The sequence below is a fragment of the Melanotaenia boesemani genome, chromosome 11 (genome assembly GCF_017639745.1).
Source record: "Melanotaenia boesemani isolate fMelBoe1 chromosome 11, fMelBoe1.pri, whole genome shotgun sequence".
In the NCBI taxonomy this organism is placed as follows: Eukaryota; Metazoa; Chordata; class Actinopteri; order Atheriniformes; family Melanotaeniidae; genus Melanotaenia; species Melanotaenia boesemani.
The window spans coordinates 21,079,652-21,143,302 of NC_055692.1; the positions used below are offsets into that span (position 1 = coordinate 21,079,652).

At 38.2% G+C, this 63,651-nt stretch overlaps 2 protein-coding genes across 2 annotated transcripts; one reads left to right on the forward strand and one right to left on the reverse strand.

Moving 5' to 3' along the window:
- Positions 1 to 22,008: 22,008 nt before the first annotated feature.
- On the forward strand, positions 22,009 to 55,285 carry rasa1a (RAS p21 protein activator (GTPase activating protein) 1a). Its single transcript, XM_041998409.1, is given in 28 exon segments — positions 22,009 to 23,280; positions 41,188 to 41,239; positions 41,241 to 41,341; positions 43,143 to 43,242; positions 43,244 to 43,279; positions 44,392 to 44,462; positions 45,041 to 45,158; positions 45,410 to 45,441; positions 45,638 to 45,690; positions 45,823 to 45,973; positions 46,063 to 46,141; positions 46,438 to 46,561; positions 46,696 to 46,852; positions 46,992 to 47,079; positions 48,392 to 48,472; positions 48,891 to 49,048; positions 49,205 to 49,281; positions 49,404 to 49,576; positions 49,662 to 49,821; positions 50,066 to 50,208; positions 50,460 to 50,575; positions 50,695 to 50,781; positions 50,897 to 50,964; positions 51,051 to 51,139; positions 51,245 to 51,322; positions 51,806 to 51,940; positions 52,043 to 52,122; positions 53,835 to 55,285. Coding segments are annotated over 28 exon segments (3,192 nt in total). The 5' UTR covers positions 22,009 to 22,744; the 3' UTR covers positions 53,884 to 55,285.
- Positions 53,158 to 57,878, reverse strand: ccnh (cyclin H). The gene is made up of 10 exons (XM_041998415.1): positions 57,716 to 57,878; positions 57,478 to 57,628; positions 57,273 to 57,395; positions 57,118 to 57,191; positions 56,261 to 56,471; positions 56,009 to 56,172; positions 55,758 to 55,828; positions 55,574 to 55,679; positions 53,460 to 53,523; positions 53,158 to 53,349 (listed from the first exon to the last, which is right to left on the reverse strand). Exons 2-10 carry the CDS (start codon positions 57,592 to 57,594, stop codon positions 53,323 to 53,325), a joined length of 957 nt encoding a protein of 318 aa, XP_041854349.1. The 5' UTR covers positions 57,595 to 57,628; positions 57,716 to 57,878; the 3' UTR covers positions 53,158 to 53,322.
- Between the last annotated feature and the right edge of the window lie 5,773 nt (positions 57,879 to 63,651).

Consider the following 63,651-nt stretch of genomic DNA (forward strand, 5'->3'; position numbering starts at 1 on the left):
TGGAGAGAACTGCTAGAAACTACTTAAAATTTTACAAATGGCTCACTTTGGTACCACAGCACTCAGAGTGCTAATTTGGGATTGTCCCCAACATTCTGACTATAAAGAAAAAGATCTGAAATAGACACATTCGCTCCCACTGAAACTACAAATTTAGAACGGCAGGCCTAAGGGGGTTTCACATTATCGGGGCATCCAAGAGTGAAAAACATGCCCTGAGCTGCGAGTTCTTTTATTATAGTCATAAATGATCTATTCTCTGCCATTATGCACTCTGACTGGAGCTATTAGGTTCCAACAGTGACGAACAATTACACACAATAGTGTTATCTGGACAGGGACCAAGCTGCATTGCAGTATTGGAATCTTATGAAAAGTGCATAAGGGTGTACTGGCGTAGGGCAATTTGCAGGAGGGGTGACAGTATGTCACACAGTTCAGATGGGCTTGCCATGTAGTACCACCATGGCAGGAAACTGAGGAGTCACTCAGATAACACAGGGGCAAACTGAATAAGAAGAAGAATACCTGCAGAAGAATTATGGACCCAGTATGGTGAGTTTCTTGCAGAAGTTTGTCATGCTGCATCCAGTATGTAAATATGGTAGACATGAAAATTAGGGGGAGTGTGCTTGTGTGTGGTTTAGCTTACTGTAACCCCTTTTATCACTGTTGTCTTTTAAGACTTAACATTCTCAAAGCAAAGTCCATACCAGCTTATCAGGGTTCAGAGATTCTTAAAAGCTTAATGGGTTATCTGCAAAGTATGACTCCCCCACCCCCCATTTAAACCCACAAACTAATAGAGTTCTTGCAGATATGTAAATCATCTTACATGCAGTATTTGTGGCCATTCATTGCAGCCTCTGTACACTGTTCCGCATCTCACGTGTTGAATCTAATTATAGACTCATTTGCACATCAGAGGGAAAGATAGTGGGCTTAGCTTGGTGTAAAGCTTGCACTGCCATCTTATAAAGAGACCCAGCACTCTACTGAATCCTCTCAGTAACATCCAGCTCAGTATTTGTCAAACTTTTGTGTTTGCAACTGTTAACTGGTGCGAACAGATTTTGTGGTGATTGATGAGTATATACACATCTACTTTCTCTGAATGAGAGAGGGAGCTTGACACATAATCTGCAGGCCAAATTACCCCTACGGGTGCGTTGGATGAGCCCTAATCAGCGCTCACAAACATGGTACACAGCAACACTCAATCAAACCACCTATCACTCCATTACAATGGAAGGAGGCTCTCTATGTGGCTCACCCCTCTCATGAGTGTGTTGACAGCATGGGGTGGGAGCAGCTGTCTGCGGTCGCTGAACAACGCCCTGACACTGCGCTGTCACTCAAGAAAGTTTCAAGGACAACATGAACTCCTGAGTTTTCTGCTAAGCCCATCCTCTCTCCCGATCATCTCTGTTTACACGGCTTCACCTCAAAGATGCTGACTTGTGGAGAAGCAGAGAACTGTCAGTGCAGGAAGATGAAGTGTCTATGCACCTCCCACTTTGTCAGAGTTGGGCTCCATACTGTACCGCCTAACCCAGGAACACACAATTACTCCAGACCCTCCAGGGGCAGGTTGCCCATAGGAGATAAATGTTCACAAGATACACGGTCAGCTCAGATGTTCCTGGTTTCTGAATGTGCACTTTTGTGCATTGCTGGGAGAAAAAGAAAAAGCAAAACACAAATGAAAACATTTTCTCTTTCTGCTCGTTCATTTTGGTTTGAAAATATTAGATGCATGGACCTGGCAGGCATCCCAGCCAAGATCTGATATCTCTACCTACCCTCAAGCCCACTTTAGATCCCAGAACAGTCTTCAGTTCAATAATTTAACACTAAATGCTGCCACGGTTAATAGCAGGCAGTTTCAGGGTGAAAAAGTTTTCATTTTAAAATAATCATGCCCACTTCAGTCCACGCTCTTCCACTTTGAGCCCTATGTTAATGTGTACAGAGGGTCTGATGTGGATGATTGTGCATTTTGCCCCAGTTCACAGAATATGCTGTGTATTTTAAATTCAGCTCTGCTCCCTCTGATTGAAAAGCATTTGTTTTTATCTTTCATCTCTCCAGCTGTCTTTCTTGGCATATCAAATGATTAAAGTGACAACCTCAATCAAACTGCTTAGGTATCGTTGGTATGCAAGTGGTCTCTAAGAACCAACAACTAAAGGATTTGAGTTTAAAATTGTGAAAGACTCTCAGTTTTCCTGTTTTACTCAATTTAGAAGAAACTAGAATTGATTCATCTAAGCCTGGTTTATCAAAAAGAATCTTTTTTTTTGTGGTACTTCACAAATATACTCTATGATATTGAGATTTTCATTCCCACTAGGTAATTAAAAGAATACATGACACTGGCATATGAATGATTTCTCCACCACTTGATTGTTGAGCTGCTTCATGATCTACATAGAAAGAAAAACTAAGAGAGTTATTTTTTTGCTGAAATAAAAGTGGAGATGTGGAGTGGGAATGAGGTCTGACAATGTGAAACTGCTAGAAATGGGGAGTGAAGAGGATTGCAGAAAAAGAGCAGTTTAACTTTATTTTGTGTTGTTTTTTCTCCCTAGTGGTCTCCCTCTTCTGGTGCTCTCACTGGGAAGATTCAACCCAACGCATTTCACACGCTGACAGGCATCTGCTACAAACCTGAATATTCACATGCCTATTTGTGCACACAGAAGCCCCAAAAGAGATGCACAAACATAGTTCAAGTACATCTGCTGGAACGCTACGGAAATATGTATACAGTCTCAACAAGAAAACATGAGTCCATGGGTGCAAACACACACTGAAAGAAGACAATAGTCATCCTTAAACAAACTCAGCTTTTGCAAGTACATTGATGCCATTTTACTTGCATAAATTAACAAAGCCGATTTAAATGCAGCTATTGTGCAATCAAAATTATTATGCAGACTAGGAATGTCTTCATTAAATCTCGAGTACAGTAATAAAAAAAATAGCTTTCGTTTTTATTTGTTGTATAAACCAATCAATTGGAAATGGAAAACAATGAAGTGATATTTATTGATAGAGATGCAGCACAGCCTCATACTGTAAGGTGCGCAGGTACAGGATTTGTATACTTTCAGTTGTTCCCAGTGAGAACAAATACTCCAATGAAGTCTGAGAGTCAGCACTTTGTATAGTTTTTGCAGCTCTGTTTACACTTTTTGCAAGATTTCTGAAGTAGCTCTGCAGTAGTCTCCTAGGAGAAAGATTCAGAGGTACAGAGTCAGGGAAGCAGTGCAGTTGTGCACTGCTGTAGCGCTTGTTGGTGGCTTGAGAGCTCCCCCATCTGGGCAACAAAACCTTTGAGAGTTTGTGCATGCAATGAATTATAAAAGAATTGAAATACTTGTCAGTGCAAGGCAGCAGCTGCTGCATGATGAGAAAGTTGTTCTGCTGGAATCAAACCTGTGTTATTTAAAGGTTTTAGTTGTATTTTCTTCAGTGGGCGTGTACCAATATTGATGATTAGTCAAATTTAATGAAAGTGTGTAGCTCAGTGTAACACATTAAGAGCCAATTAAATCTAAATACACTCAATACATTTGTTGAGAGATAAAAGTACGACTGTTTCCTATGAACATGAGGGCAGAGCACCTACAGAGATACAAGAGAATGAATGAAAAGAGGGAGGGGGGAGGGGGGGTCCTCTGGATGGTTTATTTTTTCTGCAGACCAGTCCCCTCCAGGATGTTCCTTGGACACCACAGATGTTTGTGTGTAACAAACAGGAACAATTGGGATTGGCCTGAGTTCAGTCAGTGAATGGGGCCTTTCAAAGCTCTGCTGAACCACATGGTGCCCTGGGCTCCAGCTGTGTTGTAGCTAATTGTGTTGTGTTGTGGCTTTTGTATTGCTGTGATACTCCTGGGCCACCGTACATTCCATTAAATCAACATTTCTTTTATTTATTTATTTATTCTTTATGTTATATATAAGTATTTGTAGAATAAACTAGAAGATTTCTGGGATGTATCACTGCATCGTTGATATGTATCTCTAGTCCGGTCAGCATGAAATACCTCATCGGAAAGAAATGTTACTGAACATCCATCACTGCTGTTAGTTTGATGAGGAGCCAAACTTTACTTTCTGCAACAATAATTATAAGACCTTAATTACCTTTCAACAGGAGAAGGACTTCAGAGTCCTTCATCTTGTCTGGTGTCTCAGATTATCAAGTGAAAATTATATTTCCTGTTGCTTTTTGCAATTTTTAAAGCTCAGAGGGAGATTAAGAATAAAAAAAATAAATAAAAAAAACTTTTTACTGACAAATAAGTTACAAATTTGTTACATCTGGATTTTAGTGACTGTAGGTGGAGGTCTGCAAAAATAAAACTGTCCCAGAAGGTAAAGGAATCTATTTAATAATGCAAGTTAGAGATGACTAAAGTAAAGTTTACATAAGAGTCTGATTAGGTGGAAGATATGAGAAAGAAAAGGGATGGATGTGAGGAAACAAGGTAAGAATTAAAGGATAGATGGACACTTCACTGAGCTCATCTTATGTGGCAATTAAGAAAGCTGGGTGAACATGAACAAAAATATTAACTAGATCCATGATAGGAACAATGTGACTACTTCAAAAAGAACAAGAAGCAATCAAAATGTAGCGTTTCCAGAGGCAGATTGGTTCACTGCAGGTTTTACTGTCTCAGTGGAGTCCTTTTATTTTATCTCTGCTTGACTGGAACAGCTTTCTGATGTGACAATGGTTTTTTTTTTTTTGTTTTGTGTGTATGTGTGTGTGTTTTCAGAACAGATACACTATCAAATGCATTACTTACTTGACTACCCAACAATCCAGTGGCTTTACACTCCCAAAGGAAATTTTCTAGCTAAAAAAGAACAACCTGATAGCCTAAATAAAGCGTCCACATATGCCTCATTGGGACAAAAAGAAAACTGTATCCAATGTGAAAACATATCCACTTTTTTTTTTACTTTTTATTAATATACAGACATTAAAGGCCTTCAGTAAGTTGAGATATGTTCCCATCGTCTGTCTCTTTTTCTCTCTCTCCCATCTCATACCATGCATGCACCCACTATTTCTGTCATATCATCCTTGCTTTGGTTTATGAATCCAGACTGACGACAGGCAGACTTCTATTCCAACTTAGAGAGAATTGACTCTGAATAGAACATGTAGCCCTCAGGCTCCTGAGGGCTCCAAAAACAACTTAAAAAAAACTCCAGAGCGTGGATGAAATTTGAAAAGTGGAACACAAATATACTGAAGACAATGCAAAGGTCTGAGAAGTGAATTTCCTAGAATCTAAGGGATGATTACCTCTGAAAGCACAGGTAATAATGTGATTCCTTAAAGGTGCAGATAGAGCATCTTTAATAAAAGCAAGATCCTTCAGCCACATATTTCAAGGATTTCACTGTTGTTTCATCATTTACAGCTGAGGTCTAACCTATCGTTTTGAGCTCTTAACAAAGGCATTCTCTGCAGTATTATCTTGATGCAATGTCATCATATCAGAGAGCTCTTGTTCTGTATAAATGTTTTCATCTATCCTTGAAAAGTTTCCCCTTTGGCAATAACATAACATTTCATTACATTGGAGTAATTTTCACTGACATAAGTTCAGTACAAGTATGTGGGCTTAATTCGATGTGGCTATGGCCGTTTAGAGCGTGAAATCTCACCTACCTTCAAAGTCTGCAAACGCAATTAAGTGGAGTTCTTTGACGTTAAAAAGGATTTTGTTCTGGAGTCTCTTTGTTCTGAATGTCTATTCTAAAAAGTTAATTGCTTTTTTTTTTTAGCAGGTGTTGTTCAGCAGTTTAAAATGGCAATTTAATGCACTGTGCTTTCTATCTCTATCACAGGCTGGTGTTTAGTGGTGTCCGGGTTACATCAGAGGTAAAGATATTCTAGAAGGAAATGTAATTTTCTTCTAGTTTTGGTATTCTTTTCTTTATTTTGCTGTTAAATTGATTTTGTGTTCCCACTAAATCATCCAGGTATTCCATTTTTAGAAGCTGAACATTTCCGCCTCTCTTTAATTTTCTCCCTTTTATAAGATTTGATTAAGGTGCTCATGTGAAAGACCTGCCCTAAAGAGCAGGAAAAGATGGTCTAATTAAACTTTGCCCTCCATCATTGTATTTAACCTCTGCCTTTTTATTCAATGACTCACTCATAAAGAGCAGATCTGATTTATATTCGGTATATTCAGAAGCACATCAGTGTGAGAAAACACTGGCTGGCCTTCAATAAAGCTTTATAATTTTCACCTGGGGTTATCACATTAAGGTAATTACAGAGATAAATGTTTGCACACAGTTTGCATCATTATTGTGTTACAAGAATTACAGCATGACACTTTGTCAAACTTGCAGGGAATATGTGGATAAAGGTTTCTGTACATCCTCTGACAAGAGATTATTCTTAAGCTCAGGATGATGAAGGAGACTAAACAAAGCAAAACAATGGGGAGTTGGTGGGGTTTTGTAATTACATATAATAGCCTTGTGTCCAGCCAGTTGGTCCTTGCAAGCACAGCGTCCCTGAAGCCTCCTCAGCAGCCATCTGTGAGCAATGCAGAGAGAGTAAGCAAACGGGAGTTTGGGAACCCTGGGAATGCTGAATCAAATCTGCAGCACCAGCTGTAAGAAGAGAAATTTGGTGGCCTGGGAAAAAAAAAGATAAAGAAAGAAAGAATAATAGGGATAAGAGTAGACCAGCATTTTATATAGCAAAACAAATCATAGTTAATCTTTAAAAATCCTTGTTAATCACTGTTATGTCAAGTCTTATAAAATAAAGTCCAGGTTTTTTTTTTAACTATTCTTACTGTCACTTCATGACAAGGCTGAGCAGATTCATAAAAATGCATGAGTATGGCCGGAACTGGATTATCATAGCAGAAATGCAATAAACTTTATGAAACAGAGTGTGCTGTGATGCTGTGAGCTATGGACATTGGGTCTTCTACATCTCTAAATTCTGGTATTCAAAACAAAATGTGCGTTTTTGCATTAATTTGCATGTTATTGGGTGACTGAGTGGGGTATGGCCAATTGTGAGAGGAGGGGTACATCAGGGAGTTTGGGAGGGAAGGAATAGGCTGCTCTATCATCTCCACCCAGACACTACTGGGATTTAGACTGAGAGGAAGTGTAGAGCAGTGGAGAGACAAATCACTTCTCTTGACCTTTGAGAGAATAGCTACATACAATAATAATCCACCGAGTGGGGGGCGGGGCGGGGGGGGCGGGGGGGTTAGAGCTTGTCATAATATTGGGGTTTTCGCTTCTGCTGCAGAAAAGTCTTCCACCATGCTGCTGAGGCAGATAAGACCAGAAAGATGGCAAGCGGGGCACTCCTGGCGAGTTCTGCACTTCTACATGATTGTGGTTGTATGATCTCTGGGTCTTAGAGCCCTAGTTATTATGTGAGAAATCGTTAATCTCATGGTTTTTAACTGACCACAATGCCACAGTGCACTGCAAAAGCTCAAATCAGTTTAAAGATTTGCTCCAGCTGGATCTAAGTCTTCCTTGCAGTGCTTTTGGCTGCAGTTTTTCCACCCAGCTAGCAGTTCATTGAGGTCTTGAACACTGAGATTTCCACTTTATGTGCCTTCATTAAATTCTAACTAGTGCTATAATTCTCCTTCTTGAGATTCCAAAGTTCTTTTCTTTTTCTCATTTTTTTTATTTCCTTGCCCACAGTGAATATGGTATATAGCCTCCAGTAATGTGTAAGCAGCATTGGAGTATTATGGGCCCTTAACTTTTTCATCTGCCACAGTAAAGAGGTTAGCATGATGGACTAGTTACTGGTTGTGCCTGTCATTGTGGTGTGCACTGCACCCTGATCTACATCGTTCTGGGCTTTAAGTACTATTTCATGCCCTAAGCAATTATGGGCTGCACTACACTACAGCATGGTCTGCCAGGGAGAAAGCTGAAGATGTATTAGTGAGAACAGTACCATTTGTGCTAGTGAATTATTCATGTGGCACATTACTGTAGAGATGATTTAGATCTATCGCTGGATTGCTTAATTCACTTTCACCTGTAATTTCTAACAGCTAAACTCTCTGTTCTTTTATTAGCTTTTTTCTCAGTGCATGTGCCCACCATGGAGGATATCTTATTAAGAAATTCTATATATGTATATCCATTTATTAGTTTTCAGATGTCCTTGTGACTCTAAATGATTTCTGTCACAGCTGCAGATATTACACCAGCCATTCTTTTAATCTATAGTCATTTGTTTTCCCATTTTTTTCTATCCACCCTCCTACTCAGATACTTCACAATGGATAGATAAAAAATTTAAGACTTTCTCCATTTCTGCCACACATTGCAGCCCCTCAACTTCTAGCAATAAACCTATCTTCTCTACCCATGCTCCTTTCCATGCTCGACCATGTTCAGTATGTGAGGAAACCCCTTCTTAGTGCCGATGTTGAAATTATTACAGCAGCTGCTGCATCTTACTGCACATCCCACAGAATACAGGAGAAGCAGGCTCAGTGGATTCAGTGGTACCTCATCAAACAAAGAAATTAATAACTGGCAGGAAACCTGGAATGACTCGTGAGGTTGTGAGAGAGCATCATCTTCCATGAAGGACTGGTGTGCTGTGCAACTTCAGGTTTCAGGGGAGAGCAAATACATGCCACTTTTTTATTGAAATATTAAGTGAACATTAGATGGTGGGTAATGCATCCAATTTGTCTTTGTGAGTATCGCTAATGGCGCAAAACACTGTGGGTGAACTTACCAGAAAGAACTTTGGATTTTCTGGCACTTTCCATTAAAAATTGAAACGCAATCAGTGTTGTAATCTTCAGCTGCAACTCTTGCTAAAGTCAATGGTGCTGAAACAACAGCCAGAAAGTCAATCTAATATCAATCAATCACAAGAGATTGTATTTGTTGGATAAAAGGAAAAAATGCTGAGACAAAGAGATGGAAGCAGGCCTGGTTGGAGGTGTGTGCATAGACACTAATACATTACAAATGTCCCCCATTGTCAACCTTAGTATTATAATTCTCCCAAAATAAGTGGCAGTACTACTTTGACCAGTAATTGATCCACATTTGCTTGCTCTTTAAATGTGGGCATCCTTATCTGTGTGCTCCATCCTCTACCTACGGTAATTGTAGTAAATATTCTGTTATCCGGTTACAGGACTACATTGTCGGAGATCTCTTTGGTGTGGTGTACTAGAGAAGCCAACACACATGCAAACACACACAAAGCTTTAACAAATTGCTCTAAGTTTCACAAGTGACAATAACAGGAGACACAATGAAGCTGTACCTCATATGCTCAAAGGAAGTGGAAGGGGAAGTACCTGTTCTTTTAGGTATGCATGAGTCTGAAAGTGGAAAGCTCTGAGAGGGCTCTGCAAAAAAATCACACAAACTGCAGTCTTTTTTACTCCCATGATTCAGAAGCTCTGTAAAGCCCAGATGTCGTAAACAGGATTTATGTCATTTAATTAAGCTTTTGCACAATTACCTTTATTTACAGCTGCATGAAGCAGCCAATGAGGAGCTCATAGCTGCATGAGCAAAACAGAGAGGTCGTAATTTCTGTCCTTTGCTTCCCATTGTTCCAGAGATATGGGAGCAACAGTCCAGACTGTGTATGCCACATGTTGTTAAATGGAATATTTACATCAGTTCTGAATCACTTCTCCTTGTGATGTGATTGTGACTGGTTCATTTCACATCTTGGCAAATTTCAATTCAATTTAAACAAAGATGTCTGGTATTTTCTACTGCTTAGGAATATCTGTATGTGAATGTAGCTGGCTATAAATACATTCTAATGCACTGCCATCTTCTTTTAATACAAAGCTTTGTTTCCCTTTAGAAGCAACATGAGTGTTATACAGTATGTCCCAAAGTGAGTATATTTCATCTGTTACATAGCAATTTGATGTTACAGTGCCATCTATTGGCCTGTAAAAAAATTTTTTATCTTGGCCACTTGCTGCTGACACAGAAATAAATCCAAACATGTGATTCTGTGTACCATGCCTGTTTGTTGTTACAACAACAGAGGCTCTACTGACAACTGTTCCCATCTCTGTGTCAGCCCATTTGAACACATGGTGGTGTCTGTGTGTCTTGGCTCTCTGCCATGTGGCACACTCACTCAGAAAAACCTCTGACTGGCATTGTTGTTACCCAAAGAGGACTCATCAACATAGCCAATGTGCAAGCAAAAGTCATGCAACATTATCACAGTGGATGTTTCATTTAAATTGTGCATTACCTCTACGAGGACATAATAATAAAAACAAGCTTTTTATGCATTGTCCAGCATTACAATTACCTTTTAAAGCTTTTGTGTAGGCTGTATGTGAAGGCTATACTGTGTTATTTTTGTTTCAGTTTTAAACAGTTTAAATATGTGTTTTCTCAAAGTTTCAAACAATGACCAGGAGAGGGAGCTTTATCCTCACTTTTCTCTGCTTGGGACGAGATGGCTATATGTAGGCTAGCATTAACCCTGCCAGCTATCTTGAAAGTGATACCAAATACATGTTAATTCAGTTGTGTTACATATATAACTGAAGTTAGCCAGCTGTTGTTTTTCTTTCTTTTTTCTTTTTTCATCTCTACTGGTCAAACCATGTTTTAAAGCTTATTTATACAGTGCATTTTCTTATAACCTTATACCTTTGCTTTTATCATCTACTTGGAACATCTTGACCTTAATCGTATGGTGAACAGCAGAATCAATTTCTCTGTCTCTTCTTACCACAGGCTGTGCCCTGACCTTCTAAGTATAGTCTGCTGTTTGCTTTTTTTTTTTTTTTTTTTTTTTGTGCATCATGCCCTTTCATCAGTCCTTCTGAATGGGATGGGACGAAAAGCTAAGCATAGGCATGCAACAAGCCCCTGAGGCATCAAGACTGAATTCAGAGCTCTACTTGTCATTATGGCCCTCATAAAGAGGCTTTTGGATGCCACTGGCCCTGGGACATCTATCAAGAAAAAAGCAAGAAAGAAAGAAAATTTAAAAAGAAAGACAAATGGAAGTATCTATCTATCTATCTATCTATCTATCTATCTATCTATCTATCTATCTATCTATCTATCTATCTATCTATCTATCTATCTATCTATCTATCTAACTATCTATCTATCTATCTATCTATCTATCTATCTATCTATCTATCTATCTATCTATCTATCTATCTATTCTTGTGCAAAAGCTGACTTTCCTTTTTTCTCTGAGTAAGCCAGTCATGCAAAAAACACAACGCCATCTACTCCAAGTAGTAATATGTAATATGAACACACTTATTTTGTGCCAAAGACCACAAAACAAAGTTTAAAGGACAAATTTTGCATTCTTGTTGACAAGGTGATAGCAACTCTGGATCAGAAAGCAGAGGCAGTTGTGTGTGGTGTGTCTTTGTAAATGTGTAAATTTGTAAGATGTGACACGCATTTGCTACTGTACACACACACACACACATATATATATATATATGTGTGTGTGTGTGTGTGTGTGTGTGTATACACATAACAGGAGCACAAGAGTAAATGCTATTTTATTAAAAAAAAGACGATTACAGTAATTATACATGTGTTAAGCACAAAGTAGGAAAATCTTTCTCGTTTTAATGGCTTGTTCTATTTTTACTCACCTCAGTGCCCTTATTTTTCACTTTGGTCACTAATCCACTGTCATTCCTCCGCTTAATGCAAAAGAAATCCTCCTACAATAATACTTTAGGTAGCCCATGGGAGCAGCTGTTGAGACTAAACTTCATCACATTATAAGTAACACAGTTTTCAAACCATCCTTTCCAGCAGAATTATGCATTTGCAGACAGCAGAGTCACCTCTTGCCTCTGAGCACTCTGCTGATGTACAATGCATTATGTATTTACATTTCTTTTGCACTATTCATTTTTTCAATTTTGAAGGGGAATCATTTCCTCATTATTGAACATCTGAATTATATAAATGGCTTTAAAAGGTACCTAGAGTTGCATGTTTTCGATGACATAGGGCTGAAGTGATTGAACAAAATGTTGTTGCTAAGTTGGAGAGCCACTCTATGAGTTTAATAACAGCCAATGTCACAATGTCATTAAAGGCAGCACAAAATGCATCTCTTGGTGTGCAGAAGTCCTTTGATCTTACAATGCTCTCACATTATAGCAGTTGTGCAGGGCTCCCTACTGTGTTTCCCTTACATCAACAGCTGCTGGGCAAAAAATCTAGCACTTGAAAGCACCTCAAATAAAGACAACCTGCCAGCTTGTACATTAAATTTACAAGATTCAATTCAAAAGGACATATGTGTGTATTTATATATTGCAGTAGAGACTGGGATAGAGGTACCCAAACACTTCCTCCTTCTAGTAAATGCCCCATACTTCAAATGTTACTTATATAAATGTAGATTATGTAAGTATGACTTTAAAAATGTACTTGAATTATTCAAAATCAAAGCACTTAGAGCAGAAAAATGTCCCCTGTGACTTTTTTTATGTTATATTATATTATTAGATTATTATTACTCATGCATGAATGCAAAATCAAAATTTTAGTGTTGTAGTTGGTTAGAGTCAGCTACATTTTTTTCTTGTTTGACTTGTTATGTATTAATCTGCTAATGAATTATTTGTTTAAAAATATATCAAGATTTTAGTTTGTATTAATACTTGGAACTCAAGTTGTCAATGGATATTGTGATGTAGACATGTACAATTACAAAGTGTCATGATGAATGGGGATTTGAAGATGAACATAATAAGAAGAAAATAAATTCACTTGGGGAAAAAATTAGGTGGGAAGGTTCAAAGGAGAAATAATAAGGACAGAAACACATTAATACAAGTCTAAAAAGTCTATGAAGAGGCTGTTTGCAATAGTGCATTCAAACTTTTCTCACTTCCACGTGTGTTCAGAAAGAGGAAGAAGCACTGTGGGCCAGTTGGAAAACAAAACTGTAAATCACAAATATCACCTATAAAAAACTCCTGATTGTGTCTGTAGCAGAGGGGGTTTACACACAACAGAGGAGATATGAATTTGTATTGATCACATTTTTTGTAGTCACACTACAAAAAATATATTACATGTTACATGTTTTGTTTTGGACTGGTGGCCTGTCCAGGATATGTCCTGCCGCTCACCTGTTATATGCTGGGTTAGGCTCCAGCTCCCCCGCGACCTTTAATGACAAAGCGGTACAGCTAATTATTGAATGAATGAACGTTTTGTCATGGGTTTGTGTTCAGTCACTCTCTGCTCAAAGTTACAGCCCAACATCCTGAATACAACTAGAATTAGAAAAAAAACTTAGAAGATGCAAGCAGAGGGGGGTGTCTGGAGAGAAAAACACCACTGCACATTCTTATCGAGTGTAAAGGGGTCTGTTTGAGTCTCTATCTATTTAAGAAAAATTCAGTTTTCTATCTATACCTGTGGGTATTACAAAGATTGGTGTAAAGTCAAATAAACTGTGCACAGTAAACATGAACACATTTGTCCAAACGTTTAAATGTTTCTTTACAATATAGCATACTAAACACTTTCAGATATAAAATATGTGAAAATTCTACATGTGAGGGAACTCCCACTGCATCACATTGCTGTCTTGTTTGCTCATTTTAGAGTCAGGCATAAACATGCCTGATGCCCCCCAAAACTGCAAAAAACTGCAGGGGTCGTGATAATGTTGCTCACATCAAAAGGGAAATCACTGTGGCTCACAGAGCTTACTCCTTCCATTCGGGTTCAAGCCCTTGTGCAACTCCATAGTTTATTAGTTTTACACAAGACAAACACAGATATTTCACTAGGATAAATCATTATGCTGTGTTTGAGGAATATTTCAGCAGCTGTGTTTGAACAGCTCGAACCACAAAGTCTTGTCTCTATAAAGCTATCATGTGAGAATTAAGTGAAGGTCTGTCTTAATACTCTCCATGTTTCTCACTTTGTCTCATAACACAATGACTGTTCATCCTGTTATTGGGTTTAAATTGTGATTCTGCAGACTATCATTGAGAGAATGTGGCTTCAACTCCACTTCTGCTGTAAAAATGTCAATAAAACCTCCAAAGTAAACAAATGGCAAAGATTGTAGCAGTGAGAAAACATTAAGCTTGTATGAGAAATGACTCTGCCTGTTTTTGAATAGAATAGAACTTTATTTGTCATTGCAACAAGTGCAACAAAATTACATTGTATCTTGTGGAGAGCATGGTTTATGGAGCAGCTTAATGAACTTAGAAAATGTTCAGTTTAAATTCTCCAAAAGCAAATAAGAGATGTTGTTTGGGATTTTTTTTAAGTAAGGATGTACAATGTAATAATGAAAAATAATTCAAGTGAAATTTATTTAATATTCTGTAAAGAACAAATATCTGTAAGGTGAAATGTGGCAAATGAACATATTATGTGCTTAGACATTTCGTGAAACACTCCTGTAACTATACTCTCTGCTCAACATATGTGCAAAAATAATGTTATAACCATGACATATGTGTTAAAAAAGCACAGACATGCAGATTGTCACCCTGTCCTCGCCATTGGAGCCCATGCTGTGACAGTCAGCACTGAACATGTCTTTGGGGATTATCCATTATTTACAGCATGCCTTCCTGTGGGCCCGATGAGACATGACAGGAGCCACAGGAAGCTCATGAATTTAACAGAAGGGCCTAAAAGCACAAGGGGAGGGTACAGGGTTATGGGTAGGCCTGAGGACACAGTAGGGCTGAAGATTGACAATGCACATGTCAGCTCAGCCTGGGGAGGCTGGAGGGAGGTGAGGCAGGCAGACAGGAAGAGAACTCCCATTGATGTAGGAGATGAAAAAGTGGAGGAAAGGGATTTTATTAAAGGGAAGAAGCCAAAAGGCACAGAATAACTGAGACTAGAGTAGATGATGGCTGACAGGATTAGGAGCAGGTAATCGAGACAGAGAGGAATAGATAAAAGAGTAATAGCAGTATGTCAACATAGCCGAGACGACATCAATCCATTGCAGATGCACATGAAATACAGGAGTAGAGATGATGTCATGCATTCAGAGGACAGTTAGTGGGGGTGTGGGGTGTCTCAGCTGTTGATAAAATAGGCTGGGCGGTGAGCAGCTTCTGGTTTCTGTCTGCATGTCCGAATGGATGGGATAACCTCATTTATGCTGTGACTCACCACCTGATGCAGCCAACCAATACACAATAAAGGTGGGCTGTAAAAGTCTTCAGTAGACAGTCTTTGGTAATGTCCTTGTTTTTTTAGTGAAGTGATAAAAATTGACTGATGGGTATTAAAGCTACAGACATGAATGCAAATTCTAATGATGACTTTTAGACACAATATTAATATTGGGTCTTTACTGGACTGTGCATTTTATATGTATATAATAATCCTACTAAAGGCTTTTGTTTTACAGGATTAACCGAGGATGATTTGTACAGGTCTGCATGTTTAGGGTTTTGTATATGACAATGTTTTCAAGGGAACAGTTTTTTTTTTTTGTCTTTCTTTTTTTCTTTCTTTCTTTCTTTCTTTCTTTCTTTCTTTCTTTCTTTCTTTCTTTCTTTCTTTCTTTCTTTCTTTTTTTCTTTCTTTCTTTCTTTCTTTCTTTCTTTTTCTTTCTTACTTACTTATTTACTTACTTACTTACTTACTTACTTACACACAGTGGCATCTTTATAAGTCTGATATTTGTAACTTTTTACAGGGAAGTGTGTCTAATGACAACCCTTTTCACTGGCCCACAGGGAGCTGCTTACCATTTCTCATGACATCCCCAGGCGGGAAAAAGAACCGCCCAGACCACTGATGCCAGGGTGACATCATTTGATAACCTACCTCAAGCATGGGCACTGAGCCACATAATGCATTTTCATACAGTGAAAGACCTTCATCATTCACTTTCCCCCTTTTACAGTCAGGTTTCTTTTATTTATTTATCTATTTTACTCTGCCAGTATTTATCTTGCAGAACAAGTAAAATTGGCTTGTCATATAAACTGAGAAGTTGAAAGTATAAATACGTGAATGGGTGCCAGGTAAATTAGGCTTAGTGAATAGAATCAGTAAAAAATAAAGAAAGAATACCTCAACCCAGATGAAGCATCTTTCATTGATAGGGTCCAATAGGTATAGTAATAATCTGTCTGCTGGAGGACCAGCTGTCTTTGTACTTGTGCTTGAGTGCTCTAAATCCCTCCAGAACATGAATGGACAAAGAAAAACAAACACACACAGACAAAAAAAAAAACTTTAAATGATACGAAAGGCAACGTGCAAGATTAATTTTTACACAACCTTTTTACTGATTCCTAAAACAACATAAATATTCATCTTACAATATATTCATTCAATCATATGAATATATGCTTTCAGAAATTTTACAGGAACATATTCATTAATAATTACATGTGTGCTCATAACTATGATCTTTGCCTAAACAGCATACTGTAAATGATAACCATTTTCTCAGCTTAACATAACATTTACAGGTACATTGAATAAGTTTATTTATAAATACACTTTTACTTTATGTTTATGCCTGAAGATGAAAGAAAAAAAAAAGACAAATCTTGATTTTTTGGGGGGTCAATTAATTTTTTTTTACATTCTGCTAATATATAATATCAACATTTGCTACCACATAGCTCTGTTATTGTTTCTTAGTTTTTTCTTAGGCTATGCAGAACCTTAGCAATGACATTTTGAGATTGTAAATAAATAAATAAAGTAGTCACATGTAGTAGCCTATTTATATAATTACAAACTCTACTTTCAGTGTGTCAAAGCTATAGATATGTTATAATTTTAGAAGTTTTGCTTGGCCTAAGTGTCAAACTTTCTTTAGCAATCCTTCTCTGAAAGTATGACTGAGGGGGCCATGTGCTCTGTCCACCCACCCCCTTCCAACCACCACTCACCCCATATGTGCAATCAAGTAGCAGCTGCAAACTCCCCCACTTGTCCTGTGAAAAAAAATGAAAGAGATAGATTCAACCTGCTACACTTCAACGAAATAAGACATCTTCCTGGTCAGCCTGTGTCTGGCAGGAGGGAACAACAAGGAGACCAAAAAGGTTTTTATGTCTTTTGTTGCACAAAACAGTAAAACACTTGTGTGTGAGGCATTGTCATTTAGATATGTGTGAAGATGGAAAGTCTCTTCTTTTTTCCCCATAATTTCAACCAGTTTTTGCAATTAAATAGATGCATCAGTCATATGCACGGGTGTACACACCATTATACAGCTAGTAGTTATCTATTCAGAAGTACTGCAGTGGCTACTTCAGTTCCTCTGGGGAATGCAGCATGCACATGGGCACATATTTAGATAACACTGGAGGAAGTCTCATGCAGCACCTATTACAATGCTGCAGGACAAGTGTGCAAACAGGGGAACAAATGCAAGAGCACATAGCACACAGACACAAATGTTTAGAAGCCAGTGTCTTTTTCAGACTGCCTGATTAGCATATACCACATGTGCTTGGTAAATGTCACCTTATAAAAAAACACACACACACACACACTCTATATCTGCTCATATAAGAACCTGCTTCTTCCTTTCCAATAATGCATTTGTTGCAAGAGAGGAAATGAAGTCAGTAAAATTAAACAAACCCTGCTAAGAATAACTGAAAAATACTAAAATTAGGGGGTTTTAAGCTAAACACTAGACCAAAAAAAGTTACAACCATTAACTGAAACATATTAACAGATAATGTAAAACATGAATAAATAATCTTAAACATAACTTATAATATGGGCAGTATGTTTAATGTGTTTGCATGCGTGACTCCATGCAGCTTTAATGCACAAAATACACTTTAATGTGAATTAATGCATGTGCATTAACTTCTAACAGTACAGTAAGACAGTCATGGATGTGCTCATTGAAGTTTTTTTTTCAGACGAATACTTAAAGTTTCATGTCATCATATTGAAATTCAAATATAGCATTAAACTTTAAATATCTGGTTAACATTGGTCATTTTATGGTACAATTTCATGAATCCCATGAAAGTCATGTTGGAAAGCCATCCTCCAAGCCCAAAGGACCCACACTCACGCTATCTATCCATGTGTCACTCACTTCTTTTTTTAAAACTTTTATGTTAATCCAGTAAATTATTCACAAAGTACTGAAGTGACTACAAGCACCCCCTGATTCAGAGGTCTTGAGTTGGGAAGGTAAGTGGACTTATGCACTGCACAGACCCAGCAACTTTGAAAACACATCTAACCTGTGTGTTCATGAGTTCTTTGCCTCAGACACCATTTGTTTTAGTTTTAAAATGAAAACTTTGAAATTTTCAAAATAGAAAACAACAACAAAGTAATTTTGGATGGTTTACATGTAAAGTACCATGAAAGATAAACGGATTAAGAGGTCTACATGCCTGCCGCATTTATCGCTGTTAGAGATCAGTTTAAAGATGGTTGACTGTCACCTCAGACACCCTAACCACACAGAACGAGAAATGAATGACACAAACTATAGCCAAGCTCCCTGCAGCAGTATGATCTAACACATGCAAGTGGTCTAAACATTAGTTCAATATCATACAAATGACTAACTGTAGATACTGTATTTTAACATGGATTTGAAGTTACTCATACCTTAAAATGTAAAGAAACTCATCTTAAAAATTAAATGAAAAGACATTTTACTGCTTTCTCATGCAACATGTCAGTAAAAGAATAAAAAGAGAACACATATTTGTCTTCAAAGACATTTGAGGATGGAGATTTTCCCATGTGCTGTCTCTGAGGGCAATGAAGTGTTGCGATAATAAAATAATGAATATGGATGAGAGCTCTCAGTCGACACCCAGTCAGGCTCCCATGGTACTCACATCAGTGCCCATCCTCATATCTGACAATACAGTTATGGTGCAACAGAGCAGAACAGCCGCACTGCCCTACCATTCTCCTTCACACTGTCTTCCTCCCCTTGGCAGTCTGTCACACCCCCCTCCTCCTCATTCTGTAACACACATGTAAATAAACAGAGATACAAAGATGTGAAATTGTAGACAGATACAGATAAAACCATAGTATACATTTGCAAACATGGACTGAACTCTTCAGCTTAGATTTTCGACTCTTTTAGTTAACCTCTACACTTATAAAATTCACTTTTCTCATACGCTGTCAGAGATATGAATTTACACAAGAAGGCTGAAAATAACTGGTCTACTTTTTAGCAGGTATGAAACTCTCGTGCAATCTATCTGCCAAGGAAAAGCAATTAGTTGCATCCTGTCCACAATCTCATTACGTTCAGTCTGGGAGGAGCCATGGGGCATGGTTGCACTGCCATGCAGAGATATAGGGTGGTCACTGTCCTCCAGATAATAATGCCATAAAAGGCCAAGGGAAGCCTTGGAATTACTGGAGCAATGAAGTTTAAATCTTGCCCTTGAAGTAATTACAAGGGCAATGATGTCTTAATCAAAGATAACCAGGTTATTTTGGCACTTAAGATACCAAGTTTATAATTCCATGCTTATCAAGCATGCTAATGTGTATGACTACAGCTAGTGGTGTGATTCATTTGTGTTTGTAGCTGTACAAGAGGAGTGACTCTGATATTATATGTGAAGTGAATGTCAGGCTTTAAGTTGTTATTGTCCTTCTATGTTTTAAATGACAACACAAGTATTAGCTATGAATGAGGGATACAGAGAGAGACAGCATGGTTTTTCGGCTCCCGCTAACCGACAATCATGAAGAGAATATTTAGAAAAAGGAGGGTGAGGGAGAAGAGAGGGGCAAAGAGGTTCATAAAAGTTAGTTCAAAAGACAAACTCCAGGAAGGTATGAGAGAGAGTGAGAGAAAGAGAGAGAGAGGACATCAAGATAGTATTTTAACAGTACCAGTTGCTCAGAAACATTAGTGTGTAGGTGGAATGGTAGCTGCCGTGAGGGCCAGACTGGAGAACAACAGTGGCTGATTTGCCTAATATTACAAATGGATTTTCTAGCCTGTGTGAACAGACATGCTTAAAATAATTCTTAAATGCAGCTGTCTTGAGATCAAAAGTTAATCATCTAATTTTTTTTTAGAAAAGTAAGCTAATTTGTGTATAATAATTATTATATGATTATTTTGTAACTGTGTGATGGTTATCAAAATGAAAATGTTATCTTGATGACCAGTCATGTGGGTGGTAATGACAACTATAATCAAATGCAATCAGATAAAAATAAAAAAAAACACACATTTTAAAATTTTTATAACTATCCTGTGAAAACATACTTAGTCTTTCTGACATATTGGGTGAAGCAGCCATCTTCTTTCAAAACAACATAACATAGTTCTCTTAAGAAGTTGTGATAAATTGAACCGTTATTGCATAACGAAAATCTTTGTTTTTATTATTGTTAAACTACCTCAACATAAGAATACAATCAATTGTTGTAAAAAATTAAGAGCAAGAATGCAGTTATAAATCTAAAACTTGTGGATCCCCAACTGGGAGACTTTGAGAACAGATGGTGTCAAACTGTACCAAAAGAGACCCTGCCTCAACTCTCTCTCTCTCTCTCTCTCTCTCTATATATATATATATATATTATTAATCTGCAGGACTAGGGAGACTTACCAATATCCAAATATGAAGCACCCAGACCTTAGCACTCTGATGTTAGCACGCATACTTGAGCACCATGAACTGTGATGTATACCAAGTAATCTGGCATCAAATGTGAAATTATCATTTAAAGCTTGGTTAAATCTGCCTAATGCAACAGGATGCTGATTCCAAGAACACCAGGATATCTACAACAGAATGGATGAAAACGATAAGAATCACTGTGATTTTATTTTAGCTTTTTATTTTAATCAATCTTTTTTAACCAGGCAAAAAAATTTAAAGCATGTTTTCATTTACAATTGTGACAGGGGCAGAACTAGAAGGGTGGCCAGGGTAGCACTTGGGCACCTCAGAAATCTGACTGGACACAGTGGGTGCTGCCTCAGGTGATCGATAGATCACTGGAGGAGGATGACTGGAAGTCCTTCCAGACACTCATGGCTCTCCAATGTCACTCCACCAGTTTAAAGTAAAATTTTAAGCAGGTTTCTAATTAGTTATCATTTTAAAGAATATTAACATTTGGCTACAGAAAAAGATTTTGTCCCCGCACAAGTACAACTACTAATGTTATGTAAGGCTATTAAACTCATGGTAGCCTGAAACTATGTCTTTGCTAATCTAATTATAAGGTAGTGCTAGTTTAGCTTTAAGATAATGGTATCATATTTAGTTTCCATTGAGTGTATTTATGGACAGCACATGAACTCATTTAATTAAGATTTTGACACTGGAGCTGACAATAAACTATAAAAAATGCTCAAAAGTACCTCAATGTCTATTTTTCTTTGTGCTAAGCTAGAGCTACATGATTCATTAATTAATTTAAACGGGAGGTTAGCAAGGCTGAGAGCTGATTTAAAAGTACAGCATGAAAATGTGGAGAAATGCGGCCAGGAATATTTTCAAATATAGTAGGATATAAGAATTAAGAGAAAGACAGTTAATTCCAACTTCTTTTTAAAGAGGACAAACACAGTTAAGGCAGACCTCCGCCCTGTATGAGCAGCCCTGACATCTCAGCAGCTGGAACTAGTCATGTACATCCTTGATGCAAGGATCCAGTCTACCAACACCATCAGTAAGCCAGAACTGAGGCGGGGGGCATCTAATCATAACCCGCCCTCCCACCACATCCAGCGCCCCAAAACAACCTTTGGAAAAAAGTATTACCTCTTGGTCTTCCAAATTGTTAATGTAAAGATTGTTTTCTCAAATAATTAATGGATAAACACTTTTATTTATTCAGTTTTCTTTATCCATTTTTAATGTTTTCCAATGTTAATATTATTTAACATAGTTTAAGTCCTCAAATAATGATTGAAGACATCATTGATAAAAGTTGCGCTGCTCTGTGTTCACTTAGCCGTGTCTGTTCAGTGAGTAGAAAAGAGTGGCAGAGGGAGGGGAGCAAAAGCAGCGCAGCAGCGGGCAAGAAGCCACCAGCCCCGAAACCCAGAAATAAAGCCAAGTTAGCTTGTATACGCATGAAATGTATACTTTGTTTAACCAAATGATTGTTTGCGCAGAAAAAGGTAACGTGTCGGGGATCTAATCGACGAGGTTCGGTCGTTTACGGACTCTACTTTGAGACCAAACTCAGAGGGAAAGAAAACAACAACACTGGGGAAAAAGACTGGGATTACATACAACAGTGACAATAAAACAACACTCTTCGACAAGTGGTCTGCCTGGTGCCGAGGGTGAGGTCTGGATAAAAAAAAGAAGAAACAAACAGGAAATACCGGTGATTAAACATTCTTCAGGAAAAATTTTGTGTGTTAATTTCAAAGTGGCGTTATTGTGTGAACTTTAAACTCAGGAAACAATGAAGACATAGTGAGCAAGAACTCATCAAGTGTCTCGAGGCTGCTAGCCATCCCGCTAGTGTTAGCTTGACTGTGTTGTAGCGAGCGAATGCGTGGTAAAAGCTAACGCCCGCTGCAGCCGACTAAGCTAAGTTAGCTGTCGGCTAACATTAGCTTGCACGCTAAAAGCAAATTAGAGAAACTTTTTGTGCTGTTTCCCGAAGCCCAAACACTGAAGGATTATTCTAAGAACAGAGGGGAAGGGCAGGTTCCCTTCTGGACTTTTCCCCCTCTACTTATTTTTCTAACATGATGGCTGCGGAGGTCAGCAGTGACGATACGAGCTCGGTCACGACAGGGACAGGGGTGGCAGGCGGAGGAGGCCCGGAGACAGCCCCTCTCCCCTACTATCCCAATCAAAGCAGAATGCGAGTCATTGATTTGGGACAAGGGTCAGCATCAACCCGTCGTCAACATTCAAACACTTCTCCGGACTCACTTCCCGACATGAGTATAATCTATCCAGTGGCTAGTGGGGAGATGACGGGACCAGTTCTGTCCGCAGCAGGGAGTGGCGGAACAGGAGGTGGACATTCAGTTTTTCAAGGAACAAACTCAGGGACCGTGGGCGGCACGTGCTACTCGCCCTCTTCAGAGGGTCCAGCTAATCGGATTTCACCCACATCCACCGGCCCGGATGGCACCAATGTCTTCCCCCCACTGCCACCAGCACCTCCTCCCCCTCAAGGCTGTGGGGCGCTCGGCGGCACCATGGATGAAAGCGACATACAGGATGGTGATGATGAGGAGGTGGTGTTTCCACTGTCTGCACCTCCCACAAACCAGTAAGTATACCAATAGGAAATGGCTCCTTCGTCATTGATCCTAAAAATATACATCTTATAGTTTTTGTCGGGTTCATTTCCTTTCTGATGATGTACGGTGAAGGCACTCTGTGCTACTGTATGTTCATTAATATTGTGTGCTTCTCATAGCTGACATCTGTTTTCAGACCCTGACAGTTTATAGTTGCTATCCCAACAGCTGTGGCTTTATAACAATTTTAGTTTTCCTACATAGATTTAATTTCGTTTTTAGCAGAAGGTAACTTTTAATCTTTTTTTTTAAATAGTCAAAGAACTTTAAAAGTGTATAGATCAACTCTCTACACCATTACATCTAAAGAAGTTTAAGCTTGAGGTGGTTTTTGCCTGCTAGAAGTAAGACTTGATGCACATTCAGGGCTTCAGACAAACTTTTATCATTGGTTGCACTGGTGCACCTAACTCTTTAATTTGGGTACACCAGCTAAAAAATGTTAGGTGCACCCCAACTTTTACAGCACAACTCTCAGCAGCTTATTTTAGTACATTTTGAGGATTTTCTTTTTTTTTCTATTCTATTCTGCAGTCATTTAGCAGACGTTTTTATCCAAAGCGACTTACATTTGAGAGTAACAACACTAGCAAGAATTCAAAGACGATGGGACATCATAATGAAGTGGTAGTCAGACTGCTTACACACTTAAACATAGACATTGATGGTTATTTAAGGTAATGTGAGCAATAATGAGGTTAAGGAAAAAGTTTATTTGAAGCATGAATGTTTAGGAAAAAATAGAACAGAACTGAACGAAAGTAAACATTTCAAACTTGAAATGGCTCATGAGGTTGTGCTGCCTCTGGCTAATTTTCCTCCTCTGGCTTTGATCGCTACTGCGGTCTAAATACACTCAGCTCTCATCCATTTTTTTCAGCTTCATGTTGCTCAGGGACGGTGAAAAATTAGTACGGATAATAGATGACAATCACGTGTTAAAAGCGGGATTGGATTAATAAAATTTTAATAGATTCAAATCGATTAACCAGTTTTACTTTGTTTATTTTTTAAAACCCAGCCGAAGTATCTGTGTAACATTGTGGTAAGATCGTATTAGATGAAGCCTCTAAAGCACAGTTTGTGGAAAATTCATGTATTGAAGCATGCACGTTTCTTTCCTTTGGCTTTTCAGAGGATTGCTTTAGACTCGAATTAAACCTTGCCATTGAAGAGTCAACACGATAGAAGAAGTCAGTGCATGCCATCTAACATTTTCTGTTTTTATTTGTTTTTGTTTTTCCAGAAATATATTTTCTATAGGATTTGGAGGATTATCGCGTCATCAAAATATGAACTCTATTATTCTAACAAGGACAGAAGCTGAGATATGAACGATTTCACTTACCAACCCTTAAGTTTTCTCTAGAACAGGTTTATACTTTGTCGATGTAGTAAAAACTAAACATTCTGGTGTTATCTGATTTATACCACAGCAGCTTGTATATCTCTACATTATTTCTGTACTGCAGACAGCAGCGTTTCACCCTGATGCCCGATGATGCTTTCATTCACCAGTGTGGATTACGTCCATCTATAAAACCTTTTGCAGTGTATTACCGCTCACATTAGCAACTAATGCTAATGGCCGCTGTCACGTTCAACAACAGGAAGTGATGTCATCATGCACGTAGTTTAAAATAAATCCAATATGGTCATTTAAAGTCTAAATTTCTTCAGAACAGGTTTACACTTCGTCCTTTTATCAGACAGTAAACAGTCTGATTCTATTTATCTGATTTTGAGGACCGCATGTCATAGCTGCTTTCTGTGTCCACGGCAGTGAGCACAGACACATGCGCGCACACACAGGTTTCCATCACAGGACAGAGTGCACGCGTAGGAAAACGTCAACCAGCTGAAAATCAGACAGAAGTATGAGTTTTCTAGATTCTCTCACGCAGCTGAAGATGGAAGTATGTTTCTCCAGTGAGTAGCTGATGGAGTATTTCCCCTGCTCTAGTGTTATGCCAATAGCGTCACGGTCGTCACGGCAACGCACAGAGCTGAACAAGCTGAATCTACGCTATTGAAGGAATTTGAGTTGTATTGCGGCTTTAAATGGATCTAATATTTGTAGGTTGTATTAACATCAACACGTATTTTGAGATCTGAACTGTAAGAATAATTAGATTAGATTATTACAGTAATCTGATTACTCCCAAATAACCAATTTTGATTGTCAAGTAAATGCACTGTAAAAAAAAAAAAAAAAAAACAGTTATCTGAGAGCATCTTTAATGTTCAGGAAAAATGGGCGGTATGAATTAGTTGTAAATTAATCAAAATTTAATCGGTTTTAATTGAAATTGAATCGAAATATCAAATCAAAATTCCTGTGAGTCAAATCAATTCAGGAAATTTGTGACGGTACCCAGCCCTTTTCCCATGGAGGTGAAGATGGGAACACTTGTGTTATGTTGCAGAGACACAGAGCCATGTAGTCATTTCTGAGTCGTATTTTAGGTTAAAATGATCCAATATTCTTTGCAGGTTTTATTAATGGCAGAACATTATCTGAAATCTGAACTTTAGGAATATTTGGAATGACTTCACTCAGTAAAACAGTCTTTATTTACTCTCAAAAAGAAGACCCTGCTGTCTTACAGGAAGGATGACAGGAAATACGTCTGAAGTGAGTGAATTTCTAAAACAGTGGATGCTGCAGGTTTTCAAATCTGGATCAGGCACCATGTAACGTAAATTAATTGCCCTCATTGCTAATTGCAATGTCTTAAATCTTTCTTTTGATTTAAAAACAATCATACAGCCCTAATTTTGGCATCAGTGTGAAGTTGTGACGACGCTGCATATATGCGACTAGCGCTCTGCAGGATTTAATCAATATTGTGAAAAGTTGACACTGAGTTATGCACACTACAACTCAAGAAAATAAAATTTTTTGGCCAGCTTTAAAAGTTGTCAGGGACGTATCAGACACGCATATAATACGATTTAAGATGATTCCTCAGCTGATTCTACTGCGTTGTAACAATTTAAAAATGGACACACTTGTGCAGGATGAAATCGACTTGTTTGTTTGACTTGTGAATGGGCTTAGCAGACCAATAAATGCTTTCTGAAAGTGACTCCAATATAACAACTTACTTAGAGAAAGGGAAAGCTTTTGAATAAAGTTGCACCAATCAGTCAGGCACTGATTCGTTATCAGCTGATATTTGTTCTAAATTAATTGTTCAGCAAAATAAAAAGTCAAAAGGGCCAGTGTTTTCTTTTTTTCTTTTTATAATTAAACAGACATGAGAGCTACACCATTTCAGGCAAATCTTGTGAGAGGGCAATAGAACTACTCAGATCTTGTTAAGTGACTATTATTTATTTTGATCTATTGAGGCTTTATATCTAGGTTAGCTTATACCCACAGGAGTATGTCAAAAATAGTTTTTTGAGCAGTAAATGTGGCCTAGTCTTTCTGTAATTACAGGTATTTTTATGATACCAAGCATGCAAACAAGCACATGCCCTAACCCATGTGTGTGCTGGTGTTGTAACAACCTGAATTCAGCCCTCTCGTTTGTTACGGTCTCATTAGAGGACTGCTGAGCTTCATCATTTCTTTCTCTCATACTGGGAGATATCAAAACCACTAGGCTTGGAGTGTGGATTCAGCTTTTATTTTAAGAAGCACTTTATAATTCCCTGTCAGATTACAGAGGAAGGGGAAAGCCATCATTTCACCAATGTAGCCTGTTATTGGTAATGAATAACCAGAAATTGGACTCAAATCTATATTCTGCTACTTGTAGTTCTGCCATGGCCTTACACACTTGTTTGTGGGTTTATTCTACAATTCCATTTTATCAACTTACAGCTTTCCAGTGAATTGGTAGACAATTTGTCGTTTGAAAATAAATGGCATTGATTTTGTTGTCAGGTCTCTATCTGTGCCCAGGCCCCCCAACAAGATCCACCACCCCCACTAGAGGGCCAAGTTGATGTATTTTGATCAGGTTTTCTATACTACACCAAGTCACAATTTAAGGTCATTTAAGGTTCCACTAGAACAGGTTTATACGTTCTTTTGCTTAAATAGTTAAACACTCTGATGTAATTTATCTGTTTTACATGATGGCATAGTGTAACTGCTCTCTGTGTCCATGGGGGAGTTTCGCCCGAATGCCACACACATAAGAGTATTTTTGCATGACGTTATCACAGTGCCCGTCGCCATTTAGTGGGTCAAGCAGCCAAACAGAACAATAGCCTAGGATAGTGATCGCCTGCAGATACGGTACATCTACTGTTTATGATAAGCGTTAACAATAGTTCACAGTTGTGTTGTGAATGGATGTAGGAGTCGTTCCACCGACCATCTACGGCAAAAATTCTTGTCAATTCCAGTTGCATGGTTGACCTAGGGAGAGGGGGACAGAAGAGCTAAGCAGACAGACGAATGTCAACTGCATCAACCACAAAGATTTCCAGCCTTCTAAATACTCAAGTGTGCTCAGATCATTTTATTACATGTATGATATACATTTTTCATGTAGAATTAGCATTAAAAACAAAGTTTGCTAATAGAAATGAACATGACTCAATGGGTAACTCTAGATCTGTTATGATCACATTTCAGTTTAAAACCATTTGTATCTAAGCACCCGAGTTCACTTAAATACAGCAATATCTTTTAAAGGTGTACTTTTAAACGGACATCTCAAATGCATGTGCATTGATTTTTGTTAAATTATTTATTTTTGTAAATAATTAGAAGTCTACCCCACTTTTATCCAGTTATGTTGTTTGATAAAACGCCCTAGATCTAGCATTAAATTAGTAAGTAATGGTCACATCTCCATTAAATGTAAGCTTCAAGGGATTTGGAGGCTTTCAGTTTCTCTAGCGTAAATCAACTGCTAGTCACCAAGTAATTCAAGATGTCAGCATATGCAACTTCATGTCTCTTGACCACTCAGTTGTTGCAAAGTCATCATACGGGTCTCTGCCACTGATAATCCCAAGTTTTGTGTCATATCTTTCCCTTGTGATAACAATATTCCTTTGTGTTTCCCACAAAATGGCAGACATGCACAGCTACCCGTATGTAAATGAAGGAAGCAAAGGCGCTCTATAGACATGTGCACACACACACACACACACAGTTGATCACACTTCCGCCAGCAGATAGAGAGCGTGTTTGAAAACACATCAACCAGTTAAAAATTGGACAAAATTTTTGTCGTTTACTCTCCCAGGGAGGTGAAGATGGAAGCATTTGTTAAATGAACTTACAGTAACACAGTGTTACTGCGGACAAAGTTACTCTCTGTGACTCTGATGAAGACACAGATAGTGTCAAAACGTTAGTCTCCTAGGTTTAAATAAAGCTGTAAATTCTCCAAGTGAGCTCCAACTCTTTCTCCTTTTTTTTTAAACAAGTTTGGTGTCCTTCAGCTGTGAAGCACCTGATACAGCATTGCTCTTTTTGGAAGAAATACAGAGTACCTTGATTCTCTGTTATACATTCACTGGTAGCCAAATTAATAACTCCTACATTACGTCTTTAGTAAATAATGCTTACAATTAAAAAACGTTTAAACGTAATAAGATACATAATACCAAGAGCAATCATGTCAGCTGTGTCCAACAGTGTTTTTTTCTTATTACTTTTAGACATGCGGCCCCATGCCTGAGCTTAAACAAACAGCACATTGGGAAATGAGTCGTTGATTTTGAGTTTCCACGAAGATTAGAAGGGATTTTAAGTCATAAAGGGCTTCCCTGAGGAAATGGTTGCAGGAGGAAAGAAAAAATAGGTGGATTTGAAGATCAGTGGCTGTGTGAATGAGTTTATCAGATTTACCAGTCAGCTGTGGAAATCAGTGCAGCTATATTGTTAATTTAGCACCAACACTACCTAATTGCCTTCGTGAAAAGTAGCAGAGTTGGTTGGAAAGGCTGGCACAAGGATCTTCTCACAAAGTTTATTTAGGGTTATTCTGTAGGGAAGTTTCTTTCCCACTAACAAATAAGTGATTTATTAAGGACCCTTTATTAGTGATTACAGTTTAAAAAAAAAACTTGTTGGGCCAGTAAATGAGTAAATGGTTTGAATCTTTTGTGTCATAATTTCATAGTTTACTTGTCTAGACTAATGCAGACAGTATTAAACAGAGTAAACTAGCACTTTGCCCCACAAATACCCCTCCATCATCCAGACATTATATAGCAAAGGATGAACATGCTAAGATTTGCTTTTATCAGACCTACGGATTGAAATGTTTCATCAATTTCTACTGGTTTAAGATCTGTGTTATGCATTGATAAGGCAAAGTCTATGGTTCCCATGCATTTCCAACATGTTTCATGTCTTGTATTGCCCTACCAATGCCCACACCACCATGCTTCTCTCTTCTGGATCTTGTTTTTAAGACTTATGAGCCATTTGTTGTGATGTTAACAGGATCTTCAGAAGCTTTAAAATGTATTTGGCAAAATTTAGGATTTTTAAAATAAGTTTTCTGTTCAATTCATTTATCTAAAAGTACACAACAAATAATTTTGTTAAAGTCCTACAGCAGTCTGTTGTCATAACATTGTACCAATAGCAATCTCTTAATTGCTATTATATGAAAACAGCTAGGCGAAGCTAACAAGACATTTGATGTTTATTTTTTTCTCCACTTGATAATTTTAATGACACAACATAACATTTAATAACTATCTCAATGCACCAATGTTTCTTTCTTTGGACATGGCATATCCGAGATGAGCAGTCTTTGTTTAGAAAGCCTTAAAAGTTCTATTTGTTTTTTTCATTGTTGTTGCTGTAACTTTAAAGCCAGTAGCAGAGGTAGTCATAAAGCGTAATAGAGCTGGGCAACCAACATCACTGCATTATGGGAAGTCTATATGTGTGACTACAGTCAGCATCAGTAGTGTGACAGTAAGTGGGGGGAAAAAAAACAAAAAAAAAAAACATGTTTGTCCAAACTCAATTGTATGACATTGAAACTCAAGGCCAGTCTAATATGGCTAGGTAATTCAAACAGGGATCAAATTAATCCTGCATATTTTCTCAATTAGTCTTAAGGCCCATTCTTACATACGTAAATAATGACGTTCGTTTTAAACGTTGTCATACGTTGCTGTCCGCATACCTCCATGCGTCTTTTGCGTAGCCATGGTTGTTAAGTCAATTCCTCCACTAGTGGGCAGTGCTAATTTCAGAGTTTATTCCCGCGACCCAACGTCAGTTTCAGACACCATTTGGCGGCGGTAATGGACCAGTATGAAGTTGTTTTCAACTGCCCAACATGCCCTAAAACACTTACCAAAATCGTTACCTTCCTGATCCTCCTCTTCTTCTCTGGTTTGTTTCTTTTGCTGGTTGCATGTTAGATATTCTACTCAGCAATGACCCCGCGATTTCCGGTTCTGTCTTGTGCATCAATGGATAGCTAAGCTCTCTAAACACAGACCAAATTATGCATGTAACCAACGTAGAAGACTGATGAAACTATCTGTCCGTCTGCGTGACCGTCTTTTGCGTCGAGCATAAATGGCCTCTTAGATGTGGCAAGAAGCTCCACATATGCTCCAAGGCATTATCTTTTTTTCCCCAAAAAAGCAGCTCATTCACATTCGTTTGATACTTCAGACAGCTAAATACATTAGCAAGCCTGTTAAAACTGTCTACTTGGATTTGCTTGATGCATTTTCAGACCGGCTTTTTAGGACAGATCTAAAATCACAAATTTATGAGGCAGGGAAATTGTGTATAAAAGACAAACAAAAGCAACCTACTCGGAAGGTTGAACCTCTGCTCTGCTGATAGACTAGGATTACTAGCTCTACTTTGCTTTCTGTGATTTCCTGGCTCTGCGGGCACTCACCAGGAGGTAATCTCTCTCTGCCCAGAGAACACTGTTGCTCCCTCCTGTGTTCCAGAGTGGTCACAAGTCCTCCAGTCGATTGCTGTTCAAAGCTCTGTTTACTTCCAGATAGCAAGATGCATTGGGTAGCATATAGTGTGAAGGCCAACGCTGTGAATTGTGTTAACACTGTGCTGAGTTGTTGTGTTTCAGTTTATCAGGATGACAGATGGTATTTAAATGTCCATGTAGAGAGAACATTCCACTGAATTTAGGTGACTGAGACCATCATTATTATGTAATGATTAGTACATTGACAGGAATGCAGCACGTTGATGTGAAAGCAGTGTTATTTTGGTGTGGCACTGTAACAAAAACTTGTTTTGTTTTCTTCACTAAAATCTATGAATAATGGTAAAAGAAAATCGAGATTCCAGTATTGATCAAAATAATAGCTATTATCATTTTGGCTATTATTCTGCAGCCCAACAAGACATGTCCCCAATACTTGTTTATTCTTCCTTGCCAATGCTTCTTCCTTAAGAAAAAGGATGAACAGGCTAAATTCATACGATTTGATCAGGGACGATCAGCTATCCATCTTTCGTTGTGCAAAAAATGTAAAAAAAAAAAAAGGAGTTTGTCAACTGACTAGATCATGCTCAAAATGGTAAATGGTATGTATTTATATATCGCTTTACTGTACCTGGGATGATACCCAAAGCGCTTTACATCATACATCACATTCACCCATTCACACACACATTCACACACTGATGGCAGAAGCTGCAAGGACACCTCGACATGAACTCGACTTTGCCAAAGATCGAACCGGCAACCCTTGGGTTAAAAGACGACTACCTTGCTGAGCCACGCCGCCCCGTGAAGCCCAAACAATATCTACATTGAAAGCTCTAGCATTTTTTCATGTTATTAAATGTTTAGCATGTGTTTGATACCAGTTTGAGATATTTAAGTTAAGCTTCACATGATTATGTATTTTTAAACATGGTTAAATCTGTATTTAAGTTTTGGAGACAAGACAGGCCAAGAGGTTGTCTGGTTTGTTTCCATTATGCATGGTCATGTATAGTGTTAAATGTGTATTCTTACAGTTGTCTGGGTATGTAAAGACCTGCCACTCCCTACTCTTGCATCCCTGGGTTTGAGAGACCAATAGGCAGCATGCTCAGAATGCGTGATTTTATGAGAGAGATAGAGGAGAGAGTAAGAGGAGGGAAAAGTCAGAGCAGGATGAAGTGGAAGCAAAGACCAGAGGACTATCACAGTAGCGAAAAGATGAACAGCGTCTAAAGAATATGAGGACCAAGACATGATCATGCATTTGTCATCAAATTAATCAGCTAAATGCACATGAGTCCATTTTCATCTCTGGGCTCTCCTGTTTATCTCTCTTCTGTGGCTGTTGCTCATTGACCCTGACTACGGGAAATGACTGTGTCAGGGCTTCATTTGGAGGAAAATATCATCATGCCTTGTATGGATTTAGATTTGCCTTTGCTTGGCTTTCCACATTGGAGCTTGCACTTTTTGCCAGGCCAGCAGCAGTGTTTGTGGAGTGGGTGCACCTTGTGAGACGACGGGACACGGGAGGGAGATGCAGCAGAGGGTGAACTCGGCGTAAGTGGGGCATTCATTCACCCTACAGCTCTTAATTTTTGCCTAACAGGTTTACATAAGTTACTCCTTGTCATGATGTTTTGCTTAAAATCCAATTTAAAAAAAAGTTAAATAATAGTTTAAAAATAAGAAGGTGTGCATCATTAGGTCAGAAAGTTGTTTGCTTCGGAAAAATATTTCTGCCAACATCTCAGAAATATGCAAATCTCAAAGAAATGTTTATGCTTTAAGATGCTTATAAAATAATTTACATAACCTATTACATCATTGCAGGTGAGATTTGTTTTTTTATATTGAAAGAGCACATTCTGATTTTACACTTATTTTCAGTTTATTTCTTGAAGATATTGAAGATCCTGAATCAGAGCTTAAAATTGATACTGATTTTTAAAATGAAACTATCAAAAGTATAACAGGAGCTTGTGACTTTTTTGGACTTGTATATGATGCAATCAGCCTGTGGTTGTGATAAAAAATAATGATAATAAAAAAAAAACGTCTGAATTATTGTAACAAAAGAGATGCATAGTTCATTGGTGTTGAAAAAATGTTAACAGTAAATACTGTAACTACCAGAAAGTTTTACCCACCTCAAAACTCAAAAGTGACTGCCATTGATGCACTCGGGTAACATTTTATCTGTCCTGTTAAAATACTCAACATCAAACCTTTGGGGCTGGGCGATATGGCCTAAAAATCAAATCTCAGATTTTTTTTTAACCTAATCCAATTTTTGATTTTAATCAATTTCCCTCTTATTTTTATTGACTTGTTTATTTAAAAAAAAAAACCAACATATTTGAACTTATTAAAAACATGATTCTGGTGCGGAGGGGGTGTGGAGCCCTCTGCTAACTAAGGAAAAAAATATAGATTTTCATATAAATCATACAAAAATTAAAATTTATTGATTTTTATCAATTAATTGCCCAGCCTTATCAAACCCTATATACCTTGCAAAGAAGTTGGATTTTCATGAGATTTACAAGATGACAATTCTGAGTGAATCCATCTTGCCAGGTTCAAAGATATGACTGTGGTCACAACACAAAAGTTTGGACCAACAGGCATCCTGGTAGCTGCGTGGAGAACTAAGCAGCCTATGATTGGCAACAACAACAGCTCTTATTTATTTACTGCTTCCACATTAAACTTCATTCGTCTGGTTAAAGTTTGTTTTTTACTAAAATAGTCAGATGCTTTATCTAGTCATCTGCTGAGTATTTTTTAGTCTCGCAGAGGATATGTGTATGTTTGATTTAATGACCTTCATTGTAAGTTGGAATGGATACGTGCATTTCCAAATGGTCTCTACCCTGTATAATTATGCAACCCTAACTCATTGGTCATATCATTATTGTGAGAATGATAAATGAGCAGACTATACATAACCTAAGGTAAAAACAGTTGTTTCAATGTTAGGATCAATATCTATGTGCTTGTTTATAAATTTACATATGCACTTTTTATGTTGATGCAGAATATTGTCCTTTTTTACGGGTTCTGTAATCTAGTACGGCCTTTTTAGCATAATATTACAGGAACTTTATAGTAGATTTTTATGTATTAATATTTTGCTATAAGAAGGGTTTTTACATGGGAAGATATCGTGAGAGGAGAGGTCCTATTAAGTATGTAACTACAGTACATGGCAACACAGTACCAAAAAGCCTTAGTAACTTTGCTCTGTTTATTCTTACTTCATTACATAGCATTGAAGTTAAGTGCAAAAAAAATATATTGTCCTAAGTGCCCCCTATAGAAAGTATAACCTTCACTGAGGCACATTGCTAATGTACAGTAATGCCATGTTTCATTACTTTTTGATACTGATGAGAGCTGACAGTATGTCTGTTGAGAAGTTTAAGTACAGATGCACCCATCAAGACCGAATATGATGATTTAATGAGAGTAAGACAGGCGGACTGACGGAGGGACGGGGTCTAATCCACTTAAGTTACTGCAATCTGTGTTTGTCCTTTTTGTCTTATTACCCCAGAAGACTGGGGCCCAGTAACTGGAAGACAAATGTAAAAATATTTAGTCAAATTCTTCTTGCATATGTTAATAACAAAACTGTACACAAGGTGGGTAGGCATAAATGGCATTTGAAATTAACATTAAAACATAATTTTGACATTTTGTGTTTTTAACTACATCATAACAACTGCAGCACAATTATTTTCCCTTCAGGATACGGGAGTGATTTGCATCAAATTTCACTTTGTTTATATTATTGAAAGTTGCTTCCTTTATCTATGTTCATCACGGATTCCTGTTGGAGCATTTAACATATTTATTCTGGTATGGTGCCTTCCTGTGCTATCTTGAATACCATTATCATGAGCACAGTGCACAAAAATGGCAAAGTCGTGTCATGTAATTATGCATGATGGATCTATGTTAATCCCATATGTCTAAAATCAAGGTCAAAATAACTGAATCTGGTGACATTTTGTAGAATACAAAAAACTAAACGGTTTCTAATGGTAGGAATGTTGCACAGCCGAGGGGGACATGAAGATGTTAATGGCTAGGTCAAATGGAGTCTACCTAGGTGAATTACCTTTTTATTATTCTGTTGGTGTAGCCCTTACCTTTTTTCCAGTTCAAATATTTTATTTTACATAGTTCATATTTGGGAATTTTTATATTCAATTTAAGATGTTCAAAATGATATTGTTCTTTACAACATGACCAGTAACTAGTCCGTATGTAGCAGGCCTTCTCATGGTGATGAATTTGTCTTGACATTAGTGTGTTACATGTAAAACTTTTCAAAAGGTGTGGTTGTGACATTAAAGGTGATTTCCTGTCAATACAGTGAATAGATCTACTTTTTTATTTTTTAAAAGGTGTTTTTATTAAATACAGTAGTTGGCCTTTGGGGAACTGAATTCAAAAGTAACTTACTCCCTCATCCTTAGTTGAACTGAACTAAGACTTCACTGTGCTGCTTGCTGTACGTGTACTGGCATGACGGGACATTCCTGAAGTTGATACTTGAATCTTTCACTAAATTGGCCAAACTTCACAGACCATTTATCTTACCACCCTCCTTGTTTGGTTTACTCTTAGCATTACATCATTGATGTAAAATGTAAGTGTGATTTGGTAGAGCATTTATTGTTCAAATAAATATACCAGTTAACATAAGTTTTTATATGAATATATTTCTACTTTTTTAGATTATGCTAGCATCAAGATAACCTATAGACCTTTTCTTTATTGGCCTGTTTCTAAGTTGTTTTGTTCTATGGAAACATAATTTCTTACTTCCATAGGCAATGCTTGCTACTGTCACTAGATTAATTTAGGGTGCATAATAATAATAAAAAAAAAAAGTCGGTGTAGAAAAATAAGTCACATTTTCACATATACACTGTAGTCCTTAAGATTTTACCAATATTCCATTGGGATAGAATATTGCATGAAGGGATACAAACATACACAGCATCCAGTCCAGCTGTTTAGATATAAACTCATCAAACTCATTGGATGGATGGATGGATGGATGGAGATATATATAAAGGGATGGGCATTTTTAGGTGATTTTGAAGTTGATTAGTCAGACCTTTCAAAATCGATTTGTCAGTTAGTCTTGACCTGAAACAAGTGTATTTTACACTTTTACATATTTAACATTGTGTGGGCTCTAGTGTCCTTTTATAGCTCAGCAGGTAGATGAGAAAGTGGGTCAAGCAGACGTCATGATCAAATCTGCATTTATATGGTGGCTGCTATGCTACGTGAGCTTAATACTGCACCCATGGGAGTTAAGCAACAACAAAACCAGTTATTTTCCTTGTCTTCTGGTCCTTTTGCTCCTGAAGCAACATTTCTGAGGGTTTAGTAACCATGATGATCTGGTCTGTTGCCTCCACTATTGGTAGAAAGGCCAATAGAAACAGCTGCTAAACTTTCCAACTCCACATCAAAGTATGGAGGCGGAGGAGAAGTGATTCTTCCTGGATGAAACTGCAGCTAGCTTCAGGCTTAGCTCCCTTCACTTTACAGTGGTGAAGCAGACACGGGCTTCTACTCCTCGGCCACACAGCAGTATTTAAGGTGACTTTTCACCTCCAGAATCCCCTCAGCTACACACGAACAAGGTGGTCCTGACCCGCGTCAGTCTGGGCCATTAGCGCCGTTGCGTTGACTTGTTAACAGCTCCAACAGGCTCTGCAAAGCTGTGGCGACTTACAGCAGGAAGTGCCGCTGTAAGTTGCTGCTGCTACGACTTGAGCTGTTGTCTGGTGCCAAATGAAGATCAGCAGGTAAAGAAAAGGTACGGTGTTACTTTTACACCCCTCAAAAGTGCAAATCCATCCCGCTGCAGGAACAATTAACCAGAAACTCTGTGAAAGAATAGAAGTCTGAAACTAGCAAATCTGCACAATGTAAGTCACATCCCTTCATATGTGTTGGTGGGCGTGGTTTTCTATGCCTGCTAGGCGAGGACCCGTCTATCTGCATCTGGACGGAGGGGCTGTGGAGTTTTAAAAAATTTCTCATGACGTAGATAACCTCTCTGTCACAAAAACATACCTGTAGAGGGTGTTATGAGCCTTTTTTTAAAACCACAAAATACTGTTTAAAAAAAAAAAAACTTTTATCAACAGTATATGTGGTTTTCTTCACAATTAAGTAATACTGTGTTGCTTACAGCTCAAACACATTTTTGTGTGCACTAACCCCTTTAATGCAGCCCTGTGAATGTCTCTCTGCACAATGGCACATAACTCTTTCAAACAAAGCCATCAACTTTGCACACCACTTCGATTAATCAGTCGACTAGTCGAGCACATCCCTAATACATTCATTTTTTTTTTTTTCTTTTGGCTTACTCTTTGGACACCTTAATGGAGGTAACTAATTTATGTAATTAATTGCATTAGTATTTTTAATGCAATTAACGCATGCACAGCATGACATCCCCAGATATCGGTCTTTTCTCTGTTATTATAGTGGGACATGGAGGTGTCTAGAGGCAAAATGGAAAAGATGAGCCGTCTGGCTGTATAGATGGATTTGAGAATAAAAACATTAATGGGGAAACCTGTGGAGAATAAGGGTGAAAGGGTTCTACACCAGCACTTTTTCCTATATTTTATTTTTTACTTTGCCTGCATTTTGCACAGATGTGTCTGCTCCAGTGGTTCTCTTGTAGTCTTCGTGTTTGTGCAGCACAGCTGCTTCCTCCATCTTCTCTCATGTTCTGTGAATCAAGTTGGCTGTTGGTGATCAACTGATTGGCTTTTCAAGTTGCATTTGTTTAGTTGAGAATGACAAAACTAGAAATTCATTGTACATACTGGCACATGTTTACCCCAAAGTATTGTTTTTGGCAGGACCCTTTTCAAACACAGTAGTTGGCTGATGGTAGACATTTTATAAAAAAAAAAGTATTGATGATGAGCCAGGCACTGGCACTGACTAGGGAAAAGGGGGCACAAATGCTCATCCTAATTCATCTCAAAGGTCTTCTGGTGGGTTGAGGTCAGGACTCTGTGCAGGCTATTCAAGTTAATCCACACCAAACTCGCTCATACATGTCTTTACTGACCTTGCTTTGTGCATTAGTGCACAGACATGTTGGAACAGGAAAGAGCCATTCCCAAACTGTTTCCAAAAAGTTGGCAGCATGGAATTGTCCAAAATATCTTGGTATGCTGAAGCATTCAGAGTTCCTTTTACTGAAACAGCTCCTGAACAACCACCACAAAACCATAATCCCCCCCTCCACCAAACTCGGCACACCGCTCTCCTGGCAACCGTCATACCCAGACTCTTCCATCAGATCGCCAGATGGTGAAGCGCGATTTGTCACTCCAGAGAACGCGTCTCCACTGAGTCCGGTGGCGGCGTTTTGTACACCACTACATCCGACGCTTTGCATTGCTTTTGTGATGTATGGCTTGGATGCAGCTGCTTGGCCGTGGAAACCTAATCCATGAAGCTCTCTTCGCACTGTTCTTGAGCTGATCTAAAAGCCACATAGTTTGGAGGTCTGCAGCAACTGACTCTGCAGAAAGTTGCCGACCTTTGCGCACTATGTGCCTCAGCCTTCTCAGACCCTGCTCGATCATTTTACGTTGCCTTCTACTCTGTAGATGAGTTGCTGTTGTTTCCAATTGTTATATATATATTAAAATGGGATTTACGAAGCAACTGTTGGATGACCGCCGTTCTCCTCTTTTGTTTGAGTCATGTTTTAGTTATATTGTAAGGAAGACGCAGCGATGGTGTGATGCTATCACGTAGCTGATTACTGGATAGCTCAGTTGGCAGGTTATCCTATGCAGGAGACCCGAGTTTGAGTCCCACAAGGGACATATTACAATGGATATTGGGTTCTTAGGCAAGATCCCTAACGCTACTGCCTTAACCACCTCATTACTCTCAGATGTAAGTAGAAAACGACTGTAGAATAGAGTGTAGAATAAGTAAGGTTATGGTTGGCCATGGAAACACAATGAGATTACAGTTTACAGATTATATCTGCATTTTCATTGATGTCTTTGTAAGTCTCAAATTTCCATCTAAAGGAATCGTTTTTACTATTGAAGTGTTCTAGAACAGGTTTTTCAGATTCCTCCATCCCCCTTGTTTTCTGGCATGTGGGCATGCAATTATTTGGTGCATTGCTACTACTGGTAAGGAGTGTGGACCAAATGTTGGATGAAATGAGTGAGTGGTTACTTGTGTGAGGTATCAGATATAAAGTGTGCCATTTCTGGTGCATTTTATCAAAACTTGGCAATAGTCAAGTCTTATAATGTAATATTTTATTGCCAGTTGGCAAACTTCTTCATACATTACTGCCATCTTGAAGTGGTAGTAATACTACAAAAATACTATATGGATCCAGTTAAAGCACCCTATAAATAGTCCCCATATCAAGATGAGTAAATAACTATGGGTGAAATGATTCTGTAAGTAATATGAATAAACTAGTCGTCAATCCTGCCTCAATGACTCATTTAATCTACACAGATATGTATTACTCGTGGTCACTGTGTTTTACAGCGGACAATTACTGTCACATGCTGCATCATGTGGCCGCATTACAAATGTAATGCGGCACATGATGCAGCACTTAATAATTTAACTTGATGTCTTGGTGGATAGAAACCCAAGAAAATATATGGTAATATTTCACATCAGCATTTAATTGTAACTAGTATGCTTGATAGTTGAGATTGGACTCTAGCAAAGAACATATATTAGCTGAGGTTTGCCACAGGATGTTATAATGACCTTTATAATGATTTGTCTCCCAATATTGTTTTTTTTTTTTTTTTTTTTTTTTTTTTTTTTTGTTTCAAAAAGAAAATATTTTCTTTAGACAACCTGCCACCATTGGGACGTTTAGCTGCTTATTACATATGTGTAAAGTTGGATTTTATATGTTAATGTTTTTTTGTATTCGCTGGGGGCACAAACAGGGGAGCAGATCACTTGTTAGAATAAAGTTGATTCGAAGCTATACTGTGCTGTGTCCTGCATTTACAATTCCTCTAAGGGATAAGATAAAGTATTTTTCATTTCATTATTTTCCCCAGTTCATGTCTGCAGTTTTATTGAGATTGACTGCTAAAAATAGCTTCAAGCAGCTGAAACCTTAACTGACCTTTGATATTTTTCATGTTGCGTTGTGTTTGCCTTTTGTATAGTCAGAAACATTCTTGATCAGGCAATTTGAGTTTTTCTTGATGTTGTTTAAGGTGATGTATGTGTTGATGTGGGTATGCCTGTGTGTGTGATAGAAACACACACTGTTAAAGCCATTATTTACAGCTTTGCCTCTCTGGCATTCTTTTTTCACTCTTTCCCTTAATTTCTGTTCAATTCCCATTCAGTACAATTTCCTTCAGCTTTCCCAGCAGTTTAAATTCTTTCATTGTAAAAATCCCCTCCAAGGCCCCCTCGGGACTCTCCTCCGCCTATCCCAAGTGCGCTTTCCTCTGCTTACTTATTACACTAAAGCAGATTTTCATCACTCTTTCTTTACAAGCACAGACCTGTACTCCTTAAACCAGATTGAAGCCATTAAGTCTCTTGTTTAAAAAAGCTACTGCTGTGCTTCGTCACACTCTCACCACTGGATGTTTTTTTTTCAGTTGCTGCCCTCTATTTTAGAAGCAGAAGTTGTGGCCTGAATTTGGAAAACCATGTTCATTTTTTTACCCCAGCTAGCATGTCAAGTACAGCTTCACTTGCTGGAAATTTTTAACAATGTTTTGTTTTTTTACACTTAAACCTAAAGAAATGCCAATGGTTGTTTGATTTTGAAGGAATTTATTTGGGCTGTGGTTTGTCTACAATAAGCAGACCCCCCCACCACCAAATAAAAAAAAAGCTGTCAGTCGTATCATTTTTTCCATTGTTGTCTTCTCTCAGGTGTTACCATGGAAAACTAGACCGAACCATTGCAGAGGAGCGTCTGCGCCAGGGCCCGGACCCCTGGCAGCTACCTCATCAGGGAGAGCGACCGCCGGCCCGGTTCCTTTGTCCTGTCTTTCCTCAGTATGACCAATGTGGTCAACCATTTCAGGTATAACACTATACATGCAGCAAGGAGGGATAATCTCAAGTCTCTGAAACAGTCTGCATGTGCAGCAAGAGCCAGTTTAAATTGTAAGAGAAAAATTTAATACTAATATTAACACATTCTATTTTTCCTCTACCATTATATTAGGTAGGGAAACACTGACATTCACAAAAAACCCTGTTGTAAATATCTTTGCAGAAATCTTTGAAGAAACTAGAAATTGGGTAATATTCTAACGAATAATTCCTAATTTAATATTTTCACGAGTCTGTGCCTCCTAAATACCGTTAGACTGACTTAACTGTAGTTTGTAGCTAATCATTTTTACCAACTCTACAGTGATGAGGGACAGAGAAACCTGGGCAGGCATGGGCAGAGCCTCAAACCAAGCTAACTGACATCACCCAGTTTGCTGTGAGGTGACAGTGCTAACACCACACCATCTTGACACTCTAGGTTTAACACTTCATACTTTTGCTACAGATAGGTATTGTAGGATTTTATTCATATAGATAAAAATGTATTAATTTCTTGTACTCTAAATTTATAGCAAAACTAATTACATATTTGGAAATCTGTGGAAACAAATGATTATGAAACCTTAGACTAAATCTTTGTCATTTGTTTTTATGTATATTAGTTTTAGATTTAAACAGAAACACTTGTGAGCAGTTACTGTTGATGCATGCCATACTGTCCATATACTTAAGAGCATAACCTCAGAGACAGAATCCACTTATTTTCCTTTCACGGGGGTCTAAGCTGGCTAAAAGTGATGATTATCAGCAAGGGAAGAGCAAATCTGTTTAATGGAGGAGGAAACGTTTGCCGGGGGGAGCAGGCATTGGGTCAGAGCTGTGTGAATATGTCAGATTAATCAAAGTTTATTGTGCCATTAATCATTTGTGCCACAAAGTAAAAATGGATACTAGCAATTAACTGCTGGTTAATGTACAGCTGTGGAAGGCAGCATATTCAGCAGATTCAGTGACTTTATCATATTTTTTAAAGGTTCACGGTTCCTTGCATCATGAAAGCTGGTTCATTACTGAACACCGCTCGCTGTTCTTTGTCTTAGCTTGTTTTTAAATATACTGACCTCAGATTATACCACAAATATATCACTCAACTTTACGTTTTCATTTGTCCAAAATGAAGTGACATTTTTGTTGTGCTGTTCGGTTCCACCTAGGTTTTTGGAATCTGTGGCGGTGGCTAATTGGCTGGGTGTTACCCACGTTAGCATGCCAACTCTAATAAGCAGCAATAATCTACTCAACAAACCCTTACTATCTATATCATTTATGCTATATCAGACAGAGCAGTGAAGAACCTCAACTGAACCTTACATACACGTCTCTTACCAATGTGAATCTAAAACCAGTCCTGTACAAAGATTAGATCTGACCAAACCCACTTTTTTTTTCTTACCATGGCTCAGCCAGTTGACAGGTCATCTACTGATAACATGTGCAAAGCATTTCCTGATTGGCGAGTGAAACTGTTTCTACTGAAATCATTAGTGTTGAATGAGGCCACAGCACCATTTAACAACCAAAAAAGGGAGCCTAAATAAAGAAAGACTCTCACTGTCTGAAATAGATCTTGTTTCCTACTTATAGGAGTTTAACTATGTTTAATTAACAGAGTTTGTGCAGTGACAGAAAACCAATAATACAGATAGTAATTTCAGCTGTATGAAAGCATACTATATTCGGTTGCATTTGCAAGCAAAAGTTTTCATTAAAAATCAAACTCTACTGTTGCTTTCCATTGATTTTTTTTTTTTTTGATTTTTTAACAGGATAATTGCCATGTGTGGGGACTATTACATTGGTGGTCGGCGGTTCTCTTCTTTGTCAGACCTGATTGGTTACTACAGCTATGTGTCTTGTCTACTAATAAGGAGAAAAACTGCGATCACCAGTAGCACCTCCAGAGGTGAGACTCTCGAAGAGTACTGGTTTTGTAAAGACGTTTTTTTTGTTGTGTTTTTTTTTTTTTATTATTATTATATATACACAGTATGAGAATTAAGTTTTCCTAAAAACTTCTTGTGTTCATACCCATCGTATCTGCTCTAAAAGATAAATATTAAATAATAAAATTATAAATAATATGGTGATCCCTGCACACATACTTGCTGTTTGTACAAATGTTGGTTTCTACTTATTTTATTTTTATTGTATTTTTATTTTAAACCTATTTTAAACTATATTTTGTCCTGCTGGTAGGATTACAATATTCCAGGAACTTTCAAAGTTGGAAACTTTCCAATGGGAATTAACAGGAAACTTAAAAAAATGAGGTTTATTCACTTAAATATAGTTGAGAAAAATATATTGTAGCACAAGTCTTGGCTAAAACAACCAGATTTAATGCAAGCCACAGTTGAATGTAATTTAATCACATGCACACAGCACAGTTCTTAGTGTCAGGGGTTTTTGCGTCCACACCCCCTCACATCACACTGAAAGGGCGATTTCTTCAACACTTGGAGTACTGAGGCCCACTTTTGAGCTTGCAATACTACAAAAAGTCAACTAATTTTTTATAATATTATTTATTTTAAACATCAATCGTAAAATATTTGAAGAAAACTCCAGTTGACTATATATCTGTTCATGCCGTGTTGCATTAGTGTTTTCTAAAAACTTTTTTGTTATTTATTTTACAGAAAAATGGTCACGTTATGCCAATTCCGATGTGTGGAGGCATTCACACAAATTAATGTTAAGGAAAGTCTTTGTACGTATAAATACTCTGCAAAGACATATGTAAAAAAACATAAAAAATTACAGCAGCGTATTGTTCAGTGCAAAAAATTTGCTGAAGGTCAAAGCATATATTCCAAAATTCCCCAGCTTAACTTACCATGGAATGTTTCTGGAAATTTATTGGAAATTTAACCAGTGTTCGTCCAGCGGGAGTTGTGGTAGAACACAGATATTTGTCAATTTTTTAGTGGGTTTAATACTAAGTGACTCTGAAGGTTTAGCGCTAAGAATTAGGGTTTGTATTTTAATCCGTGTGGCGTGTCGCATGTTACACAGCCTGTAGAAGACAGAAGGAGAGTCAGGGCCATACTTCCATACACCAAAGTGCCAGATACTGATGAGATAAGGTAAGCAACTTTTTAAGAGTGGAAAACACATTTTTCTTCATTTTACTCTAAGAACATCTTCATATCCAACCCATAGTTGTCTTTAGAGTTCTGTCATGAATATGATTTCATTTATTCTAGGCTCAGGCCTATATTGATCACAAAGACGAACCTAAACTCACTTTAATTTTGTGGAATGTTACAGCAGCCTGGAAAGCACATCACGTGTCGTGTCCCTGTCATGAAGCTGCAGTAGATTTACTTACTGAGAAGCCCAGCTTTCTGTTTTCATTAATCAAATAAAAAAATTGTCTGAACTTAACCCTAGTGCTGATTCTGTCACTGAGCAGCCGGCTTTACTAGACATGCAACGTTAAACGCAGGAGACACCTGCTGGCAATACTGTGGTATTATAATCTACCATAAATAAATAATACATTACAGTTCCTTCATTCTGCTTTCACCACCTTCTTTATATTGTGGTCATCATAAGTGTTTTCACAGAGCAGCAATGAGATGGCAAAAGATGGTGTTTTCTCTCTATGTTGCATTAGATTTCCTCTTCTCATGATATCCATTTTTCTTTATTTTATCTTCAGCTTTCTGAAAGGAGACATGTTTATCGTTCACAATGACCTGGACGATGGGTGGATGTGGGTTACAAATGTTCGCACGGAGGAGCAGGGGCTCATTGTGGAGGATCTGGTGGAGGAGGTGGTAAGTAAAAAAGGATAAAACAAGGTGGAGATGCCGTGTCAAATTATGTTGCAGATGTGAAACTAAGTAAAGACAAAATATAATAGTTGCCATCAGAAAGGAAAAAAAAACTATGTAGTAATGATCAAAAGAAACCAATGTTTACCAAAGTGAGAACCATTAGCACCCCCAGTTGGAATTTAATGATGAATAAACTGCTTAAAAGAGCTTTTTGTTTTCTTGATGGATTCTCTATATGTGGTATTTTGCAGGGTCGGGAGGAGGATCCACATGAGGGAAAAGTGTAAGTGTGATCAGATATGGAAGCTGTGTTTGATTATTTATAAACAAATAATTAATTAATTATAACTTTCTATGGCATAGTGACTTATTTAACTCTTATGTGTGAACAGTTACTTCTGTAATAATCTTCATTTGATTTAAGTTTAATTCAGTTTTCCGTCACCTTTCCTTTTGTTGTTTTTGTCGGCCTCCTTCAGCTGGTATCATGGAAAGATCACCAAACAAGAGGCTTACAACCTTCTGATGACAGGTGCCTTTTCTCTTTCTTTCCTTATGACAAAGTTGTTAAATCATAGGAGATATTGTCATGAATTTTCTTTTTCAGAAATATGTCAGTATGAAACTTTATCACAAGTTGACTCCACTCTTTTTAACTTCCCAGTTGGCCAAGTGTGCAGTTTCCTAGTCCGGCCATCAGACAATACACCTGGGGACTATTCCCTTTTTTTCCGTACCAATGAAAACATCCAAAGGTTTAAGATCTCCCCCACACCTAACAATCAGTACATGATGGGGGGGAGGTACTACAACAGGTATAGTAACATTAAAAAATGCTAATTGTAGCATTTTGAGCGTCAGTTATTTATGTGCTGCATCTTGTCTTCCTCCTTAACTCCTGCAGTGTTGATGAAATAATCGACCATTACAAGAGAGAACAGACGTTGAGGGTTACAACCTGAATAGACGCAGTTTCAGTGCAGGTTAGGTACAGATCGTGTTAAGAGCAATATTTTCTGCATACAGTGTGTGAGGGGTGAAGAATGTCGTCTGACAATAAAAAGTTTTAAGACTGAATTGCAGATTGTAAATGTCTGGATTTGAACTTTCATGCTCGGATAAAGATGTGACTGACCAGTAAATAGGACATTTTGATTATATAAGTTTAACAATTGATGAATGGATGAATGAATTAGTTTATTTAAACACACACATATTGAAGATCTAAACCCCAGATGTTCACTGCAGTATTGTAATGACTGATTTTTATTCACTACAGCAACAAGAACAAGTACTTACGGACACAGTGGATGGGAGGGAGATTTATAACACTATAAGACGGAAAACGAAAGATGCTTTCTACAAGAACATTGTCAAGAAAGGCTACCTCCTGTTCAACAAAGGTAACCATGACAACTGTCTTGTTTAGCACATGTAATGAGGATTTTTAGCAGCTTCTTTCATATTTATTCCATAACCTTCGCCTTATCTTGTGCTGAGGTAAGTCAGACTCTTAACTTTTCCTTCTCACCTTTAGGCAAAGGCAAAAGATGGAAGACCCTTTACTTCATCCTGGAGGGTAATGATGCACAGCTCATCTATTTTGAAAGCGAGAAGAGAGCTACAAAACCCAAAGGGCTGATCGACCTAAGTGTGTGCTTCGTGTATGATGTGCACGACAGTCTGTTTGGCAGGTGGGTTTCAAAAAGCTGGCTGAAAAAAAGGGTGCTTGACTCTGAATTTTGAGTGACATCAGTATCCTGGACACTGCAATGTTTCAGCATATGGTAGACAGAATTTAAAATAGTACTTTTACTTCCTTTTTTTTTTTAGGCCAAACTGTTTCCAGATTGTTGTCCAGCACTTTAGCGAGGAACAGTACATATTCTACTTTGCAGGAGAGGTCCCAGAGCAAGCACAGGTAAAAGGTTTAACTTTTTACTGTCACTGAAATCATGCATTTCTCTCCTATGCAGATGCTTGATTTGTCTAAAATAATAATAATAATAATAGTAATAATAATAATAATAGACTTGCAGTACTCTGAGCAACCTCTTGTTTGTAAGAACCTTCAAATACATAAGGATTCATAGGGCTATAAAAACCCCTTTGCAAAATGTTACTTTTAGAGTTCAACTCCTTCCAGTTCATCCTCTTTGTCTTTTTCTGGGGTTGAAATACGTTAAACCCACAACTGGGATATAATGTGAATTTGTGACCTATAAAAGTAAGTAGTGTTGCTGTTTACCTGGCGCATGCAATCACATGTAATGCTGACAGCACTGGATCAAAATTTAGGGTAATGTTGTCATTTCCAGTTTCACCTCTTGGGGGCAGTGTTGTTTCACTTTTACAGCAGCTTAAATTAGGTTAAATGATATTTGGTGAGGTGGGGTCGTTTGTTTAACTTGTCATAGTAATCAGTTTATAGATTTAGTTCCAGTCAGCATTTTTTGCTAAATGAATCAGTGCAATTGAAGATATACCTGAGGGTACTGATGACAAGAAGTTAAGTTTTATTCAATCTTTAAATTGGGTCATATAGAGGTGGAGGTAGAGCAGGCAAATTAAGCACAGCTGTCAAAAATAGACTAATTAAGTGTCTCTTAAGTTGTGACTGATGAGTGACTCGCTCAAAGAAACACGAAAGTCAGTGTTGCCATAAACACACATGTAGTTTCCAAGTAAGAAAAGAAACAGAAAACCTTAAAAAAGTTGCAATTCCACTTCATGCATGAATAATATATTTTAATGTCATTTTAAATAGTCATGATGACATTTTGGCTGCAGGCAAGAAGGAAATAGGAACCATGACTTTTAAAAATCTGATGCTCTAAAGGTGTGTAAGGACTGTGTTGGGTAAAAGGACACAACTTCTGTCAAAATGTGTTTTGTTGTTTCAAAATCAGAGTCACTTCATCTAAAAATGCTGCTGAGCCTTAATTTTTTTTTCATGTTCAGCCATAAAAACAGCACATCGCAGTGAGTAGTGACTGGGTGTGCTTCCAAATTTAGGTTAATTTGTTATGACTCTAAAACGGATGTAAACCATGTAGAATTTAATATTTAGGTGAATTACCCTCACATAAATTCTGAGTGGCAAATATGTTTACAACCTCCTGAATTTGAAGGCCATTAAGTAAAGATGTAATTAGTATGTCTGTAATCAAACTAGTTGGCAATTCTTTCCATGAGTGTCTTTCAAATCTTATGACCGTGTTCTGTTTCTGCAGGACTGGATGAAATGCCTTCAAACGTTCTGTAGTAACTTAAGAAAAACCACTGCACCCACCTCCAACAAGAGACTTAGACAGGTATGTATGCCATCAGCCAGTGTGGGTTTGTTTAGAGACAGTAAAGCAGTAAATGGTCAGTTCCTACGTTAGAAGTGTTGTCAGCATTTTCAGCCTTTGGGTGAAGAGATACTTCAGTCTCTACTGCACTTCAGCTCATACCTTGTCTTACTGATATAAGGTTTGGTTCACACCTAATATAATTATTTTAAACACAGCTTTCACCCAACTAGCATGCTATCCATCCACTTTTTGATACAATGACAAACACTATCAGCTACATAATACTTGCTTGTGCTTTAGGCAGCATGAGCAACACTAAGCACAAGCTAAATACAAAGTTATTGTGACAGTCCCCTCCGAATCATTACCAGCAACCAGTCCATAAGTTTTTTTTCTTTTGTTTATTTTTTTGTATTGAACACTGAATTTTCCTCAGGTGAGCAGGCTGGTTCTCTATGTGGAAGAGGCCCACAAGCTGCCAGTGAAGTATTTCACCAACCCCTACTGTAACATCTACCTGAACAGTGTTCAGATTGCTAAGACACACCCAAGAGAGGGACAGAATCCCGTCTTCACCGAAGAGTTTATCTTTGAGTAAGTCAGTTGTGCTCATGGTTTTCTCCTCAAACTTTCCTACAGTTTTTTTTCTCCCTCTACATTTTCTTCTCTTCATTTCATGCGTATTTCACTTATAATCTGCATTTTCTTTGCATTTTCACAACTAAATATTATATTTATCTGTCGTTTCAGTGACTTGTCCAGTGAAATTAACAGGTTTGAAATCAGCCTGAACAACAAAACAAAGAAGAGCAAGGAAAGTGACATCTGTAAGTACATCTGTGCATTGACAAACAAAATCTCTCCAATTTGCTACTTTTTTTTTTTTTCCCCACAACTTTTCAGTTTTTCTTTAAATCTGCTTCAACATGTTGATTCCTTTTCCTTTCAGTGTTTATGCGTTGCCAGCTGAACCGTCTGCAGAAGGGCCAGATGATTGATGAGTGGTTCCCTCTCAGCTCCCATGTTCCTCTAAAGGGCATCGAGCCGGGTTCCTTGCGTGTACGTGCCCGCTACTCCATGGAGAAGATCATGCCTGAGGAGGAGTACAACGAATTCAAGGAGGTCTGATCCATGTGGATTTTATTGAAATACCTGTCTGCTGCCCATCTCGACTCTAAATTATGTCAATGTTTTATGTTCATTGCAGATGATCTTGCAGAAAGACTTTTATGTCATCTATGCTTTGGCCCACGTGTGTGGTCAGGACCGCACCTTGCTGGCCAGCCTTCTACTGCGGATCTTCAGACATGAGAAGGCTGAAGCCCCCCTACTTAGAACACTCAATGATAGAGAGATTTCAATGGAGGGTAAGAAGCACAAACAGTTAATAAAACATTTACTAGAATGAATAAACAGAAAATATCATAAGCTTGATGAACTTGACATACTGTTGACTATAAAAATTGGACGAATGGGAAAGTATTATGTAATGTTAGAGCATGCTGGAACTGGTTTGCTGCTTAATAACGCCTCATCCTGCATTGCTTTGCACTCAGCTGCAGCAATGTACCCATGTATTTAGATGACCTTCTGTTTGTGCATCATTACCAGATGAGGCCACAACATTGTTCAGAGCGACCACATTGGCCAGTACGCTGATGGAGCAGTACATGAAGGCAACAGCAACACCTTTCGTCCACCACGCGCTCAAAGACACCATCCTCAAGATCATGGAGAGCAAACAGTCTTGTGAGGTACAAAGCTACAGATGTGTTTCTGCAGCTGTTGTTTGTAAACGCTCAGCTTTTAGAAACTTCATGCACCCACTGAGACAAATTATTCACTGTAAAAGTTTTTAATATGCTGGTTAGAAACTACACAAATGCATCAATAGCAGCTGATCTGCAGCTACCCAATACTTACCAGTTATTAAATATTGAATTAAAATGAGCTAATCTTCATGTGCTTGTCTTCTGTTCTCCCCTCACCATCGTGCTGTTTTCAGTTGAACCCTTCAAAACTGGAAAAGAATGAGGATGTGAACCTGAATCTGAATCATCTTCTCCACTTGTTGTCTGAGCTGGTAGAGAAGATCTTCATGGCTGCTGAGATCCTACCACCGTAAGCCTATATTTCTACACACAGATTTGTTCAGTTCATCAGCACATCCCATGTGCTAGCACTTCCAAATTGAAGAGACCCAAATAATTCATGAAGTCTTTTTTTTTTTTTTTTTACAGAACATTGAGGTTTATCTACGGCTGCCTGCAGAAGTCTGTCCAGCGGAAGTGGCCCACCAACACCACCATGCGGACGAGAGTTGTAAGGTAAACAGACTCTTGTGATGAATGTAGGAAATAAAAGCCACTTGAAATGTATTTATGTAGACATTGACTGTTTTAAGTGTCAGCATGGTGTCCAACTTATCTTTTCTTCTTCTAGTGGCTTTGTCTTTCTCAGACTTATCTGCCCAGCCATTCTCAACCCCAGAATGTTCAACATCATTGCTGGTGAGCTCCTTTTTTTAAATGTACTAAGCATCCCTATTTGCTACAGAACATTTTACATTGTGTTTTTTACTCTGATTTCTTTGCAGACCCTCCGTCGTCAACAGCAGGCAGGACCCTCACACTGGTGGCCAAGTCTGTCCAGAATCTGGCCAATCTGGTTGAATTTGGTGCCAAGGTGTGAACTCCTTCTGCCTCAAAAGTGTAGTATTAAGCTTCTATATAGTTTTTAAAGCTAATTGTGGTACATTATTGGTATCTGTTGATTCTCTCTTTTGATAAGGAACCCTATATGGAAGGTGTAAACCCTTTCATCAAAAACAACAAACATCGAATGATCATGTTTCTGGATGAGTTGGGGGTGAGTCTTTTTTTTTTTTTTTTTTTTTGCTCATTCATTAATGTTTTTTTTAGTCCAGTTCAGGGTCGTGGGGAGCTGGAGCCTATTCTAGCAAATAGCAGCCGAGAGGCAGGGTACACCCTCGCCAGGGTACACCCTCGCCAGTCTATCAGGGCCAGGACAGAAAGACAAATGACCACACTGCCAGGGAGAATTTAGAGTGACCAATTAGCCTAACATACATGGCTTTGGAGGTGGGAAGAAGCCGGAGTACCAGGACAGAACCCACGCTACATGGGGAAAACCATGCAAACTCCACAGAATGGCCATTGTTCAAACCCCTAAACCAGCAACCTTTTTGCTGTGAGGCCGCAGTGCTAACCACCGCACCACTGTGTAGCCACATTTGTTGCTTTTCTGATAATTATCTGTAAAAATTATTTGTTACACAGACTATTAACTCTGCTCTACAAAATTAAAAAAAGTCATCAACTGTGTTTGCAGAATGTCCCTGACCTTCCTGAAATCACAGAGCACTTTAGGACGGACCTGTCGCGGGACCTGGCTGCGCTGCATGAGGTCTGTGCCACACACTCAGACGAGCTTCGCACCCTGAGCAATGAGAGGGGCGCACAGCAGGTCAGAGGCCGATAATCATAACTGTGCACGCACAGGAGATCTCCTGGTAAGAGTTTGTCTTGTTCTAGGAGTCTCAATTACCTCCCCCTTCTTTGTTTGCAGCATGTGTTGAAAAAGCTGCTGGCCATCACAGAGCTCCTCCAGCAGAAGCAGACTCAGTATGCCATGTCCAACAGCAACAGGTAGTACTGCACGCCCTCTCCTACCATCTCCCCATCCCCGCGCCAAGTCACCTCCCCCTTGGAGTGCAGCCCAGAGGAGACCTAGCATGCTCTACCCTCATCACCATGGCAACCCATCCACCACTCTCCATCATGTTTCCTCTGATAGTCCCACCCATCCCTACCAATCATCTTGTCCTGTTCACCACAAGAAAGCTATGCAACTATGCGACAGCAGCAGCTGAGTACAACATGCAGTACTTACAAAACCAAAAAAAAAACACAAAAAGCTATTTAAAAGAAAAGAAAAAAAAAGTGACTGACAGCTGTAGGTAGGCACTAGAAAAATATTTCTCCCCTATGGACACTGTAACTGACTTGGGTACATTTCACTCCCTTCATCATGAGGGCTAAATATAAAGTAAGATCTGCAAAGATATTTCTATGTACCCACTGTGTTTTCATAGCACAGTTTGCCAAGATGTACACACCCTGCTTAATGAGGAAACTGACATGAAGAAGCTAGTTCTCTCAGCCCCCTTTAATGGTAACTGGATTCTGAGTGAAAATGCTTTTTATACTGTAATTAGTGACTGATTAATTTTAATGTCGTGGCAATATCTGCAAAGTGTCAGAAGAAGCATTTCTGTCTGTTTTTCTCTCTTTATTTTCTAGATTGGAAAAAAGTCTTTCAGAAAAAATATGGTTATTTTATATGAATAAATTCTCTTGCTGGAATCATGAGTATATAAGTGAGATGAGCTGAATTTTTTTTTCCTCCCATAATTGTATCTGCAATTTTTTTGATTGTTTGGTTGAGGCTTATTTTTTAATCTTCCCAATGGCAGACAGGACACATAATCTGAAAAAAACAATTAAATAAGTGTTTACAGCAGTAATTTTTGGAATAGTACAGACTGTATCAGACATGCATGCACTTATTAAACTGTTTTTGTAAAGTAGATTATGGACTTGTTTATTGTCTCCTAACAAAGGTGGAGAAATTGATGTTTGCTGCATCATGTGACGGATTTTAAAGAATATCTTTGGCAGAAATGTGTATAAAAATACCTTTATTCTATCTGCACAAAAAAGCAAACAAAACATGCAGTAGAAAATGTATACTTTGATTTTGTTTCTGCAGTATTTGCCATACTGTTTGCTAAAATGTTGGAGCCAAGCAGTAAAAGAATTTAGTTCCATTCCACAACCACATGAAGCTCATATGAGGTCTTCATCAGTCCATTCCTGAAATGGAATAAAAGCTATTAGGAATGAGTTCTAAAAAAAAAAGAAAATAATTATTAAACATGGAGCAAATTTTAAATGCTGGCCTTCAGCAGATAAAAACGTCTCACCTCTTCAGCCAAACGGGACACTTTTGCTACATGGCCATCTTCTTCATATCCTCTCTTCCGTTTGCTGCAATACAAAGAATTTTGACATGAGCAAATAAAGTTTAGGCAAGATTTGAAAGCCGTAACAGCTGGTGAACGCTGTTCTGTGTCTTCAGTGTTTATGCTACAACCCTTTATAGTCCATTGTCAACACTCATGTAGATACATCTAGTGTCCACTGCACTTCCATGATCGCCTTTTAGAAGTGGTAGTGTCCCCTCTCTTCATGTTCATATAGATTAGCTACTTTCAGATGGCCCTGCTTTCACAACCATAGCAAAATTGAATGATGTGTCAGCATGTGTCTTTCACAAACATGTCCACTTTATCTTACAGGACAGAGTGCACCATCATGTCACTAGCTGCTGCCATCCAGGTAATGTAAGTTTTTCGGATTTCCACCTGAGTGTGTGGTAGTCAGACTCCACAGCCAGCCAGCCAAACTGAGACCTTATCCCTTCAGGTGCACGGCCGAAGACTAAAGTGAGTTTGTAGCTATAATGTGAGCATGTGGCTGAGATTTCGGGTGGCACAAATGCAATATGACTGTCATTCATGGGAAACCTCTTGCTGCATAAATTGCTGCCCTTTCCAAAATCCATCATAAACCCACAGTGTGCTGAGCTCTTACAAGGAGACCTTGAAAAGATCATTTTTATGAAGAACTGATGTACGGACTGTACTTCAGAGATGTCTGAGCTTCATCGATCCTGGTAATTCTGGCACTCCAAAGTCTCAGTGACTGTGGTTGATGATTAACATGGAGCCAGACAAGAGGGGGCTTCCCGTTAAGCCATTCCTTTCATTGGACAACATAACTTGGGGGTTACATGACCATAGAGAGGAGGCAATCCAAAGCACTGAGGTAGCATTTTCTGCTGTCATCAGGGAATATAAACATAGCACCTCTTTCCAAGATGACACAAGCCTTAACTCCCTTTTTATTCACCATCCTTTCACTCATGTCACTTGACTATATGATAAGCTTTTCCTTCAAACCATTGAGAACTTCATCTGTCTGTGTATAAACCTCCCTGCAACATCTAAACCACTTGTTACATTTCTTTTATATGCTGCATTTTTGTTTTTATGCACTTAGGTTTATAAAGAGATACTGTTTGCATAGCTGAACAGAGCTGAGAGATAGTTTGTAGGATAAACATGTATCCTGTCCTGTGCATGTGTTAAACCTGAATGGATCCTGCTATAGTGTGTGGGCCTACATACAGTTTAAGCTGCTCTAACAACCATCACCTGAACTCTTTTTCTATGCCTTTTGATGTTAATGAAAGCTTTGCATTGCAGTCTCTCTTGCTTTCCCACCATCACAGGTGGTGTTTCTTCAGTACACCTCAGCACTGACTGTTTTCCACCCTGAGAAGTCATGTCACGCACAGATTTATCAACTTCAAAGTCATAAGGGTTGGCCTTGTGTGCCTCCTAAAGATTCAAGCAGCTGCAGAGCCTGAATCTGTGCCTGTCATAGCTCAGATGTTTACCAAACTGTTTACTGTAGTTGCACTTAAGATACCACGGACCTCACCAAGTGTTAACAGACAACTGGCGACAGATGAGTCACAACTATTGAGCCTAAATGTCATCAAGTATACCAGTATCAGACATGCTACATGGTATGATGAAAGTAGCAGTGAGGCATGCAGTTGTACTTGCTTTCTGTATTTCATACAGCTGATGATGTGTTCCTTTTTATTTTTCTACCTGATACTGAACCTTGAACCTTTTGCATCTTAGATACAACCTGGCTGAAATAAAGCTGTTACTATGTATGACTGGATACTTCAGGTTCATCATTTGGTTGTTGTGGATGGATGTTACAACTGTGTTTTTATATTTGCTCCGGTGTGCTACAATGGCAGTTTATACATAGTTAAGTCAGTACTGTCATATAACAAAATACTCCACTCATTTAGTATCTTAATGAGATAATGACTTGGAAGTGCTCCACATATCTCACATTTTTTTTTCTCTACATGACAGAGTGATCTGATTTTTCATATGATGCAATTTACAGCAAAGTGAAACAACAAAAAAAACTGGCATCTTCATCTTCTTACGTGCTTGAACTGGTAAACTCAGCATGAATCCTCTCCAACTTTTGTTTGTAAATGTTCACCCCCTCAGGTTTTGGAAGTTCATATTTCTTCAGGAGGGTCTTCATCCCTACATGAACAGAGACAACACTTAAGCAGCTCACCATCACCATCTTGTGGTGACACACTTAAAGTGCAGTTTACTCACGTCTCATCAAGTCATACATCTTCGAGAGGGTCTCCTTATCGTCTTTCAGTCCCAAGCATTCAGTCAGGTAGCTAGGTGGGGCAAGTAAATTTCTTTTTTAATTCACATATGAATTTTTAAGAACTACATTTTCACCCCTTTTTTCACATTTTATTACTGTATAAATTGAAATGAAAATACACTAAACCTAATATTTCTTTTTCAAGTTTGTGTGTATATGACACCTTGACAGTTTAGAATAAGTGTCCTACCTCTCCATGTTTAGTCCTGCTCTAGAAGCACTGTTCAGAATAGCAGTCAGAGCGATCTGTGAGGGAGAAAACAGCAGTCCTGCATCTGTCATAGCTGCCTGGGTCAGAAAGTCATCAGCACTCTTCCTCAATGTTTCTGGGTTCTCCAGTGCAGGATATCGAGTCTGAGAGAAGAACAAACTCAGTTACTTTCCACACGACTGGATCACAGCTGTGACAGTACTCAATTAACACCCCGGGGACAAACCCCACCTTGAGATCAATGAGAAAACCCTCCATGGGTCTGTATGGGTTGTGGACCACCAGGTGAAAATTGAGCTGCTGAACTAGCAGCAGTTCATACTCCAGAATTTGCTCCAGAACCCTCTCCTGTCCTGCTGCTGTCTCTTGAAGATTTCCTACAAACTGTGCGCCGGACACATTGAACTCGTCCACTTTACAGGACAGGTATGCACACGTTAGCCTGAAACCAGAAGGTGAGGTTGTGAAGTAAGCCAAGGACAAGCAATTAATGATGACATAACACATGTACTTATTCATCTATTCAGTGCTGACTGGAAAAGTGACTGACTTCATAAAAAGAAAAGTTTGAACAAATATGACAAGATACTTGGACTGTAACATTTGGACACACACCATTATAATGGTGTTCAGTCTGTACACAACAACAACTCGGAACTCAAGTTAACTATGATTTCATTCATTTAATGCATATTTTGCCTTTTACTGTTGCATTTAGGAGAGAATGTTTTCATTCAAAATTTGTGAAACTTAAAAGTTGAACAATCTGCTTTGTAAGCTGCATGTAAAAATAAGCAAAATGGCATTTTAGATGATAGGCTGAGTTTCAAAAGAAGGGAAAGATGATGTGATAGTGCATCAGAGCTGTAATACATACATGCACCATTTATACTGAATGATATGCCATTTTTGGAGTAACATTTTGCTATCCAGATGAGATTGCAACATTGCATCTACAATTTATTAGTTTCGACATAAGCTATACTGCGTCAAACATATCGTTCATGTAAGGATCTGCCTTTTTTCTACTTTACAGTCTGCTTTAAACATTAAGAAAACTCAATCCCAGCTCTTGGCTTACTACTTACATGATAATCCTGGGGTGGTACTCCATAATGGAGTTATTCAGGTAGAATCTTCTGAAGTACATGATGGCTGTACCCTGGACAGATGACACATGTACAATTTAAATGTCTATTAGTCACGTAATTTTATCGAGACACAAAATAAACCACTTACGTACCACAACAGACTTGGGCATTGCAGGCTTAAAAGCATTGCAGAAGTCCAGCAGTCTCCTCTCGTAGTGACGAAATAATACATCTTCTTCGTGACGCTCCAAGAACATGGACTCATTCACACCAGGCTGACACACAGGTGATTGCAACGGTTAAACAGCAGCACGGTGCTCTGGGTTCAATAATGTATCGCGCGTTTTAATGTCCTACCTTCCCACTTTGTAGTGCCTTGTTACGGAATTTCTCATTGGCCTTGCACCTCATCCGCTCAACTTTTTCCTCACTGTCAAATGTCCAGTATTTACTTTGTGAGCTGTTGTGGAACATGACGGCTTCTGCAGCAAAAGTGTCTAATTCAAGACTAAAGAAAAAGGAGAAGACTGATGTAAGTAAACGTTAGCCAGCCGAAACCCTGAGAGCGACAATCTCGTGTCAATATTCAACTTACGTTTTCCTGCCTAAATGTGCGTCATTTCATCAGGCAAGGTGGTATAGAGTTAAAATAATAATCTGTATACTATACTACTGTTAACTGCTCACGAGTTACTTCCTAAAAGTAAATAACGGCACAACAAGCATAAGAGAGCCAAGGCGCGTCGGTTTTCTTTTACGTAAACGCAGTCCGTATTTGATGACGAATGCACCTACCGTAATTGAGGACACAACGCGCACTCAAATGATAATTTAGGCTACCATGACAAACAACGTTTTGTTTCAGAAATGTTTTGTTTATTGGGTTTTTAAATGGCTTCGTCTAAAAAAAAAATACTCATTTGAAACATATATTTCAAAGCGTTAACATGCATTAATTCAATCATGTTCTAAGTTTTAAAGTATTCTCTACTCTCGGTCCTTCAATTTTTTTCATAAAAACCGGGTTCTTAGAGTAGCCTGTTACAGAATTAGATTTAATTAATTAAAGTAGGGTGTCTTCTAATGTCTCTAATGATTTCTAAATATTCACTGAACCAAACATAGGCCTATAAGTTTTATCTAGCATGAAAAATGAATGAAGCATTCAATGAACTGACCTATAGCCTATATTTGTTATTTTTTATTTATTTATTCTTTTTTCAGATTAAACGTTGTGTGATTTGTTTCAGTAAATATATAATTAACATCAAATTTTGATTTTCAGTTATAGAACATTTAATTCTTGTTAAACAATTAATTAATATATCATCCTCATTATTATTATTGTTATTATTATTATTATTATTGTTGTTGTTGTTGGTATTATTATTATACGGCAAATTTATCCTATCCAGTGCTTGCTAGATTGTAAGCCTACAGCAGGTGTCATCTTCACAGTGCCCTCAAAATTTCTAATCTTGAGCTCACCTGAATAAAAGTTCAGAATACCAGCTGATCAAGAGTTTATATTTTGGTCAAATGTTTGAATCTGATTCATCCAAGATGGAAAAGCGCAACAGAGACAGAACCGCACAGTATGCTAAGACAGAGCCATTCAACCCCCACCAGTGTCTTCGCACCTTAATTTGCATAAACATGAGTAATTTATGAATAATAAATGCCCTCGCATTCAGCGAGAGCCTATAATTTGAATATCACCACAGCCTTAGCACGGTGTTATCAAGAAGCCCTTCTAGCCTGCATAAACCAGAATCAAAGAAAAAGTGCTTTAACAGGTATGTGTTGAAGACTCTTTTATAATCTTAATCTCTTTCTTCAGGTGCGGTAAAGATAACTTGTGTGCGTGAGCTCTGTGCTCTGGTTGTAAAATGCTTTACGTGCAGTGGCAGCCAGGCGTCCGCCTTATCCAAAACTCGGGCTTGCCCAGAGAATTGCATAAACATGAAGTGCCGATGCATTATTGATGAGACCGTTGCAACGTTTACTGTATGTGCGCGCAGTGACGAGGCATGTGTGTGCACGCGAAAGTGACTGTGTACATGGTCGCCTGTGTTGTCAGTCAACCACCTTCCCGCCTGCTATTTCGCATAATTCTGTAGTGTGTGATGACTTATTTTTGGCTTCAATCTTGTGGTGTGGCTTCTCACTCAGAACGTGCATCTTTCGTTTACTCGTCCTTGCATTGCATATCCTGTTTATATTTTTTGCAATGATCAGACTTTCTCGCTGCAGTCTGAACCCTTTTTTTCTACATATTTGGTGAATGTGAGCCAACAATAATGAGTTTGTGTTTAACAAAAGGACACAATTTCTGGTCAGGCGTGTGTATTTTTTATGAGTACACGTTGTTTCCATATAATCTGACAAGCAGTGTTTTATGGGAAATCATACTTGGATGATTTTGTGGCTTTGGCAGATCAACTGAATCATCTCTGAGCCTCCCTGATGAAGTTAGCCTCATCCCCTCAGAGCCAAGTCTGCACTCCTGTCTGTTATTCGCCTACATATGAAAACCTTTCCAGGCATGCTGAAATGACTGCAATTCATAAACACAAAGTCAGCTAAAATTCAAGCATCACCTTGGCTGTATACAACTTTGTAAACAATTCATTATCATGATAATAGGAGGAGAGGCTGGCAAACCTTCACCTCTCTGTCCACCTCCTGGCATCCTATCTATGAAGTTACTTTCTTGGATGAAAAGAGATAATTTAGCAATAAATAAATAAATAAATAAAAAAGAAGGACAGAAAGAAAAACTTGAAAAAGATGCATATGATTTCTTTCAACAAAACGCCTGATCTTATCCCCCCCGGCTATCATATTTCTTGTTTGCTGCAGCGTCCAATCCATTTCAGCTTTACACACACCAACAATTAAATACTGATTCAAAATTGGTACTGCGGTCACCATAGCAACCAGGGATGGCAGTGCTGATGTCAGAGGCTCCACTGAGGACGGTCATGCAGGCACTGGCTCAGGTGATATGCGTTGCTGCTGGGCATCAAGTAACACTCAAGAACAAAATGGCTGCCATCCCATTATTCTTTATTTTTTTATTTATTTATACTTGTGCTGCTTGGAATAGTTCATTCGAGCTTTAAACAAAGGAGAAAGTGCACCCATGCTGGCCTGACACATCCTCTGTTTTTATGAAATGTGGGATATGGATAATGTGGGATATTCTCACTGTGATTGGTGTGACTGAGAGGCATCACAGAGCTGAGCCGTCTAGGCCCCTCAGAAAATCAGCCGCCTGTCTGAAGAATTTAAAAATCTGTCTAGATATTTAAGCACATTCTCATCTGTGTGTGGCTTTGTGTTTGAATGTGTCCGTACACTGGTTTTGCTCAGGTTGGCATTAAGCAGCTAGGCAAAGGAGGCAAGATTTTCCCCTCCCCCTCCCCAACCAGACACTCAGCGCTCCCCCACCGTCTCTTTCTCTCTCTGTCTCTAATTGAGCTTTGTGTCTACCTCCATCTCCATTCAAATCCAGACTCATTTGCATACTGCCGCTGCGTGCTGGACAGCTCCCCAGCTGTACAGTACAGAAGTAAACGAGGAACACAGACCCACTTTACGTGATGTGAATACTAAGCAGTCAGAATAGTCATTTTCCTGTTTCCAGGAAGTACAGCTACCTGAGAGATGAGGGGTAAATAGGAAGGAGTGTGGTTGTATCAAATCATTGCATTCAGAGCAAGACAAGCATCACCAAGCTGAAAAGAAATACTGATACAGAGGCAGAGTCTGCTGTTTCAAAAAAGAAAAAATATACTGGAATCACAGGTTCATATCACAAAAAATCTTGGTGACAGTACAGGACTCAAACAGGTTTTTTCTGGTGCCAGCCACCTGATTGTTGCTCTTATTTCTTTATTATTTTTTTTTCTTCATATTTTTGCAAGTTTAATCTACCCCTAAGCTTTTTTTTTTTGTTCCTCCTTTAAGTCTCGTTGGAGCTTAATACTGAGTTCTCCTGCATTTCTCCAAAAAGACCATTTGCATTGAGGAAATTTTGGAGGACATTTTTGCTTGACTGCGTGGAGACACATAATAATGTATTTCAGATGCACTCCAAGCACACTTAACAGAATGTGTTAAGCACACTCTTAATGGGAACTTTAAAACCCCAAGGCCAATTTTCATTTTCAGCATATTGGTAGTGATTTGTGGCATTTCAACTCATTTCAGTGTTCAATCAAAGCCATAGCTCTAGGGAGAGGAAAACTAGCAGACTCTCTGCAGCAAATCCAACTGTCCTTGGTATGCGATGCACACACAGCTTCCTCCTCTTCAGCCACACCTTGAGAATTAGATGAAATTTGATGACCCATTTTAACTTTACCTTGAAGCCAAAGCAAGCAGTGGAAAAAATTCCTCTGATTTGTTTCCTTAATGATTTTTATTTAGTATACATAGTCTTTCATGCCAGTTAGTAAAAGGCTGCAAGGATTTGAGTCACCTGGAGTGGAAAAAAAAAACAAACCCAAAAAGACATAATCTTGAGCACCTCAGTACTGATGGGAAACGTAGAGAAAGACAGACAGAAAGATGTAAAGGTTTTGATATTTTTTTAGTACAATGCTCCAGCAAGTCCTCCAAATGACCCATTTTATCAACGTGGAATGTCCCCACCTTTCCAAATAATCAGGTCATTTGTTTGAAATTCTGTAAAAGCATATTTGACCTGTTTATGCTTTGTTTTTAACATCGTCCCATTTGTCTCATTAAATCAAATTTAAGTGTTTTTTGTGTCAAAGCCATCATGTAATCCACTTGTTTTGTATTTGATAATTGTGTTACAGTTATTTATTTTATTTAAAAAAAATCTGTTTATTTAATTTGTTTTGTCAGAATTTAAATTTAAAAAGTAAAGTAACTCCAAGTGTCACAAATTATGAAACAAAAATATTTAGATGCAAAATAAAAGTATTCTTCTTTCTAGCATTTAGTAATTATTTTAAGAAATCTTCACTAAATACGGTGCTCGCTTTTTTTAAGCTCCATTTTTAAATAGGTTTTTCCTTGTTAAATTGCTGAGCTGTGTGTGTGTGTGTGTGATTTGTACATCAGTGTGAATTTGCTTGCAGTGGGGGGTTATGCATCTTAATCTAATTAAGAATTGGTGCCTGAATATAAATGAAGAATTATGAGCTTAAAATTGGGGGAGGGAGACTGCATTTGATCAAGTCAGGTTGCCCAGCAACACAAAGCATTTATTTCAGACCAAAAAAAAAAATCTCTAAGATTTAATAATCAGGTCGTCTACATTAAAATGCAAAGGAGGTCTGCAGGCTGCACCTGAAGGACAGCAAACATTAGGCAGGATAAATTTTTGCCTAACAGGTGAATTGCTGACCTTCTGCAATAATCGCTTGTCAAAATGAATCTCAAAACCCTGCAAATCAGTACAAATAAGCTTTCAGCTTGTAAAAAAAATTGAGACTAAAAACTGAAGAAATGTGTGCCTACAGTCTATTTCTCTCACTTTAAATTTTGTTAATTTAGTATGCTGAAGGGAGTCTGAATGCAGTTATAAATTAAATACAATGCTTATTTTCAGTTTCTCCCCATGATGCCTCATTTATCCCTAAAAGAAAGACAGAAAAAAAACTATAAGCACAGATGGGTATTTATTAACTTACAAAAGAAAAAAAAACCTTTATAAAAATAATCCAATTTAGAAAAATAGTCAAACACAGATACATATTTTAAGTGATGCCTTTTTTTAAAAAAAGTTTCTTTGACTCTAATCACAGTGGTTTCACGGGGAAAATAAAATATTAAGCAGCAGGAGGGAATTTTTTTTTTTTTTTAAATTTCTGACACTCTTGGTTACTCAGCTGACAAATTCTAAAACTGAGTGTTGAAGTGCTACTATTATCACTGGCACCCTCCCCTCTTTTGTTTTCCTAATAGCTGCCGTCCCTTTTGTTGGAGAGCATTCTTATAAGTGCATCAATCCCTGCTGGAGAGCACTGAAGGCTTCCTGTGGACTTCCTGTGGACTTCAACAAAAAGCCTTGTCAGGTAGATCAGCCATTAGTCACCAGTCTACATTGTCTCTGACAAATTTGACGTTTAAAGTACACGTGTAATTCCAAAGTGCTCTCTGCGCCACACAAATTGCAGCCATTTTTATTCTCAAATGTCACAAACGTTGGGGTTGAACGTTTCCAGAAAACATGTTGATGTAAGATGCTGATTGCGATCATTTCTCTGTTAAATCTCCTTTCAGGAAATAAATGACAATGAAATTAAAAGATCAATCAAAATCTAATGTGAACAGTGACTACGATTATGATTAGGTTCTTGCATGACTGTATTTAAATGTAAGTGGACGCTGTGCACGTCTTTTTTTTTATGTGTTGTTAGGATGTTTATTTTTAAATGGAATTTGTTATTACAAATAAGTCTCCCAATTGAATGATTTTATTGTAAAAGTAATAAGATAGTGCTGTTAGGCTTCCCTCTCCTTTTTTTTCCACTATTACTATTACTAATGATA

What these genes read in the sequence shown, in the direction of transcription:
- ccnh (XM_041998415.1), bottom strand. Translation starts at nt 57,594, where the DNA reads ATGTTCCACAACAGCTCACAAAGTAAATACTGGACATTTGACAGTGAG. An exon ending in CAATGCCCAAGTCTGTTGTG is followed by an intron (nt 57,192 to 57,272) that starts GTACGTAAGTGG and finishes TCATCTGTCCAG; the next exon opens with GGTACAGCCATCATGTACTT. An exon ending in GAGTTTACCAGTTCAAGCAC is followed by an intron (nt 53,524 to 55,573) that starts GTAAGAAGATGA and finishes TTTGTATTGCAG; the next exon opens with CAAACGGAAGAGAGGATATG.